At 43.7% G+C, this 71,523-nt stretch overlaps 5 protein-coding genes and 2 non-coding genes across 7 annotated transcripts in view; 5 read left to right on the top strand and 2 right to left on the bottom strand.

Annotated features, from left to right (window-relative positions):
• Positions 1-7,104, bottom strand: part of LOC101974133 (putative olfactory receptor 2W6) — an 8,984-nt gene extending 1,880 nt beyond the window's left edge. Inside the window, exon 1 of the mRNA XM_021734436.2 lies at positions 6,988-7,104. Within this exon, the coding sequence (XP_021590111.2) occupies positions 6,988-7,104 (117 nt within the window). The remainder of the gene's footprint in view (positions 1-6,987) is intronic.
• Positions 7,105-24,122: 17,018 nt separating this feature from the next.
• Positions 24,123-25,558, bottom strand: LOC101973860 (putative olfactory receptor 2W6). The gene has a single exon (XM_005337099.2). It carries the CDS (start codon positions 25,556-25,558, stop codon positions 24,617-24,619), a length of 942 nt encoding a protein of 313 aa, XP_005337156.1. The 3' UTR covers positions 24,123-24,616.
• A 24,521-nt stretch (positions 25,559-50,079) lies between these two features.
• Positions 50,080-51,107, top strand: LOC101973572 (olfactory receptor 2B2). Its single transcript, XM_005337098.4, has one exon. The coding sequence runs from the start codon at positions 50,080-50,082 to the stop codon at positions 51,019-51,021; it is 942 nt and encodes a 313-aa protein (XP_005337155.1). The 3' UTR covers positions 51,022-51,107.
• Positions 51,108-58,223: 7,116 nt separating this feature from the next.
• Trnag-gcc (transfer RNA glycine (anticodon GCC)) lies at positions 58,224-58,294 on the top strand. The gene has a single exon. It is a non-coding gene; the product is annotated as a tRNA-Gly (tRNA).
• A 267-nt stretch (positions 58,295-58,561) lies between these two features.
• On the top strand, positions 58,562-58,633 carry Trnam-cau (transfer RNA methionine (anticodon CAU)). The gene has a single exon. It is a non-coding gene; the product is annotated as a tRNA-Met (tRNA).
• Positions 58,634-65,440: 6,807 nt separating this feature from the next.
• LOC101973285 (histone H2A type 1) lies at positions 65,441-66,002 on the top strand. Its single transcript, XM_013363675.4, has one exon. The coding sequence runs from the start codon at positions 65,464-65,466 to the stop codon at positions 65,854-65,856; it is 393 nt and encodes a 130-aa protein (XP_013219129.1). The 5' UTR covers positions 65,441-65,463; the 3' UTR covers positions 65,857-66,002.
• Positions 66,003-66,809: 807 nt separating this feature from the next.
• On the top strand, positions 66,810-67,306 carry LOC101954283 (histone H3.1). Its single transcript, XM_021734417.3, has one exon. The coding sequence runs from the start codon at positions 66,845-66,847 to the stop codon at positions 67,253-67,255; it is 411 nt and encodes a 136-aa protein (XP_021590092.1). The 5' UTR covers positions 66,810-66,844; the 3' UTR covers positions 67,256-67,306.
• The last annotated feature ends 4,217 nt before the right edge of the window (positions 67,307-71,523 follow it).

The raw sequence follows: 71,523 nt of genomic DNA, 5'->3' as shown, positions 1-71,523 counted from the left end.
CCTGAGAGAGGTTCATGGCAAGAAAGGAAAAGAGAATATGGGTAATAATGGTAATTTTCAAACAGTAATTTAAAAGACTGAAGTTAGCCAATCCCAAAAACACAAATGCTGAATGTTTTCTCTGATATAAGGAGGCTGACTCCTAGTGGGGTAGGGAGGGGGAGCATGGGAGGATTAGATGAATTCTAGATAAGGAAAAGGGGTGGGAGGGAAAGGGAGGGGACAGGGGACTAGCAAGGACGGTGGAATGTGATGGACATCATTATCCAAAGTACTTGTGTGAAGACACGAATTGGTGTCAACATACTTCATATACAACCAAAGATATAAAAAATTGTGCTGTATATGTGTAATAAGAATTGTAGTGCATTCTACTGTCAATTTATTTTTTAAAAAATTCAATTTAAAAAAGACTGAAAAAATGACCCTAATAAATATGGTTAAGAAGAATGGAGAGAGCTAGATTCATAAAACACACACTGTGAGAGATTGAAACCAGGGTACATAACCACTGAGTCATATCCCTAGCCTGTTTTTGTTGTTGTTGTTGTTGTTTGTTTTTGAGGGTTGCTGAGGCTGCCTTTGAACTTCCAATCCTCTTGCTTCAGCCTCCCAAACCACTGGGATTACAGGCATGCTCCTCAGAGCCCAGCAGTACTAAATTATTTAGCAGTACTAAATTACAAAACACCTAGACTACTGAATGATTAGGGACTTAAAGGATGCTTCCCAAAGCAGGATATTCTATCAGTAAACTGGGGGAAATGGGCAGAATACAACTTAACTTTTGTCTCAGATCTTTTGATTTTAAAGTTTTTTTAAAAAGCTTTATCTTTGGGGAAAACTTCTGAACATTGAAGTTCTTACAGTAAATTTATTTTCCACAATCAAAGGTAAAAGAATAAATTCCCCACTCTCTGGTCACTTAGTCTTGCTGATTTCAACTTTCCTGAGGGTTATAGGAGGAATGTGTGCTAATGTTTTTGCCTGAAGTCTGGTTTGCTGAGTGAGATTTGGTGTAAGCTCATGCAGTGATATAGGTAGAAAGTAAGGAGGTCAGGAGACTACTCCATTAGAAATTACGAAGAACACAAGTGACGACAAAAATCCCAACTTGCCAATAACCAGCCTGAAGGCCCTGAACTCTCTTCTATGCATTAGGTCCTGTTTTCTTTCTGGAAAAAGTAGAAGCCACTTGTTTCATTTCTCTTAGAATTTGATTAAAGTGACAAGAGCAATGGTATAACACTACTTCAGAAAAAAGATGCAACAGAGTGACTGCGCGGGTGGTGGGGGGGGGGCAGTTAAATTGCAGAAAAGAGGCAATTGAGAGAAAATAATAATAAACAGCATTAGCACCCTCCTCTGTCTACCTGCCATTTGGGCCAACTGCCCAACCTTCAGTAGGCCTCCAGGAGCTCCCAGCCAAAGCCCAAATGAGGGCTTGCTGCTGACCTGAGAAAACAACCAGCACTGGGCGGAGGCTCTTATAGGCCCATAGGAGAAGATGGGGGGCCAGGTTCTTGCAGCACAGATGCTGCCTGGAGGCTGGCTGGTGGCTTCTTCTTAGTACCATGGGAACTGAGTACTCCTATGGGTAATCAGCGGGAGCTGTAGAAGAGAAGGGAAGAGCTAACCTTAGGGAAAAACTGGAGTAACATCAGGTGGGTAGGAGTCAAAGGTACCCTTAGGGGAATACTAGCCTAACATCAGGCGGGTGGGGATCAAAACTCTTAGTTTTTTTGTTTGTTTGTTTTGTTTTGTTTTTAATCTAGGGTGTTAGGTGTTCATATCCTCAAGATTTGAATGTTTGATGGGACCAATAGGCCGTTTGGCAACAGCATGCGCATATGAATAGCTTTGGAAATTTTGAGATTTGACAGTTTGCTGAAGCATTTTAAATTCTAATTTTTAATATTTTAATATGATTTTCAAAAGGATACTCCCAAAGAGTCTGGTATTTTTGTTGTCACTTGACCTATAAATTTTATTTTCAGTCTGGAGTAATGAAATCTGGAAGGTAGTATATAAAATATATGTATGGAATTTGATGGACTAATATTCTTTAAGTTATGTTCAAACAAAAAACTGGAACCATTTCATGACCCTTTGGAGAAAGTAAAATTGCCCCTTAGATCCTCTACAATGACAGCCGTGTTTCAACCAGTAAAATTAAGGATGAGACACATTCTTTTATGGTTGTTATATTAAAGCTTACATGTTTTCTTCCAGCTGATGCCACCTGAGACTCATGTTGGACCCCAAAAGTTCATTTCAGAAGTAGAACTTGTATATATGTATGTATGTGTGTTTACACACGCCCATACACATAAAACCAGAATTTTAAATTGTATAATTTTATAGTTGTTATGAAATTAAGGATTAAGTTTAAAAAAAAGAATATGCAAATCAAGTATGACAGCCAGTGAAAAATAGCAATGACTCAACAAGTTCTGGATAAATCCTGCTAATAGTTTTTTAAAATATTGAAATCATGCAACAGGAATGTAGAAGAGACAGAAAATAATTTTAATAATCAAAGATTTTTTCCAAGAAATAAACCTTTTAAAATCAATATGATAGACCCAACCTGATCTTTTCTTAAAATTGGGAGCCATCTCACTACAAAGCCATGAAAAGATAATTTCGGCTTTACTATAAATTACTGCAAATTCTGAACCTGCTTGGAATGCCTGCCCGTGCCTTGAACTCACCCCTGCCTGGCTCTCTGACCAGATAGCAGCCCTCTCTGAAACTTAGTGACACCTCATAAATATTGGCCTTCCCTGGCCAGACAACAACCCTCTCTGAGGCTCTAATGGTCCTCATAAATTCTGATGTTGGGGCCAGCAAAAAATGTAAACTACCATCAGTGTGATGCTTGTCAGAGTTCTGTTATCTGTAACCCCCTTTGTGTAACTTTCTGGGCTATAAAGCTGTGCTGCAGGAAAGCTGGGGCTGCTGTCTTGTTCCCGCTGTTTTGGGAGGGAGAGGCAGCCCGGCCGGTCGAAATAATAAGCTTGCTTTAATTTGATTTTAATTGGAGTCAGTGGTCTTTTCTTGCATCCTGGTCTAACAAATAGGTCACAGTCGTTTGGACAAAACAAAAGGTCTGACATACAGTTCACTCAAACAATAGCACATCTAACCCCAAACACAGCATTTTTTCATTCTCATGTATCATTAAATAAATACAAATTAATGCAATGAGTTATTATTTTTGCCTACCACATTGCAACTACTTTTCAGTTTGGTAATATTCTGGATATAAGAAAATGAATACTATGCACTGTGTATGAGAATGTGTATCAGTTTTAAATTGTTGGAGGATTTTGTATAAAATTCTTGAAAATTTTGTAAATTCACACATCATGTTAGTCCCACTTCTCAGGAATTTTTTTTATTAAGAATATTTGAATAAAAAGAGAAAGATACATACAAAGCTCTGTGGCTAAAAAAGGAAACAGACTGAATAATGGTTGACTTTATAACTAAATGTTTGCACAGTTATAAATTCACAAAGAATATGACGTGCACTTACAGGAAAGCAAAATCAAAATATATTAAATATACTTTAAATTTGTTATATAGTATTTCAAATGTATTAAATATGTTTAAATCATATTAAATATAGATTAAATAGGAATTACAATATATGCTATATAAAATTAAAATTAATAAAATTATTAATCTATTAGATATGTAAATATATCAAAATATTTTTGAAAAATGTTTCAGAATGTTATTTTTCAATCATATTATTAAAATACTATGGTTTATGTAAATATGCAAATATAATTAGGGTTTGAAAGAAATGGACTTTCAATTTCCTCTTTGTTGACACTTAACCTTATCAACATGCAATGTATAACCATGATAGTATGTTACTGTAATATTTAAAAGTTAAAATAAAAGTTTGGAAGAAAATAAAAGTAATTTAGTTTGAGTTTAGTGTTCAGGTTTGCACCACAACAATCTCAAACTCTCAAAGAACACATGTGTCTCCGATTGATCCCTGAAGCAAAAGCGTCCGGGCTGAAGCGCATGGGTAAAAAGCTCCTCGATCCACTTTTCCTGTAGCCACGCGAATAAATTTGTCATTTTCTCATTATTTCCTCAGAACACCAGGAATTTGGTAGGAAATGAATAGTGCTGCTTCTTTCACAGACTAACAGGTGGGGAAAAAATGTTTTTTGGTCAAAACAGAAAAGCTACCTGTAAAGCGGAGACCTGGTCACAGCTCTCTTGATAAAATTGGGCAGCGTGTCCACTAAGTATTTGCATGTTTCCTCTAAATTAAACTTCACTTTGACTCTCTGGGTTCAGATACGACCTGTAAACTCTGAAATCCTGGAAGCACCTTTACACAAACTACCGATTCATTAACAAAGTGCTTTAGTTTTCTTCTTGCCGTTTTTTCAAGATAATGGATGGAGTATGTTTGGAAGAAGACCAGGTGTAACAGTACATTATTTCCACCATTAGGTATTTTGCAGTGCTTTATGTGAGCCTAACATGTGCGAATCTCAGTAACTGTGTCCTTTTTCCCCTTCCTGTACCCTGTCTTGTAGGTGAAAAGGAAACATAGTCAGCCTGCTATCTCACCGAAGGGTGGACTCATGGGACCTGAAAGTCATCTTCCAAGGAGATGGGAAGGGAAAGGCAGAATTAGATGAGAAGGGAAAGGCGCTGAAGAATGAGAAATGTTTGGATTTATTGATAAAAGCAGTTTTTCTTGGGCCATTTCTGTTTTCTGGCCAAAGTGAAATGTGGCTGCATTTGCTCATGTGACTGCCTCTGAAGAACCGGGAAATCCTTGTGGGGCAGGAGAGGACTTTCACCTGCCACAGTTCTCCACAGAAGCTGGGACAGCAGAACCCCAGGGAGCTCATTACAGTGATTGTTAGGCAGAGCTACTATGATGATGATCTTGTTTTCTCTGGGCCCTCAGAGATTCAGCTCCACGAGGAATAGAACTTTCTAACATGTTCTCTCGTATTGCATGCAGCTATTAAAAAGTTTCAAGTGATCTAAATAATGACTGCAAGATGGAGCAGTCTCCAGGGACACCTGTCTTCAAGGAGAAGGGGCCGTGGAAGGACGGATTACCATGGAGGGCTACAGTGAGCCTTCTGCTGTCCCATGGCTTCATTCTGCTTCGCAGTCACTCTCAGGGCTCTGTGGCAGCCCTGGGGACTTGCCCAACATAATTATTTACACTGTGATTCCGCAAACTTTCCCAACACAACTCAAATAATCACCCCTCACTTTTGTTGAGCAGGGATTTATACTGAGTACCCAAGAGAGCTGTTCCCATCACTGACTTCTTCTGTACAGACCTTGCAGCAGTCATTTTCATTAAAAATCTCTAACGCAACATTACTCTGAGAATGAAATGAATTCTTACTAATCAAACACATTTTCAGGCAATGTAAAAAAAAAACATCTGATTTATAAAAAGAATAGGGAAGGACAAATATATGCTAAAAGAAAAAAAAAGTAGGCCTTGCCTTTCGTTAACTCTCCATTTTTTCCAGGTCACTGACCTCTAATCCAAACACACCATCAACTGTCTCCTTTTCCTGCTGTAGAACTCCCCCATCCCTGTCCTGTCCTATGCACTGTCAAATGCAGGTGATGGTGGTTGACTCCATTGCCATCACCAGTTATGAGTAAAATACATCCACCTGTCTTCATTTGGTTGGTACATTAGTCTGCTTTTTGTTGCTATAACAAAATAACGAAGGCTAGTACTTGATAAAGAGGTTTATTTAACTTAGAGCTTTGGAAACGGAAAGTTCTTGATCAGCAGCCCCATCTGTTTGGCCTCTGGCCAGGGCTCCCTGGGCTGCATCACAACACGGTGCCACCCACTTGGTGTCACCAGGGCAGGAGCACATGCAAGAGAAAGATCACATGGTGAAACAGGAGGCCAGGGGGACTTGGGGGTCAGGCTTGATATTTTTATAGCAACCTGTTCTTGTGAGAATTGGGTCCCATGAACACCACATTAATTGTCTCTGAGGGTGGTGCCCCCCCTGACATGGTCCCCTTCCACTAGACCCACTTCTTAGAGGTTCTGCCACCTTAGCACCACCACACTAGGACTCACGTTTCCACCACCTGGACCTTTAGGGGCCCACTCAGGCAGTGTACAGCGCATGAGCTTTATCTGTTTCCAAGGTGCACACTGTGCCTGAAGAGGGAGCCCTTCCAAGCTGCCCCTGGGCTTGTGTCTCCCCAGCCTTCAGCAGTCCAGCTGGGCACTCCACATGGCCAGCCGTTTCCCGTGAAGCAGCACCGACTCTGGCCAGGGGACCTGCGTCTTGAGCCTGTTCTCTTGCCTGCCTGGCTGTGACATGAGCAAGGTCTGAGGCAAAGCCATGAGGGGCCCCATGCAGGCAGGTGGAGCACTGCACAAGACCCCCTGCCAGCTGAGGCTTCTCAGGCAGGAGAGGCAAATCCACCTCTGGAGACCTCTGCCCCTGTGAGAATGCACTGGAGCCCTTTGGGGATAGAAAGGATCAAATGCTGTTGATTGATTACCAAATTGTGTGTTGCTGTCCTCGAGGAAGAGCATTGTACTGAGAGAGCTCAGATGGCACTCGGTGACCGTGGGAGCCAGTCAGTGCAGCCTTCAAGTCATGGCACTGGGCCTCCTGGGGCCAGTTCTGGTGTGGCCAGAACTGGAGACTGACCACGGCCACCCAGCGGGGTCATTCTGTTCTCTTGGCAATCTGAAATCTGGTTGTGTGGGTGGCCTGGGTGTGAGTGAGCTGACTTCAGGTGTCATCATGCTGGGATTCGGAAGACCATGTCTGTGAACATCCAAGTGAATCATCTTCAGTTCTGAGTGATGTTAGTCCATGGGCATTCCTGATATGTGTTTCTGCCTCTCTCCCTATTTAAAAACACTTTTTGTTCTGAACTAATTGTCATTCATGAGAAAAGGCAGTGTGTCTGTCCCCCGCTGTTCCACAATGCTACTCTGTCACCAGGAAACTGCCCTGGAGCAATCCAGGAGCTTCCCAGGCTTGACACCTGCTGCTGCAGCTGGTGTGTCCCTGAGGCTTCATCACAGCTGTGGCTTCCACTCCAGGCCATGCCGACCATGTTGGCTCCACAAGACTCCCACCTACTGCCCTTTGTGGCCATCTTCCTCCTCCTCAAACCTTTATTTCTATAACTTTATAGTATGTCTTGAAATTGGGTGATATGAATCTCCAACTTTCCTCTCCTTCAATATTGTGCTTGATATTCAAGATCATTTATCTTTCTATTTAATATTTACAATTATACAGTTGATATCTGTGAAATGTCTTACTGGGGTTTAATTAGAATGGCAGTGAATCTATACATCAAATTAGGAAGACTTGTTTATATTAGTAATATTGGATCTTCCGATATATGAGCATGGAATATCCCCACACCACAACCGACCATCAGAGACAAGTGACATTCATGGAAGTCTCCACCAGCAACACAACAACACACACCCTTTTCAAGTACCCAAGGAAGACTACCAAGTGTCTTGTTCAGACTAGCCAGCTACAGCAAAAAACCATAAAGCAAGTGGTCTATGAACAATAGAAACTTATTTCTTACACGTCTGGATGTTTGGAAGTCCAAGACTAAGGTACTGGTAGACTTGGTGTCCAACGAAGGCCTATATCCTGATTCACAGCTGGTGCCTTTTTTAGTAGCTTGCCAACGGCTTAAAGTGGGTATCAGGAGTGGAATAAGAAATGACTGAATATTCATGTGTATATACTTTCTCTTGGGGGTGATGAATTTTTCTAAAATTAGATTATGGTGATGTTTACTCAATTCCTTGAATATACTAAAAACTAGTGAAGTGTATATTTTTACAACATGAATTTCATTGTGTGTAAAGGCATTAAAAAATGAAACAAAAAGTCACATATTGGAAGAACTTGTATCTATGATATATAAAGAACTCTTAACTTGGCAATAAGAATATCAATTGAATAGTCAACTGAAGAATGGGAAAATATTTAATAAGTATTTCACCCAAGATATTTATTAATAGCTAATAAGTACATAAAATGAACTCAATACCATTGACAATTTGGAAAATTAATTTTAAAATCACAATGAACTATTACTACACATGTTCTAGAATACTTTTTAATGGAAAAGACTAAAAACATCATGTGTCACTGAGGATGTGCAGAAGTTAGACCTGTGTATGTCACTGAAGGAAATGCAGAATGGTACAACCAATCTGGAAGACAGGTAGCTTGTTGAAAAGTTACAGAGCCCACACTGGCTCACAGCATGGGAGGACTGGGCACAGTCAGTGCAGGATAGCAGTGGTCACCTTCCACTAGCTCCCAAAATTCCCCTTGTAAAATTACTCACGTATGACCACTTCTTTACTTACCATAAAATCTGGCATTTCTATTTTTTAGTATTTGCTTATGAAATGAAATGAAATGAAAATATGTAACTACAGAAAGACTTGTATATGAATTTTCTGATAACCATTAGTGAGAATAAACAAAACTGGGGGAAAAATCATATGGTACAACAACTAGTAAACAGCTGTAAAAATTGACTTAAAATCACTAAGCAGTTTAGAATAAACTAATGTTACACACCTTAATCAGAGAATAATATATTGCCTTGAATATCTATAGATGGCTGGTTCACTCTGACATTAAGTTAAAAATTTCAGTACATCAGAATTTTTATTTCAAGCAATTATTTTTTGTTCCTGATTAAAATTCCTTCTACATTTGTACTCATTAAACCACAGAGACTCTTTTGTAATGAATGATACTACAAATCAGGCAATTCCACCACTCTTCAAGTATTTGAATAATGTGCAATGCCTCCACAAAGTGATCATCTGCAAGTAAAAAATTTTATAAGAAAATTTTGGAGTGACACCATTTCATTCCTGTCCTGCACCGACTACTCAGTCCTTCATGTTGTGAGCCAGTGTGAGCCCTGCAACTTTACTCTCCTCCTCCTCCTCCTCCTCCTCCTCCTCCTCCTCCTCCTCCTCCTCCTCCTTCTTCTCTCTCTCTCTCTCTCTCTCTCTCTCTCTCTCTCTCTCTCTCTCTCTCTCTCTCTCTCTCTCTTTCTCCCCCTTTGTGGCACTAGGATCAAATCAGGGCCTTTGCACATGCTGGGGCAAGTGTTCTACCACTCCATGGCACACTAGCACTCCTTCCCCAGAAACCATACAAATTACCTAACTTTTCTTTTACATTATATTTTCCCAAATGTTTGCATACAGTTGTCATTTCTGTTCCCTATTTTGTTCCTTTGTTCCTTCCTAGGAATGGTTAGCAATTTCATCACCAAATTTTCTGGACATAAGTGTAGGATATAGCTGCACTGAGAAGAGCTTCTTATTATGAGAACTGAACTGACTGCAACCATCCCTGTGTGGTGGGATGAACATAGGTCCCCAGTTCTGAGAATTGCTGCATCCTGTGACTTCCATGTCCTCGGGGATAATCATGCAGTGAAGACTTTAAACTGAGGCTGAACTTCATCCTACTGTTTTAATTCAGTGTTCTGACTGTTTTTCGGTTTGATTTGTTTCTCTCTCCTCCAGTATTACCAATTCCCTGTGAGTCTCTGTGTCTGCCTTAATCTTGGTTATTGATTATAGCCTGTTAAGGGGGGCGTGGTAGATGCTTATATTGTAGTGCAATAAATTTTATTAACTTTGTTCCATTAATCAACTACTAGGACAAATAGAACAACTATTTTCTGGTTGCTATATCTCCATTATAAAAATATATCATGAAAAGCCTCCTTAAATTTTAGACTGAAAATAATGAATATGCACAATATGTCTCTACTGCATCTATCTAATACCTTGATTCAAATGAGATATATGGAGAAATTGCAATCTTTATGAGCCACTGATAAGAATATAAAATGGTGCCACCACCATGGAAAATAGAGTGGCAGTTCTAAGGAAATTAAAAATAGAATTACCATAAGTTCCAGCAATCTCATTTCTGGATATATCTCCAAAAACCAAAGCAGAAAGTTACAGAGATATTTGCACACCATATTCATAGCAGTTTTTTTTCAAAATAGCCAAAAGGTGTAAGGGATCCAAGTGTCCAACTTCAGGGCAAACAAACAAAATGCAGCCCCAGGAAGTCCCAACACTTATCATGATATGGATTAATTCCAAGGCACCAGTTTTGGGAGCAAATGCTGCGTGACCTGACTTAGGCAGCTTGACAGAGTGGTCAGAGCCAGGGGTAGGGGGCAGAAGGCACACCGCCTGAGTGGGGAGAAATGAAAGGAGCACTTGCAGAAGCTGAGAAACCTTGAAATGGACACGCAGATTGTGGCACAGCTAAGGGTGCACTTGATGGCCTTAAGTGTAAGGTTAGTGATTAAACTGGCAAACTTCATGCTGTGTGTATTATGTCACGATTAAAAAATTAAATAAAATACACTCTTCTTGAAAATGATTGGGATTAGAAAAAAATTTGCAGAATTTCATAAAATTATTTTGATGTCTTACACTGAATCTTTTATATATTTTTAATGATCTCAAGGTAACTGCTAATAGTTTAGTTATAGAAGTTTCTGATATACAATTATGTGCCAGCATAAATACCAACATAAAACTGAATCTATCACAAAAAAAATTAAAATTAATTGAATCAACTGGTCCCTCATTTAAAAATTAACTACTATTTATTTCTATTCTGAAACTGTTTCCTCTTCAGTGTCCTCAGATCCCACAGAAGTGCCTGAACATTGGCTTTGAGATGTGTTTCATGGATCTGAATGATCTTTTACTTGAACCATCAGCAATGAGCTAGTTTTCAGTGAGGAGGGCATCTTAAAAGTTCAACTACTCTATAAATATTTTGCATCTATTTGCAGTTTAGACAACAATAGAGAAGAGACCTAAAGTCAGAACTTGGCAAATCAATTCCTCTCCCGTATGTATTGGCACCATGGCAGAAGCTCATGGCATGACAGTATGTTTCAAGGAGAAATAAGACAAAGGTGTTTTAGCTGCTGTGTTTCCCGATAATAACATATTAGCAGAAGAAGACAATGAAGAGGGTGACCACACAGTTATGTAATCATTAAAAACTGAAACAATTATGACCAGAGTTGGCTGAAGATAATGTGAGGATGGCCTTAGGCCTGAGCCTAAGCAACTCCACATTAAAACTCCAGTTTGAAACCTGCAGTCTCACCAGGCACACCTACAGAGCCCTCCAGTATGGCTCTCGGGCACAAACAAGTCACTTCTCCCCACCCTGACAAACTCAGAAGGAAGTCTTTGGCATGCTGTCCTCGCCCTGTAAGAGGAAAGGTGAAAGATCAGGGTGGGGATCTCCAGCCAGAGGCTTTAACCTCAGGGTAAATGATGTCACTGAGAAATCGGGTGGCAGCTGATAGGGATTGAAAGGGGGGGGTCAAAATTCCCAAAATTTGATATAAATATTGGAGCAAATGAACAGACATTCAGCCAGCCAACAATGATGCCTTCACACAGCCTGATGAGGACCTGGGATGACATCCCAACACCTTTTGTCATTGGCCTGGTCCTCCACATTTTCCTCACTGCTCTCAAACTCTACAGCCACATCTTGACCCTGGTGAGAGCCACAACTTCCCCCTTCAACCCCTTCCTCAATTGGCTGTCAGCTCCAACCAGGAGAAGCCTGCCTCGGTTCCTGACTTGATTGCTGAGGTCTGAGTGAGTGTGCATCTGCTGGACTCAGGGCCTAGGGCTGAGACTTCTGATCTGGCACTTGAACTTAGCATGCAGAAGGAATGCCTGTCATTAGCCTGTCATGATTAAGTGTGTTTGCAGTGCTTAGAATTAATCTAGAATATTTTGCTGTGAATTATTTAATCTAGGATTGTTTGTTGTGAATTGATTATGTCTATTGCAGTGCCTAGCATTAAGGATGCTCATTTTCTTGATTAAGAACCTATAGAGTGAAACTGAATTGAGTGATTTGAGTGAATAAAGCATTGACTATGGCAGAAGCACGTGGACATTCTTTATTTCTCCCCCTGGACTGCATAAGTTGCACCTTTTGCCATCACGACAGATGGCTCCCAATCTTAAAATGGAATTAGGCTGGGTTCATCACACACTCATGCAGCTGTGGTGATCAGATCAGGAACCAAGGCAGGCTTCTCCTGGGGTGGAACTGATGGATGGCTGAAAAGGTGGTCATAGGGAGAAGTCCTTTTCTCATCAGAGTCAAGAGGCTGCTATAGAGTTTGAGAGCAGTGAGAACAACGCAGAGGATTAGGCAGAGGAGAAGAGTTGGGATGTCAGTCTAGATCCTCAACAGGCTCTCAGGCTTGTGTGCATCAGTGTAGACTGGCTGAATGTCTGTTTACTTCCTCTATCATTTATATTAAATTTTGGGACTTCTGACCACTCTTTCAATCCCTATCATCTGGTACTGGATTTCTCAGTGATGTCATTCATCCTGAGGTTAAAGCATCTGGTCTGGTGGTTCCCACCCTGATTTTCCTGCTTCTTGCTCTTAGCAGGGCAATGACAACATGCCAGAAACTTCATTCTGAGTTTTTCAGGGTGGGTAGAAGTGACTTGTTTGTGCCTGAGAGCCATACTGGAGGGCTCTGTAGGTGTGCCTGGTGAGACTGCAGGTTTCAAACTGGAGTTTTAACCTGGGGTTGCTTAGGCAAAAGCCTAAGGCTATCCTTACACCCATGCCTGGCTCTCCTTGACCAGATAACAATACTCCCTAAAACCTCAGGGTTCCTCATAAATTCTGGTGTTGAAATCTAAATTTACTCCCTATCTTGAAATGTTAAGCCATGTAGATCATTAACCTGCTATTTGCCCTTGTATTACACTTGCCAGAACCTCTTAGCTGCAAGACATGGCCTTTGTAACTTTTTGTTATAAAAAGCCTCTGCCCTTAGACCAGACACTGTCCTATGGCCCTGCATTTTGGTGAAGCAGTTGCTGATCAACTCTCTTGTGTACACAATATAAGCTTGCTTTAATTTGGTTAAAAAAAATTTATTTTATTCAGCCCACCAAGAGTCATGTGTAACATTTTAAGACTCCCAGACTAATAACAGTGCTTACTTAAGGAAATTGAGAGTAGTTATGATAGTGAGGTTAGTCATAGGAAAAAGATGCTCAAAATGTTGCCTTTCCTTTCCTACAAATGCTTACAATAGTTTAAATTTTAAAAATTAATGTGTTAAACATAAAACTTAAAGAAAACTTTGATGAAACTTTCAGAAAATAATGCCTAGCTAGTAAAGACCTGGAAAAGAGAAAGAATCTGCAGAGTTTGATAATAATAATTATTATTATTATAGCAACAATTACAATAATGATGATGATGATGTCATGTCAGTGCTGTCTTCACAAAAGCTGTATAAAGTAGCAGCACTTTTATTTTCACTCTGTTGTTATGTCTAGTTGTGGTGCTGTAAGAGAAATTCTAAAACAGCCAATAGACTGGAAATGATGGCTCATGTTCAGAGTAAATAAGGGTGGTGTGGGAAGGCACGGAATGCTACTAAACCTGCAAAGAATTCTCCATAGAGTGTTGATTTTAGAGCAGTAAATAGTAAGATTACTTGGTATGAGTAGTACCTTAAAGAATCAAAGGTAACAATGAAATTTTCTTGTAAAAAAATCAAAATTAAGAGTGATTTACTTAATATCCTGATGCTGCAATTAACAAAAAGAAGTTATTTTGTTACAAAGATGAAAGTGTTCTCTTAAGGATGCCTTTTGAAAAAACCTCCAATGGAAAAAATATGCCATTTTTATTGTCACAAAGTCTTTGTAAAATTATCTTCATGATTCATTTTGCTATGTGTCTGTTGGTGGTATACATGCAACTGATTCTTTAAGGTTCAGGAATATCTTTTTTCCATTGGCTTTTATAAACTCCTTCAATAATCAGTTTATCTGCACAATCTTTATCATTTCCAACCTATGGAATCATGTCATTAACAAAAAATGACAACTATACTTCTTTCCATCTCTTATGTATTTTATTTTTCTTGTCTTATTACATGAGTGAGTAATCACAAGCCACTGAAGTAGGAACAAACTTTATTTCTGAACTCCACCAGCACACTCCACACACGCTCCCGGGAAAATGCTGAACACCACGCCATGCGGCTCCTCCCGGGACACACTACTCAACAGGAAATCCCTCCTCCGGAATTCCCTCCTATTATTGGGACACAGTTCTTCTATCTAAAAGGACTTATGATAAATCCTGGGGTAATTGATCCCAATTATGAAGGTGAAATAAAAATTATAGCTAGTTCTCTAAGAGGTATATCACTAATTTCACCAGGAGATAGAATAGCACAGTTATTAATAATACCCAGCCTGCATGATAAATTTTCCAGTAGTACTATGGAAAGAGGTTCCAGGGGTTTAGGGTCCACAGGTGTAGATTGGGCTATGCTGTCTTTAAATTTAGATTCTCGCCCAATGCTAAAACTAAATATTCAAGGATATGAATTTAATGGGCTACTGGATACAGGTGCAGACCTTAGCATCTTATCAAGTCAAGAATGGCCAAAACATTAACCATTACAACAGGCTACTCAAATACTTTGAGGCCTAGGAGTGGCAACTAATCCCCATAGAAGTGCAATGGTATTAGATTGGAAGGATCCTGAAGGATGTGAAGGAACTATACATCCATATGTATTGGATCATCTTCCTATAAATTTATGGGGATGAGATGTCCTAGGTCAATTAGGTTTGACATTAACAAATAACATCAATCCAAATGTGCCCACTATTAGGGCTAGACAAAGTTTTAGGAAAGAAAAAAGATTAGGAGAACAAGAACAAGGTATAGCAGCATAAATTCAAATAGATCAAGGAATAAATAGACATGGATTGGGTTTTCAGAAGGGGTCACTGAGACAATAAAAATTACTTGGAAATCAGAAAGACCAGTATGGGTTCCTTAGTGGTCCCTGACTAAAGAAAAGATACAAGTAGCCCATGACCTGGTCAAACAACAATTAGTGGAGGGACATATACAACCTTCTGTATCTCCCCATAATACTCCCATTTTTGTCATTAAAATGAAATCTGGTAAATGGAGACTATTGCAAGATTTAAGAGCCATTAATAATGAGATGGTTATTATGGGACTTGCTCAATCGGGGATTCCCCAATTGTCTGCTTTGCCAAAAACCTGGTATGTTTTAGCTATAGATATTAAAGATTGTTTTTTTCAATTCCAATTCATCCTGAGAATAGTCCACGTTTTGCATTTACTATCCCTGCACTGAATCATGAAGGTCCTGATCAGAGAAATGAATGGAAAGTACTCCCTCAAAGGATGGCTAACAGCCCAACTATGTGTCAAATTTATGTTAACAAAGCAATCCAGCCACTTAGAAATCAAAATCCTGAACTACAAATATTTCACTATATGGATGATATTATTAGCACACAAAGATAAAAACACATTGCTAGAATGTTATGCCACACTTACAAACTTATTAAAAAACTATAATCTAGAGATAGCAATAGATAAAGTACAATTAAATTTTTCAATTAATTATTTAGGAGTTTTATTATCCTCAACCTGATCCATCCACCAAAACTTCAAATATGAGTAGATCAACTCAAATCACTGAATGACTTTCAAAGGTTATTAGGGGACATAAATTGGATAAGGCCTTATCTAGGCATACCAACAGGAGAGTTGGGACCTTTATTTGATATCCTAAATGGTCCATCAGATCCAAATTCACCCTGCATGTTAACGCCTGAAGCAAGAAAGGCATTAAAAATTATTGAAACATATATGGAAAATATGCATTTGGATAGAATTGATATAAGTTTGCCTTTATTATTTATTGTACTACCAACAAAAAATATTCCTACAGGAATATTTTGGCAGGAAGGTTCATTATTGTGGATACATTTATCTTATTCTCCTAACACTATTCTTACTAGGTATCCTGAGGCTGTAGGACAATTAATACTCAAAGGAATAAAAGCAGCAAAGGGAGTGTTTGGAATTTCACCCAATAAAATTATTACTCCATATACTATGGATCAAATTGATGAGTTACCTAATGAGTTATTTACTTGGGCAATAATCATGTGTAAATCTAATGTTTCATTTGATAATCACTTACCATCTAATCCTTTATTGTCTTTTTGGTCTTTGCATCCTGTAGTTTTTCCAAAAATGACAAGAAAAACCCCTATCATGGATGCTTCAAATATATTCACTGATGGGTCAAATAATGGTACAGCAGCAGTACTTACCCCTGATCAAACTTTTACATTTTTAGTTCCCAAACAATCAGCTCAAAAGGTAGAGCTTAATGCAGTTTTACAAGCTTTTGTGAAGTTTAAAGATTCTGTATTAATTTATTTTCTAATAGTCAGTATATACTTAATGCAATAGTATCCCTTGAAAATGCTGGTAGGATTTCTCCTTCCTCTACTGTTTTCTCTTTTTTTTTCCACTATACAAAGTCTAATCTGGGACAGAAAAGATCCATTCTTTATAGGACATATCAGAGCACATACAGGATTGCCTGAAGCCCTTAGTTTGTGTCGCAACCCCTCGCCAGCAAGGGAAACACGACACAGGATCCTTCTTTCAGCAGTTTATTCAGGACCCTTGAAGCATGATAAGAAAACAGGAAAAAGGGGCGAGTGGTCGGTCTGCCCTGGCTTAAGTACCCAGCCCCGCCAATGAACTAGCACCACGTGGAAAAGTCCAATAGGTACAGCACAGCAGAAGCAGGCCAGAGCCCAGCCCCACAGCCTTACAAGGAGTTGTTTACCTCTAACAACTCTAACTGCTAAAGAAGCAGAAGCAGGAAACCAGCGCCATTTTCAGGGTGCGGTCGCCAGCTCCCAACAAGTTTGAGCAATGATTTAGCAGATAAAACTACACATGACATACATATTTTCTCTACACTAGAAGAAGCTACAAATTTTCATAAACGGTTCCATGTCAATGCTAATACTTTACAAAAGCATTTTAAAATAACTAAGGAAAAAGCTAGACAAATAATAAAACAATGTCAAAATTGTGTGACCTTTTTACCACAAGTTAATCTTGGAGTCAATCCTAGAGGACTGATACCTAACCATATTTGGCAGATAGACGTCACACACTTGCCAGAATTTGGAAAATTAAAATATTTGCATGTTACAGTTGACACTTCTTTCAGATTTTTGATGGGCTCCCTTCATGCCAGAGAAAAAACTAAAGATATTATAGCTCATTGCTTACAAAATTTTGCCACTGTGGGCGTTCCAAAACAGTTAAAAACAGATAATGCCCCTGGCTATACTTCTACCTCTTTTAAACAATTTTGCTCATCATTTGGCATTACTCATATAACAAGAATCCCATACAATCCACAGGGACAAGGCATAGTTGAAAGAGCTCATCAAAATATTAAAATTTACTTATTAAAGCAAAAAGAGGGAATTGGGAAGGGGTGTATATATTCCCCAAAGATAAACTTAAAATAACCCTCTTTACTCTAAACTTTTTAAATTTGGATTCATCAAGGCTTAGTGCTGCAGAAAGGCATATGTGTCCAAAAAATGTACATAAGCCCAAGGTCATATGTACCTGGATATTCTAACAGGACAATGGAAAGGTCCTGACCCAGTGATTGTCTGGAGTCTGGGTTCTGTTTGTGTGTTTCCACAGGGAGAACAGCAGCCGATTTGGATTCCAGAGAGACTAACCAAAGCAATTTCTACAAATCAAAAGAAGATGATTTGACTCAAATCCATAACAGCTGATATCCAGAACTCCAGTTTGGCTCTTCTAACATCTTCGACAGTGATTCTCCCACACCTGGAGGCTAATGAATAATGAACACCATTAAAGCCTATTTCAAATGTAAAAAACCTTGGGGCTTGCTTGTGGAATTACCTTCAGACCCATATGCAAATTACAGGAAGAAGGATGGGATATCAAAAAAAAAAAAAAGAAAGAAATGTCAAACCCAGGTGGTAACCAGGATGCTTTTTTTTTCAATATCTATTTTATTATTACCTTTTCCCACATCATAAAGTTTTATTTTGTTTTTCGAGCTCATAGAGACCTAGGTTAATGTTTTTCTGATCAGTTCTATTTTTTGACTGTGGATTTTTTAAACATTGCAATGGAGATTTCACCTGTAAAAAGCTACAAGGCCTTTATTGTGTTATGTGTGGTATGTATTGTATCAGATGCGCACACTAGTGTTTTGTGTTGTATGTCTGTTTGTGCATATGTCCATATATCATATATGAGGAGCGCTCATGAAAAAATGGATCCAAACATTTTTTTTTATTCACATGATTTAAATGGTTTAATTTAAATTAGATAAACAGCTGTTAATGATTGTTTGTAAAGGTGGTTAACAGATCTGTTTGTTTACATTCACCTTTCCTTTTCATTATATTTAATAATTCTGTTCAAGATAATGTAAATTGTTCTGAAAATTGTTTTTTTTTAGTGTCTGCTGGAATGTTACATAATTTCTTTTTAGCCATCATTGCCAGAATTTCTATCTTCATCCCAGTGCTGGTGAAGACAAAGATAAAACCAAACTACAGCTTCTTCAATAGCTATCACAGTAAACTAAATAAACTGATGCATCAATGAATAATAACTCAACAAGTGATGCTCAATCAAGGAGTCAATTTACTTTGGGAGGAAATGGACACATTGATGGATTCCTCTGATTTGAACTGCTTGCAGAACTTGCCTGGACTATGTATCACTTGTATGCATTGTGAACTATCTGTTGGTGCAGCAAATTGTGGTAGTGCTGGGGCATCTTTGCTGATGGTGTCATTGGTGGTACAATTTTTCCAAAAAGAGCCATCATTTGGCTTGGTGTCATAGCATTTTGTATCCTCCTCCCTTCTGCTTGTGATAGTCTAAAATTTGGGAGCCAATAGAGGTGAGGCAAAGAACCTCACCCCCCACTGGCACCAAGGTCAAATTTGGGGGCCAACAGAGGTGAGGCAAAGAACCTCACCCCCCTCTGGTGCAAAGGTCTATCCACAAGTATGGCTGGTGCAAAGGCCAAATTTGGGGGCCAACAGAGGTGAGGCTAAGAACCTCACCCCCCCCATTGGTGCAAAGGCCTATCCACAAGTATGGCTGTATGCTGGACTGGTAGTCAATGACAGGTAAGATCCAATTGCAATGGTACCAACCTAAGACAGGAGGCTGACACCTTGAGGTCAGCTCATCCGATGACAGGTAAGGACCATATGTAGATTTGGACAACCTAATACAGGCACGGTCCCTAAGCCACATGCTGGTTGTTTAATTAAACAGAAGGGGGAAGATGTTGAGAGCCACAGCCAAGTCAGAATTACAGCCTGGCATATTGCCAGAAGGAATGGTTGAAAGGTGACTCCAGCGAACCTTTGAGATGATAATTTGAGTTAAGCTATATATAATTGCTGTGATGCTGGATTAACTGAGTTGTATATTGACCCTGCTCCAGGAATAGGGTGGCTCTGGGAATCTGCCTCTCTGGGAATTTGCCTCAGGTGCCGGCTACTTTGGAGTTCCCATGCAGTTCTCGTGGGGGTTCGGTGAGATTGGGTGCACGGAGCCTGGTGGAAGGAGTGTGTTCCTGAGTAGTGTGTGTGCAGTGCTGGTGAGAGTTGGGGAATAAAGAATTGCTGTTTGAACCTACAAGGCTTTGTGGTGGCTTGGTTATTTGTGCCCAGCCAGACTGCGGCACAAGAGTGCTGCTTTGGAACTGTTGGTGAGGCATTTCAGCATGTGGGAACTGTCTATGATGAGAACAAGGTTGATGAGTTGCAAAGGCCTCAGTGCAGCCCCTGGGGGATTCTCTGGTGGATTTTAATGTGTAGTAAGAGTGTGTCCATAGAGCTAGTAAGGCATGAAAGTCCCATTTGACTCCATTTGGGGCACCATGCTTTTAGGGAGACCCATGCATCTGCTAATGGTTTCCTATCTGACAGAAAGTGCCTTCAAACCAGAATCACAGAGAAAGGATGCCTGGAGCACATTCCTGGATCCTTTGACCTCCCGGTCATTACAAATCAACCTTTAACTGGCTGTGTGTTCATATTTGAATGCTGCTGTTGAAAAACCAGCCTCTATCTCAGAGCAAAGCCTGTCCAAGGAAGGGGCTTGACCTTTGTCCTTGGAAAGACCCACAGAGAACTCCTAGGCACATACCAACCCTGCTGAGTTGTTTATCTACAAATAACAGGAGAGGTGTTCAGCGCCAGGTGTCCCTGACTCAGTCAGTCTAGGTGGGGACCCATAGCAACCCCCTAGCAGCCACCAATCAGCATGAGACAGGGAAATACCTGGGATGCCAGATGACCCCCCAGTAGTTTATGGTGGTAGATAATGTGTTGGAAAACCATGTAGTTCAGAGTGAACCCCCCCCCCCTTGGCTTAAACCAATAAGTTCAAAGGAATCCTCCTCTCCCCTGCTCAACTTGTTGCCACCAGTGAATGTGCTAATCATGTTTTAGAGTTGTTGGTGTGTGATGATTTGCGAAGAGATGCTATGGTGTATGTGAAGTCCCTGCCTTCCCCAAAGAGTGTATAAAACTGCTGCAAACCCTGGGCTCGGGGCCTCTCATTGTCATCAGTTGCTGTGTGCGTGCAGAGGTCCCAGCTAGCTCACAATAAACACCTCTTTGCTGCTTACATCGATCTTGGTCTCTGGTGGTCTTTTGGGGGTCCCAAATTCGAGCATAACACCATTATTTTGTACTCTTATCAGAAATAAAGTTTAGAGCTTGAAGCATTGTAATTTTGCATCTGATGAATCTTCTTTAACAACAGTAAACTGTCAGTGTACATAATGTTGGTTTTAAAATGGAAAGTAGAGGAACTTTTAGAATGAGCTTATAAGGGAACACTTCTTAGAGAAGTGAATTTTCCACTGAATATTAAAAGCTGACATTTATTTTAGAAAAAATTTAGGGAATATTGCTATCTACTTGATAGTCTGCAATGTACTTTCACATATTGTATATTTAATAAGGAGAAAAATAAAAGTAAGAGAGAGAAAGAAAGAGCAAGAACAAAGGGAACATTTTAGCTGAAAAAATAAATACTAAGGGAAGAGAAAGAGGTGTTGCATACTTTTAAGTCAAAGAGAAAAAGATTGACTTGTACAACAGGAACCATTTAAATCTGCCTTACTACACTCCCTTCAAGAATTCAGGTAACAGTTTGTCTATTCCATTGCTCTCACATGTTAAAGAGTGAGTGATAAAACAGCAATTCCTTCTTACCAATGCACACTGAAAAGAGCTTACATAGATTCCCTCCAGACAACTCTTTCCCACCAGCATCTGCAGAGCACCCTTGGCTTCCCTCTTCCTGCCAGAACTCTAGAACCAGCTTCAAGCCTCACAAGTCCCTTGAGCCTAGACCTTCCTCCTTTTGCCAGTTCCAATCATCATTCCTGAGTTTGCTTGTTCTGGCATTTTCAGCCCATGACTGGGCTGTTCTCTCCCCTTCAACTTACAAACATGTTATCATCTTTCTCCTCTAAAAAGCAATTCTCTGCACTTACATTCATCTCCTAGGACCCTTCCTTTCCTCTTGCCTATGCAGTTCCTTACAATCCTGTTGATAGATCTGAAAGGGTAAAGTTTCTAAGCTGCAAAGCCTGAGTTAAAATGTAATGGACCAGGTATTGTTAAGTTCCTGTGCTACACTCAAAACCTGAAATTCCTGTAGCTGTTAGGACAATTCCCAGGACTTCCCAGTAGATATTCCCCCTGACCATTTAGTTGTTTAATAACCTAGGACCCTGTGCAGCTTGGCATGTAGGCATCTCAGGGCCCAAACCAATCTGTTTGAATGTACCCCCCTTCTTAGGAGTGACCTATCACCCCCGCCCGACCTGTTCCCGCCAATGAATGGACTAATCATGTTTGAGAGTTGTTGTTCAATTTTCCCGTGCCTCATGATGATTTTCTCTGATGTATGCAAAGCCCCTGCCCTCCCCAAAAAGTGTACTTAAGCACTGCTCAACCCCTGCTCGGGGCTCTTGGTCACTCTCCCTTCTTGAGTGAGCCTGGAGCACCAGCGTGCTGGATTGGATCCTCAATAAATCCCCTTTTGCTGTTGCATGAGCTGGTCTCTTGGTGGTCTCTTCCTCCGACGTTCACCGGACCCTTACAGATCCAGCCTGATTTTCTCTCAAAATTGGGAGCCATCTCACTACAAAGCCATGAAAAGATAATTTTGGCTTTACTATAAATTACTGCAGATTCTGAACCTGCTTGGAATGCCTGCCCATGCCTTGAACTCACCCATGCCTGGCTCTCTCTGACCAGATAGCAGCCCTCTCTGAAACTTTAGTGATGCCTCATAAATCTTGGCCTTCCCTAGCCAGACAACAACCCTCTCTGAGGCTCTAATGATCCTCATAAATTCTGATGTTGGGGCCATCAAAAATGTAAACTACCATTAGTGTTATGCTCCTCAGAGTTCTGTTATCTGTAACCCCCCTTTGTGTAACTTTCTGGGCTATAAAGCTGGGCTGCAGGAAAGCTGGGGTGCTGTCTTATTCCCACGGTTTTGGGAGGGAGAGGCAGCCTGGCCAGTTGAAATAATAAGCTTGCTTTAATTTGATTTTAATTGGAGTCAGTGGTCTTTTCTTGTGTCCTGGTCTAACACTGTCCCCACTGCAGAAGATCTTCTCAGGCTCACTTCAGGCAGAACTCACCCATTGCCTTTCCCCACAGGGTGAGTGCAGTCCCACACTGCTGACTCTATGGCTACTTGGCCTGTTAGCCATACTTTGTACAGGTGATCACTCTTCCCTTCCCGGAAACTTACCGCTGTTTACCGTTGATGAATCCTTGCTTCCCCAATGCTGAAGTATAACACCAGAGAAGCATGCAGAGGCTAGTTTATAGTGGAAAGTAGAAGCTTTATTAAGGACAGTAGAAAAGACTTCTCCCCGGAGGAAGAAGGGCACCCAAGAGGTGGAATCCATTGAGAGGGAAGGTCTTCCCTTTTTTATAGCTAAGGTTTACTTTCAGATTTCCCGCATTCCCATGGCAGGCATTTCTGCCCTTTGTTCTGTTTTCTTGCAGTGATGAAATGTAAGTGGGAAGGCCCAAAAGGAGGGGCAAATGGGCCAGAGGAGTAATCTGGGCAGGAAGGGCCTGGGGCCGCTTTTGATTAGCACCTCTCTGTTTGCTGAGAGCTGCTTCATTAACTGTTAGAGTCTGTAAACAAGTCAGGATGGCGCCTGGCATTTTGCCAAAGGGAATGGTTTGTGAAGTAACACGTAGGACCCCTTAATAAGCCTCATGGCCTATCATCCTATTCTAATTAGATAATAAAGTGGGGAGAGTCAAACATGTTCTAATGTTCCCACTCCTTGAAAATAGTAGAATATCCTCCATAATCAAGACAAATCAAAGCCCATTCTCACAAATCTGAACAGAGCCACAAAAAAATCTAACCCATCTAGAAAAAATACAAGAGTTCATGTTCAAAAACAAGAAAATATGCACATTATGTCTGGCAATGGTGCTCTGAAGAATATTTATTAGGCCTGTTGTATATTTTCTGGGACCTCTAAGCTGACTTTCTTTAAATTTTGAGGAAGTGTGAATGAGAAATTGTTAATTGTTAATTTCTCTAACTCCTAAGGGTGCCACTGTCAACACGTCCAACCCTGTCATCCTTATTCACTTGCAGAAATTTTAGCATGTTTTTCCACATTGTGGGATGGGATTCCTCCAAATGATAGGTCAGGTCTGAATGTCCCTTGGGTAGACATTTATTCATTTAACATAAATCATTTAAGTCGTTTTCCATCGTCACTGGAATTCTGCTGTTAGCTTTGTTGGGGTGAAGGGATTCCTATGGTTTCCCAAACTCTTCTCATTCCTCCTGCCTTGATTAAGGTTATTCTGATAGTATATGGGGAAGGTAGAGGCTAAATAATCTTCAAGCATTTTAAGCAAGAGACCCATCATTTTCCCTTATTGCTAACAAGTAGTAATGAGAAATTATGCCCTCTGCATGCAGCAAAAACTCACAATCTTGTTTTGTCTCTTCTTCTTCATGAGCTATTGCTTCACAAAGTTGAACATACATGTCATTGAGCTCAGTTACATAAAAGAGTTAAAATACACAGAACCTATGAGTCCCTGGTATTGGAGGTGCTAAGGTTAAATGGTTGACCAACTTATTTGGGCTCTTGTTTAGGCGTTTGGCACTACAAAGGCACTATAGGTCACATTTAATTTTCTAGTTGAAGCACAGGTGCTTCTTTTGGACTATTTGAAGCAGTCTCATCTTTGTTGAGGACCTCCTGGGTATAAGTCACTGTGCCAACCTGGCTGGCCACCACATTCACAGCTGGTGTTTCCCACACCTGTCTCACCCTGAGTCAAGCCCGAGGAAAGAACGCTTGGCTTAGAGGGACATGAGGGGCACTGAGGTTGGTCCACTGGAGGGGCTGCCTTCCCTCAACCTCCCCATGCCATTTCCAGTCACATCAAGGGCCTCCTGGGTCTACAGTGCCAGACACCCATTCGCTGTCGAGGTCCAGCAACATCCACGGAGGAGTCCAAGGCGACCCCCACCTCCCACCATTGCTACTGCCCTTGTGCTCGCCCCTTCCCCAGCACCTTCTTCACTGCCTCTTTCACGTCTTTGTTTCTCAGGGTGTAGATCAGGGGGTTCACACTGGGTGTGACGATTGTATAGAAAAGAGTGAGGAACTTGCCCTGGTCCTGGGAATAGGCGTTTGCTGGCTGGAGGTACATGTAAATGATGGTGCCATAGAAGAGCGAGACGACAGCCAGGTGTGAGCTGCAGGTGTTGAGAGCCTTCCTGCGCCCCACCGCTGAGCTGATGCGAAGCACGGCTCTGGCGATGTAGCCATAGGAGGTGAGGATGAGCAGCAGGGGTGTCAGGATGATGAAGATGGCCAAGGCGAAGGCCAGCGCCTCGAGGGTCGTGGTGTCTACACAGGCCATGCCAATGAGAGCCGGCATCTCACAGAGAAAGTGGTCCACCCTCCTGTGCCCACAGCGGGGCAGCAGCAACGTCTGGGGGGCCATGATGAGAGAGTTGCTGAAGCCGCTCAGCCAGGCTGCAGAGGCCAGCTGCCCGCAGAGGCGATGGTGCATGATGACGGTGTAGTGCAGAGGCTTGCAGACTGCGACGTAGCGGTCATAGGCCATGACGGCCAGGAGCACGCACTCCACGCCTCCCAGGGCCAGGACGAAGTAGAGCTGGACGGCACAGCCCACGTAGCTGATGGTCTTGTCTGGGCCCCACAGGTTGTAGAGCATCTGGGGGATGGAGCCCGTGGTGAAGCACACGTCCAAGAAGGAGAGGTTGGCCAAGAAGAAGTACATGGGCGTGTGCAGCCGGGCGTCCAGGGCCGACAGCAGGATGATGGCCACGTTGCCCAGAAGTGTGAGCAGATAGAAGGTGAGTACCACCACAAAGAGGCCCAGCTCCAGGCGGGGGCGGTCAGAGAAGCCCACCAGGATGAAGCCCTCAGAAGAACTTGCGTTCTGCCTGCCCATCACCTGCCCCCACACGTTACCTGTTGGGAGAAAGCCTCTGTGAGCTGCAGGCACAGGTCTTCAGGACGGAAGGCGCTGGAGGACTGGGGCCGCCCTCCGATATGCAGGAGGCTTGGCCCAGGAGTTCCACAGTAGGACCACTCACAGTCTGGTTAGAAGAGCACAGTATATGGAGTTTGGGGGCCTCTTGTCTATGATTACATACCAACATGTTGCATCATTCTGTTCAATATGGCAGGATGCAAAGAGTCAGTTTCAAAAGGTGATGATTTTACAAGAATCAAGCACCCAATTTTTTTTTCTACTTGTTTTCTTTTTAAAGGGAAAGTATCAAATTCTCCTAGTTATCTGTAACCCTGGGTAGGAGAACTGGCTGTGTCACTGGATCAGAAAACCAGATTTGCCATCAGGTGGAATCTCATTCTAAATAGTGTGTCATCCTGAGAAGATTGGCATCAGATCCAAATCCAATTTCAGGAAGAAGAGTCTTACCTCATTGTTATTTTATCTGTAACTGGATTCCCATCCTGCTTGCTGCTGCAGGACCCCGATGCCCACATCAGAGAAGCTGGTAACAGACAGCTCACCTCAGGCCCCACAGCCCTCTCCCCAGCCTACCCCAGAGCTCTGTGGTCCATTGTGCTTCATACCATGGAAGTGTTTGCTAATGCTGGGACTGCTTCCCTGAGGAGAGGAAAAAAGCAATTCCCAGGGCCAACCCAGTGGGACTGATGCCTCACATCTTCTGCTAGCCCCACCTTTAACATGCTTTATTCTCTACTCCCAGGAGTCCCGCCTTGATCATTCATTTATCTTTCCTGATACCTTCAGAGAACTAAAGGTTTTCTATCTTCTGTGACACTTTATATTCTCAGTTACCTGGCAGTGGTTTCATGTCTTAGGGTGAGTGTGCAGTATAATGTAGGTCAACCATAGGCAGAGCCCCAATTACTAATATTTTAAAAAATTTTCCAAAACAGTTAGTAAAAAGTAATTGGGTCTGACTTTTGTAAAGAAGAAATATTTTTTATCTCTTGGGTACACTGGGGCACAGAGTGGGGTTCAGATCCACTGCTCCAGGAATGCTTTGCCAGGATTACATCCCATTGGCATGTGTCCCCCAATGGTTATAAGATATTGGGCCTTAGAACTGACATTTGCCAGAATTGAAGGATTGCCAAGGTCATCCTTGCAGAGGCTGAAACAAGCTTCTACAGGGGTGGTGAGTGGATTGACAGCATTAACAATATCTAATTGGGTAGAGAATGCTTTGATTTGCTGAGGGCCCATCCATGTTGTCTGTCCAGCGTGTCAGTACGGGCTTTCCCTTCATCTGTAAATTGAAAATCCACAAGAATGGCATTACGTGATAGTTTAGAGGGAACATACAGGTATGTGCAAAGGAGCCAGGAGGGCAGGTGCCAAAGGGGAAGAAGCCAGTGCCTCTGCAGAGGAAACCCATCAAAGCCTGGGACTTACTCTCTTTTGTTTCTTTAAAATTCACTGTTAGGAAGCATGACCACGGAGGAATAGCTGTTCATTCTGAGTGGCAGGGTATATGCATTGTTTCTATTAGTCTTAGTAAGTTTCAATATGTTTTGAAATTTCAAAATATGAAAGAAAAATAAAACTATGAATTTCAAGCCACTTAAATATTAGCAGGGCTAATATTGTGTCCCTCTTATGAGCTATGTATAGGTACAGTCATCCACCCCACTTTTTCCTCAGCTGGCCCAGGAGGCGGGCACTTTCACCCTTCAGCTGTGCTGGTCATGCTGCTAAGCCAGGAGGATGATGGATTAAGCTTCAGTCCCGCAGTTTCACCCCACAACAAGGTGGGCAGCAGAGCAATTATACCAGACCTGCATGTAAGAAAACTAGCAAGTCGAAGACTGCAACTCAGGTCTTTTGTTTTGCTGCCCAAGATATAATAAGAGTTTTCCTGCTTATAAGTTGGACGAGGCAGGTAGGTAGCTGGCATGGCAAAGAGGCAGACAGAAACCACATTTTTACTCAGAAAATGAGGAATGTGATCAAAACTTGCTTGCCAAGTGGTGTGAATGTGAGTGCATTGGGTGCTGTCTGTCAGATCATCACTCACAGGAGGAGGTGCAGGAGGACTAATTGATAGTGACCATCTTGTTCTGGAATGTTCCTATGACATGTATAGGAATCACCATCAGGCACACTACAGAATGAAAGTAAGTTCTTTTTTTCTTGATTCTCAAATCAACCAAGATTATCCAAGGAGGATTGTCCTTATGAGTTTTTCATTCTGACTCAGTTTTCTGGTGGTCAGACCCACCAGTCTGTCGGCTTTGCTCCTCGGGTCCATCACTGTGGACCTTTACCAAGAGTCCTTCTGTGAGACCTGCATCCTGCCTTCCTGGGCTTTAAGAAACCCATGGCCAATTCCTTCGTGGGCCAATAATATTATTATTTTAAATGGTATGTGAGTGTGTTTATTCTTGTTTGAGCCTAAAGGGGGGGCTTCTATATACAGAGGCTCGGCAGTTCTTCACAAGGGCCACCACAGGACCTATTTAATGATAGTGAGGCAGTTCACCACTTCTGGAATCTCAGCGATCTCCATTGTTATGAAAACAACATGAACTGGTTCGTGCTCTGTGACTTCTGGATCCTTGAGCACATAATTTAAGTCTCTCAAGAATTTTTTTTTAAGTGAATCAAATAACACTCCAATATTGACCATTATCTATTTAGCTTGCCAGGAGCCGTACAGGAAGTTTGCTGCATCAAGTCCCAAGATTAAGGCAAGTATGAGTGCCAAAGATCTGCTCATTCTGTGCCCAGGGGACATGAGGCCAAAGTCCCAGGTGCCCCAGATTCTCCGTAGTGAAGTTTAGCATCCCAGAGATGCTCAGTATGCACAATTACTAAGAGTTCATTATTCAATAGGCTCAGAAAGGATAATCATTAGTATTTTTTATTGTTAAGATTTCCAAGTTCAGTAGATTCTATGACTTTCTAAATTCATTTTTGGGGGCTGGGGGAAGAACTCCATTAATGAGCTCAAAAATCTCCAACTTCCTCACAGAACTTACACCAGGATCTCTAAGATGCCATCAAACCTATGAAAATAAAGTGCTCAGACATGTCGAGTGTAAAGTATTGGCATAATAAACTTCATTGTCCTTGCCTGGACTGTAGGCCAAGGTTCTACAGGTTAGAGCAGCTGGAAGTGCAGAGACCTGGGTCACTCTGCTTCCCACACAGGATGGTTAACTCACCACATTTGACTGAGCCTTTAGAAATGCCATATCCACAGCTCTTTCTCTTTCTCAGGAAGTCACTTGAGAGTCCAAGTGGAAAGACCAGAGAGCAGGAAAGACAGGAGAAAGATGGCACTTAACAGATCCAGGAGGAGGGGAAAGACTAGGCCGTGCAGGAAGGAGCACAGGGCACTTAAGCCGCCTGATCCGCCATGGGGCCCCTGCAGGTGCACCAGCTCCTGCCCCAGCGGTGCAGCCAGAGGAGGAGCCTGAGGGAAGCAGTGTCTGTGCAGCACAGGGGCACTGCAGACCCAAGGACTCAGACTGACAGACAGAACCAGCTCTGGCACCAGAGCTGATTAGGCTGGCTGCTTCCTTTCCTGCCTCACTCTCGGGAGTGGAACTTTTTTTTTTCTTTTTCTTTTTTCATTTAAAAAATACCCTTAGCTAATTATCCATAACAAGGACTGGGAGGGGGTGTGGTCTCTGAGGAGATGTCTATTCCTAGCAAGCCTCCACAGGTCCACCCCAGAGAGGAGAGCGCCAGGTTTCCTCACCAGTGACTTCACCAGCCGCTGGGAACAGCAAGCCCCAAGGCACAGAGTGGCTTTCACACTCCCTTCAGAATGCACCCTGCAGTCACAGAAAAGAGCCACACTTGGCCTTGTTGAGTGGCTTTGTTGATCTTTTCACCTCCTGTGGCAAAGCACGGTGGACGTCCATTGGCTTTTATCACCGTGTGTACTTGAGGTTATGTCCTGTGCAGATCTACAACAATAAAGCTTAGTTGGAATACTTTAAATTTAAAACAGATATGGAGAGAAGGAGGATGGATTTAAAAAGAAAAAAAATTGATTTTGATATTTTAAATCAATACAAACACTTGGTCAAAATATTAAAATAATTTTATCTCAATTTGCCTAATTTGGTATAAAATTATTAACATCTCAAATATGTCTATGTGATTGACAATGACCTTATCTAAGCATTAGAAAATATTAACTAGTTTTGGTTTAAAAATACCAGTATTCAGTTCACGTTACTACCTTTTAGTTACAAGGCAAACAGTATCTAAACATTTGCGTATCAAAAGTAAATATTCTATATTTACCTGAGACTTCTAAGGGAGAAAAATTGCACATTTCATCTCTGTAGCTAAAAATCTTGATTGGACACATGAGATACAACATAAATGTGTTTTGTACATTTTAAATATTAGTTAAATTATAATAATAGTAATTACTGTTAATGATGTCCTGTGATCCACTGAAGGCAGTGACAATTTCTGGGTACTTTCATCAAGTAAAAACAAATTATTTGGCCATTAGCAGTCAAACCTGCTTTAACATTAAAAATCTTTAAATTCTTATCACACAACCTGAACACCATGAATCACACTGCTTGGATGGGATGTATCAGCTAGAAACAGTGATGATACCACGATGAAATGCTAAGATGAGCAGTTGAGACCAGTCAGTCCCGACTTTGTTTCTGAGTTCACTTTTGGTCACAGGTGGATGAAGTTTCCTGGAGAGCTGACTATAGCACTTAGCCTCAGGCATTAGCCTGCCCTGTCATTTTTTCGGCCATCATTTTCACACGGAGACTTGTAGAAACAGCTAGAGAATGACGTGCTCTCGTGAACTACTTTGTGAGTCCTCGTGAGGAGGTTGATTCTGTGAAGGATGTGATTCAGAAGCAGACCTCGGTTTCTTTCCATCTCACTTCTGCCGCTTGTGCTCACACTTGCCCACCCACCCACAACCCATCAGAAATGCTTAAACTTGTAGCTCATGAGGATTTCATAGCTGCAGAAAGTGCTTTTGTATGAGATAAAATAACACTGCCCAAGGGTTACAAATGACTGCAGGATGGCTTCTCTGCACCCTATCCAGACTTTGTACGCTACAGGACAAAATCATAGGCTGACTACAAAGGAGAGTCCACCTCAGGCATCTTTCACACCCCGTGCAATCACATCTAAGTAAGTGCTCTTTCATTGCAATTAAAGCTAATTACTATTACAGCAGCTTTTGTGGAAATGAAGGAATTATTTATGTATTCACAAAATTTTATGTCAAAGATCCACCACTTCTTTGAACTTTATTTCCTAAACCTACTTTTCATAATTTTCATCTGTGTGATCTGTGCTGCCACCAAATTTTAACACGTCAGTTTTCTCGAGTCATCTTTTTCCCTGAATACTCATGCTCATTAAGTCTGCTCATCCACCAAGATGTCTGTCTCCCGGCAGCCCCAGGTGGCCCTGGGGAGAGTCTGGGGAGTGTTCCGGACTCAAACTGCCACCAGGCACAGGGAGCAAGAGCCCGGGAGACCGTGCCTCCGGGTCAGGTCTGGATTTGGGCTCGCGGCAGTGGAAGAGCTGGCTGCCACCGCTTGGAAAGTCCTTGCTGCACCATGACCGGCTCGCCGAGCTGATTCATGCACCCTCTGGTAACGAAAAGTATTTAGTAATAGCCTTTTGCTGCAACTTTTTTCCTGATAATCCTTCCTCCTCTGAACTTTCTTCTTTTTGACTAGAGTTCCTGGGCTTCCATCAACACATGCCCTAACTATTCTTGGTTCCATTGGGGTGCCTCCTTCCTTTATCAATTTACTTCTCACCCCTTCCATATTTTCATCATAAAGACAATACAATACACTGAGACAAAACAAGACACAAACATACTGGATCAATCCTCTCCATTTTCTTGAAATGGCCATTTTTCCTCTCGCCCTATCTGCCTAGGGACGAGCAGATTTGCTCCTGTCATATCTAGGGACAGGCAGCTTTTTTTCGTCCCTTACCCCTGAGTGTCCTGGGGCTCCCCATACGGGCCACCATCTACCACAGTCCGGCTGCAGCAAAATAACCAGGGTGTGACGAACAACTTGTGTACATTGATACAACAGGAGTGGGAGCCCTTTATTGTAGGACAGGAGGGGTATATATACATTCCACACAGCTTATCTAATTAACATAAACTACATACAGCAGTCAACTAATAAGAAATCTCCACACTAATGGCTCCCTGGCGTTACTTCACAAACCACTCCCTCTGTCAGAATCCCAGGCGCCATCTTGACTTGTTTACAGACCCTAACAGTCTCCCATCTCCAGCTCCAACTTCCATTTCCCTTTCTCTCCTCCTGATCTACTTCCTCATTAACTCTTGTCCACTTGCCTTATGGGCCAATTTGATTTGTTAACGCTTTGTGTCTCACAACTTCAAATCACCTCCACTTTGCTACCAAAGGGTCCTTTCTAAACTGCAGGTGTTCTCATGCCCAATTGTAAATTCCCAAGAGCAAAGCCCCTGAGGTCCAGAGAAGCACACACTTTTATACTGATTGTTGTTCTGAACCAGCCCAATCCCCAGCTCTGTCTAACAAGCTCTTGTTTATTTTATGCTCCCACTGCTCTAAACCACTGACTGCTTCTATAAACAATAAAACATTGAATCATTTCTGGAAAATATCTAGAATGGCTGAAACAGCAGCCCAGAAACAATCACTTCAGGCAGAAGAATTAGAAAGGTCTCTTACTTGGGAGGCTGAAGCAGGAGGATGACAAGTTCCAGGCCAGCCTCGGCAACATGGTGAAACCCTGCCTTAAAGCAAAAATGAATTAAGACACACAAAAACAAAACAAACAAAGGTTAGAAATCCTCATTACTATCACTGGGGAAAAGAATCACTTTGAAGAATTGTTGAGCTGTGAAAAGCTAAATGACACTAAAAGCATGATCCCTAAAAGGAAACAAAATCAATAAATTGACCTTATTTAAAATCAAAGCCTAGCATGGTGTGCAGCCTGTAATCCCAGCAACTTGGGAGAGCGAGTTGGGATGACTGCAAGTTCTAGGTCAGCCTCAGCAATTTAGCAAATCCTATCTCAAAATAAAAAATGGCTGGGATGTAGCAGTGCCCTTAGGTTCAATCCCTAGTACCAATAAAGAATAGTTGCTCTGTTAAAAGCATAAAAACCAGTTGTAGACTGCTAAGAGCCACAGCCAAGTAATATGATGCATGGCATTTTTGGTTGAAAGGTGACGCCAGCTAGCCTTTGAGATGATATGATTATGTTAAGATTTGCATTCATATGGATATTGGACTCCTGCTGTTCACCTGGGCCTGCTACGGGACTCCTGGAGAGTTCCCATTGGTTGGGGAAGTACAGTAGGAGGGAATTCCGGGGGAGGAACTTCCTCTGGGATTCTGGGACAACACCTCACGGGTGGATCGGCAAGCTTCCTGGAGGCGTATGGGGCATTGGCGGCAGTTTCAAAAAATAAAGTTTGTTCCTGCTTGAGTGGCTCATGATTTTGTGCCCAGCCAGACTGCGGCAGTAGACTGGAAGAAAATATTTGCGATCCTTATATCTGGTGAAAGATTTATAACTAGGATCTACAAAGAACTCTCAAATTTCAACAGAAAAAAAAAAACACAAATAATTCAGTTGGAAAATGGGCAAAAACAGGAACTGATAATTATTATGGAGAATATATTATTGACAGCAATAAGTTCATGAAAATATATTCACCATCATTACCCATTAGGGAAGTGCAAATTAAAATCATAGTGAGAAGGCCCAGGTGCAGTGAGAGGGTAGAGCACGTGCCCAGCATGTGGGAGGCTATGGGTTTCATCTCAACACCACACACACACACACACACACACACACACACACACACACACACCAAAAAATCACAATGAAATACCACTATGCAATTAATAGGAGGCTAAAATTAAGAATACTGATAATACCAATTACTAAAAAGAATGAGAAGTGATCTCTCACATCTGTTGTTGGAAACATAAGCATACACCTGCCAAATGACCACATCCCTGAGCCTTTACCCAGAAAAGTGAGAACGCATGTTCACATACCAGTTTAGATAGCATGGTTTTCCACACTGAGACACAGCCACTGCCCAAAGCCCTTCGGTGAGGAAGCTGCACCCGTGTCTCAAAACATGACTGTATTACACAGAGGAACAAACTGTCGACATGTGCAACAGCTTGGGTGAGTGGGAGGAAGGATCAACCTCAAGAGCTTACACGGCATAGTGTCCTGTGACTATCCCCACAATGACAGACCAGAGTGAGTGAGCACATCCGCAGCTGCCAGGTTGGGGATGGGCACTGAGAGGGAAGCAGATACTCTGCAGAGGGAAACCCCAGGGAGCCTGTGGGGATGGAGCAATCAAGCACCTGGATGGTGGCAACAGCTAACAAATCTACACTGCACAAAACTGCATAGAACTACACACACCCATGCACTCACACGTACACACACAGGCACCTTATGGGAGGAAGGAAGAGAAAGAACAGGAAGGAGGTGAGAGCCAACTCTCTGACACTGGATATGGATTTGGAAGCCTAGGTATGAACTGTGGATATGCACTTATATGCACCTACACAAAAATGTAAAAATAAAATGTGTGTGTGTATGTGCAGAGTGTATTCATCATTGTTGCTATAACAAAATGCCTTAAGATGGGGATAAAGAAAAAGCATTTAGCTCAAGTTTGGACATCTGAAAATCCCAAGGGCATAGTACTGGGACTAGTGAGGCCCTGGGTGACATCTCATGAGATCATGTTGGAAGCACATGTGACAGGGAAAGATGCAGATGTGAGACAGGAAGCCAGAAAGACCCTGGAAAAGCCCTCCCACAGATCCCTTCTGCAGAACCAACTGGGGCCAACAGGAACCGCATTCCAAGGCAGAGCTCCAGGATGCACTGTGCTTTGGAGGGCTTGGATCTGCACACTGGGGACCAGCCTCCAACCACGGACCTCTGAAGGACAACAGAGTGAACTCCAGTGTTAGTTATACACACAAACATCTCCAAGCTCCATTAGCCCGCAGAGCCTAGAGGCAACCAGAAGTCAGGCAATGAACACCACTGGTGTCTGGATCTCAGTCTATTCTCCAGTTCAAAGAACCAGAAACCCTCAGAAAAATGGCTGCTTCCAGGACCCGGGTGGCAAAAGTACAAGATGGCCCTGAGAGTTGGGAGTAGCACAGAGTATAGAGGAACTCAACATTAATGGGGGCATGTTAAAAGGACACAGGTGCCAATTTGAAGATGCTCCCAAAGGCCAAAGTTGGAACAACGTAAGTAGCAACATAAATAATGACACAAATTAATTATAACCCATAGGACAAAGCACCACACAGACACAGGGCACCTGCTCATCCTATGCAAGTGATCATAAAGTACAACAAGGAATCATAAAGGACGTGGTGAAGACAGAAGGGCCAACTCAAAGGGACTGCCAAGGGACAAATCAAGGACAATTCTAGCAGCAAGCTAAGTAACAGTAGTACTGGACTATAACCAATATGATAAGACAAACATCCATGAGTCCATACTGACTTAAATAAATGATTAAACAAAGTGTGAATGAGGGAGAAGGATCAGCTGTTTCTTCAGTAGCAGATTGAACCCAGGGACTCTGAAGTGCCAAGCCACTTCCTAGCCCTTTTTGTTTGTTTGTTTTACAGAGTCTTGCTGAATTACTTAGGGACTTACTAAGTTACTGAGGTTGGCTTTGAACTTTTGGTCCTCCTGCCTCAGCCTCCCGAGCTGCTATAATTATAGGTGTGCACCACCACGCCCAGCACAGCTGTTCTTTACAGACAATTTCCAATAATAAATGTAGAATAAATAATGGAACTAGAAATAGAAGTCAGAAACATTGTTGCAGGCAAGAGTCATTGTTGAATCCCAAGTGGCGAATTTAAGAAATTAAGAGTTCACTTCCATAATCTTAAAGCACTCCTCCACAGTAATCGCCACTTACCAAAGGGAAGCTGTGAAGAGCATCTTGCCCAGGTGAGCATCTTGCCCAGGTGAGCTAGCATCACACTGCTCAAGGAACACTGCGCATTCTCCGCAGACACAGGAAGAGGGCGCTCATCATCAGTGCAACATTCCTGACAGATGTGCATCCTGGATCTGCCCTGGAAGGAATCATGAGACAAACTGAAGGAGAGAGTATCTCTACAAAACATCAGGCTTTAAAACATCAAGGTCCTGAAAGACGAAGGCATCTGGGAACTGTTCCAGTTGCAGGAGATGAGAAGACCAGGGGATTAAACGCAATGTGAAGCCCGGAAGGACACCAGGACAAGGTGTTCTCCTGACGTCTATTTCCTGTGCCTTGACAGTTTTGCGGACTATGTAAGGTGCCAGCTTTAGGGAAACAAGGTGAGGGGTCTATGGGACCTCCATGAACTACTTTTGCAACTTCCTTGTAAGTCTAAAATCATTTCAAAATGAAAGGCAAAGACATCAAAATTCTTTCAGAACAACTCCTTTAAAGAACATTTAATTTAAATGTAAAGCAAATATACATGTATATGCCCATATATATACATATACCCTATCTCTCAGGAAAATTAAGAATGTAAGGTGTCTTTTTAAAATTCTTCAATATTTATTTTTTAGTTTTCAGTGGACACAACATCTTTATTTTATTTTTATGTGGTGCTGAGGACTGAACCCAGCACCCTGCACATGCCAAGCGAGCGTGCTATCACTTGAGCCGCATCCCCAGCCCCTATAAGCTGTCTTTTTAAAGCATTACCAACATGCTTGACCTCACTGTTTTCCTCAGTTGATGGCTCCTTGCAAAAAAAGATAACCTCGCTGCTTATACTCCATTTATATACAAAACGTTAAAATGCATTCCACTCTCATGTACAACAAATTAGAACAAATTTTAAAAATAAAGAAATAAAAGGTAACCTCGCTACAAAGCTCTGACAGCCTTTGCTGAAATCCCTCAAGGGCGTATACGGCCACTGGGTGCCACCCCATTTGCCTCAGACAGATGGAGCATCTCTGGTTTTCTAGGCTGTGATGGCCAAGAGCCGGAGACACTTGCCTAGAGAAGGATGGGTCCCAGAGTCTTCTCTTGCTCAGGCCATATGAAGAGCCCACGTTTCCTGTGAGCTGATCTGTAATAGGCAAGAGCAATATGCTCAAATGGAGTTTGCTTCTCCTTCAAAATCGAAGTTAGCTCAGTTAGTCCATCAGTCCCGGTGGCCACTTTAACAGATTGCCATTAACTTGGTGACTTAAAACAATGTACAACGTTTACAGTTCTGAAGGTCAGAAATCCAAAATCCATTTCAGTGGGTTAGAATTAAGATGTCAGTGATGAGCTGCCAGGTGTCATGGTGGTCAATCTGGAAAACAAGCCAAGCTGAAAGGGACAACCTTTCTTCACTGTTTCCCAACATTCCATTGTTTCTGAGAAGCAGTGTGGGGCAAAGGTCCCGTGGGAAGGTTTGGAGGGAGGTAGTTCTGATTCCAAGAATCCTGCCCTTTCAAGGGCCCAGAGAGCCCCTAGGGGAGACGAAGGAAGGACCAGGACCATCGGTGACTCAGAGCACAATGCCTTCATGAAGGCTGCCCTCACCCCAAGGGCAGGCATCCAGATAGCAAGTGGCATCAGGCACTGGGCAAGGAGAGTTGGTCAGTGACACTGCACCTGAAGGTGGCCCTGTAGGATGGTAACAGGCTGGAAAGTTCCAGTTGTTCAGCGACATTGCAGCTGTCATAGCGTAACATAGCTCCCATGTTTGAGGTGATGCTGGGGTAGGCAAAACTATGGCTGTTGTGTAAAAGTGCAGCAGTCAGCTGTGCAGTGGGTGCACCCGATTCCTGCTGATGCTACTAGTGAACGTCCTTAGTGCAGTTCACTCAGACTGGTATCTTAGAGTGCAGTCCATCTGCTTCTCAAACAGAGTTTACCATAGCACAGCAGGCCATCTTTTGCAGGCAGCAACCTCCTGTATCTTGAGTTTACTGCATCTCTTGGTTGATCATAAAAGCTACAGGTTGGGCCTGCATCTTTGATGATCTTCACAATAGGACTCTTCACAATAAGTGTTGCATTTCTCAAAACATCGCCTGTCCTTAAGGGACCCAGGACTATGTATGAAAATGGCTGCCGGGGTCCCAGGGGACATGAAAGGCAGGGCTGAGTTCCTGACTCCAGTTTCTCCACTGCAGCTCTCTACTCCCCTCAGAAAAGCCATGTGATTACAATGGACCTCCTTACAACTACCACCCTAACTTCTCCATCTTGTGGCCTACTTAATCCTAACTACAAAATCCTTACAACAGCCACCATAACTTCTCCATCTTGTGGCCTACTTAATCCTAACTAAAAAGTCCTCTCATGGACAATGACATAGTCACAGGCTCTGGAAATTGGGATGTGGTTGTCTCTGGGACACCGTTCTGCCTCGCACATTCCTGAAAGGGAGAGGGAGGTGCAAGATGAAGCACCTTGACTTTGGCTTTAAAGTAAACAACTAAAATACTTTAAAGTAGACATCAGCAGGAAGTATCGGAGCACAACACTTCCAGAAGTGTCCTGATTTTTGTACATATAACCTTCCTCCATTGGTAAGGCCATATGTTCTAACCCGGTTATCTAAGTGGTTTGCATTTCCAGCTCAATTGGTCCGTTTAGCAGAGTGTCACTAGTATACCGACTCAGGCTGAGATCCTGTTACATGACAAGATGGTGCAGGGCACTGCAGTCTAAGTTAGGGCATGGAGCTTGGGAGCTGACACAGCCCTGAGGAATCAATGCATAATATTTAGCCCCTTTTGGTGTATTGCTTATTGAAATACATTTTCAAAGAAATCGCCACTTTAATATAGACATTCCAGGAACCAGAGGTTAGGTTAACCCTTAAGATGTAAGAGGTCTATAACTCTGAGGTCAGTTGCAACTCAAATGGCCTTCTGACAAGGTGCATAAGCATCCATTTCATCCAGCAGATTCACTTGTCTTGTGCACAGGCCAAAGAGACAATACAACTGGGGACTAACGCCTCTGTCGAGCCTTTCATGGGAGCATGACTCTCTGAAGTCTCCCCGAGTGAAGAACCGCTGAGTGCAGATTGCGGCAGCCTGACGACGCATGGAGTCTTCATTTGTGTTCATTCTCTGTGGCCCCAGGGTGACCATCATTCTAGTCTGTGGCACTTTCCCGACTCCTGACTCTCTCCCTTCCCTTTGGTGAGCATCTCCCTGAAAGTGAAGCCTAAGCTGATTGGACATTCAGGCCACCATATCAGAGAAGCTGTCCTCTCTCATAGCACTTGTGTGTCCTTGAGGTCTTTCCACTGAGACACTGGTGTATTTACTGGGGTCCATCCTCTGGGGTAGCCATGAACTGTTAACTTTCACTCCTCATGCCATAAGAATGTTGAAAATCCTGCTGTATTTTTCAGAGGCCTTGGGCATAGTGTTTAAATTTCTTTCCCTACTTTATTTAAAGACTTGTCAAATATCAAGTGGAAAAGGTGCCTTGTGTATTGCCCTCAAATCATTTTTGTCACTTTTGTTCTACAAAAAATAACATTTCTCTCTGTTGTTTTTCTTTATTCCCTAATCATGTTTTTTTCTCCAACTGCTGACAGAATGATCAACTTCCTTCTTGCATGCAGAATCAGCAAATTCCCATAAGGAAAAAGCAACTGCAGCTCAACATCCAAGTTGAAGAAAAGCACATGTCTGCAATAGGGACCAGGCAATGCCCATAGCACCCCTGATAAGAACCACCTACGCAGGAAGCAACCATAATACACATCAGTGAGAAACTGGAAAGCCGAAGTCAGAGCATTGACGCAGTATTGATAGAGTGTAACTCCACTTAGTAAAAAAGGGAAAAGATTCCAGGTCTCACAATAATGTGTAAGAATTTCAAAAGCATTAATCTCCGTAGAAAGTGCAGGTGAAAAGTTACATGCTATCTGATTTCACATGTAAGCAGTTTCAGGTCAATGGAAGAGTGTGCATGGCTTGCACCAAGTATCGGGAGTATGTGAGGATATCAGGGCTCAAGTGAGCTGGCCCTCATGGCAGGGAGATTGACTACAAGAAGATTGCAGAAATGAGTGTTGATGAACCAGGTTTCTTCCACATGGGAAGAAAAGTATAAATAAACAAAGGCAGAAGACTCGCATAAACCCTATTGATTGAGCTAGAACGAAAGGTATAATTCAAACTCCTGTATGTACTGTACAGATGTGTTCATTAGCTTTCTGTTGCTCAGGAAAACAACTTCAAGGGGGAAGCACTTATATGTATTGGCTCAGTCTCTAACCCTCTTGTCCTGGCCCTGTGGTAAGGCAAGGGTGGAGTTTGGTGGGCGGGCAGGGTGGAGCCAGCTGCTCACCTCATGAGGAGGCAGAAGCAAAGAGAGAGAGAAGGGAAAGGGCCAGGGACAAGATGCTCTGTGCAGGGCACCGCCCAGAGACCCACTTCCTCCAACTAGGCCCACGGTCTACAGATTCAGCCACCACCTCGTAGTCCCTTCAGGTACAACCCCGTCAAGGCGTTAAGCCACTGATGTGGCCAGATGATCAGAACCTCATGGTCCAGGCCCTTCCTAAAGCCCCACCTCTGTCTATGGCTGCGCAGGACATCAGACTGCAGCACCTGAGCTCTGGGAAGCTTCCTAGGTCCAACCGTGACTATAGGTGGATAGGCACAGTGAGGGAGTAGATCTGTGTGTACCTGTGGGTGTGGGGACAAGCACACAGTGTCCCTAGATGTGTGCATGTGGGTAGGGGATGGAGACCAGCACACATCATCCCTGGTTGCATGCATGTGGGAAGGGGGCAAGCACACACTATTCCTAGATTTCAGTTTCTAATTTCCGTTCTCTGTTGAAAGAAGCCAGGGCTCTTCAGAGTAATAGCTATTTCAGGCCTACCTAACTGTGCTGAGATTGAGGAGACATTTACAGAACCAAGCGGAGAAGACAAAAGTTTATAGGAACCAGCTTGAAGGGACTTCTGTTGGAAACCTAGGAAAACTGGAGTATGTAAACAAAGATAGTAATCAGTTACAAGCAACTGAAGGAATCCATGAGTGTTAGACCAGGACACAAAGAAAAGACCACCGACTCCAATTAAAATCAAATTTAAGCAAGCTTATTATTTCCACCAGCCGGGCTGCCTCTCCCAACAAAAACCACAGGAACAAGACAGCACCACAGCTTTCCTGCAGCCCAGCTTTATAGCCCAGAAAGTTACACAAAGGGGGGTGACAGACAGCAAAACTCTGACGAGCATCACACAAAGGCTAGTTTACATTTTTGCTGGCCCCAACATCAGAATTTATGAAGGTCATTAGAGCCACAGAGAGACTCGTTATCTGGCCAGGGAAGGCCAAGATTTATGAGGCGTCACTGAAGCTTCAGAGAGGGCTGCTATCTGGTCAGGGAAAGCCAGGCAGGGGTGAGTTCAAGGCACGGGCAGGCATTCCAAGCCGGTTCAGAATTTGCAGTAATTTATAGTAAAGCCGAAATTAACTTTTCATGGCTTTGTGTAGAGATGGCTCTAATTTTAAGAGGGAATCAGACTGGGTTTATCAATGAGTCCATACTGCTTTAAATTTGTGAATAAGTAAGTTGGCATTTGGCATTTGGTAGAATACCAATTAGTAAATTCAGAGGATGGTAACATTAGAAAAATCACCACTTCAAAGCCATCATCGTAGTAACTGACTCAGATAAGAGTCAATAAAGGCTGCAGCTAGGGGTGAAATTTGAACAAGATAAAGGATGTTTACATGATTTCAAAGTAACTCTACAGATACTTCTTAGTCAATAAATGAAAATACTTATAAGTTAATTTTAGAGTGAATAAACTTATCAGATTCTTTATAAAGCAGGTCATAAAAGACAAAATCTCCACAAATGAGACACATTGACAACAGTGACTTCTAAATATAACAAATGAGTCATAACAGCATTTCTGTGGCATTCCTGCTGTGTCAGGGTTCTCTAGAGGAACAGAACTAGCAAGAGGCATGGATATAAACAGGGGATCTATTAGGTGGCTTACATGACCAGAAGCTGGACAGACAGTGGCTGTCTGCATGGTGGAGAGCCGGGGGAGCCAGTAGCTGTGCAGTCCAAGACGCTGAAGCCTCAGAACATGAGGGGTCAGCTATGCTACCCCCGTCTGAGACCATGGGTTTCTGGAAACTCCCTGGCAGAGCCAGCTTTGGAAGAGTGAAGGTCTAAAATCCTCAGGTGATTCCAGCAGTAATCAAGAACCCATTCAAGAAGAATTGAGCTTGCATCTACTGCTGCTTCCTTGTTCTTCCAACTTTTATTCCACCCAAACCACGATCTTATTGGACAGTGCTGACCACACTTAAGGAGAGTCTTCATTTCAGTTGGCTTCTCTCTCTCTCCTCTCTCTCTCTCTCTCTCTCTCTCTCTCTCTCTCTCTCTCTCTCTCTCTCTCTCTCTCTTTCCAGTTGTAGCATCTATATTAAAATACTCATGTGCACCAGGGTTGCCAATTGACTGCCATCCATGAATGTGCATGTACACACACACAGGAACATGCATGCTCACACCACACATTTATACATACCCAGCAAAAGGTCACTACAACCAGTTGCATTTTTCTATTATAAGAGTGACACACGAAAAGAAAAGGTGACACATGTCCAGTAAGGAGATTTAGGAAAATCAAAACCAAAAATAAAAAAGAGGAAATTCAAATTATTACTTATCTCACCACTCAGAGATAAGGTTAGTGTCATTAATGCAGAAATCAAAGGATATAAACTATCTATAAATTACCATCTCAAGCAGTTTGAATCCTGCTTTTCTTAATTTCACAATTATAACATCAACGTTTCTCCACTTTGGCATTTCTTAATCCAATCAAGTTGACAATTTAAATGAGCCATTACACAGCCCAAGATGAATGATGATAAAAAAGAAAACAACTCCCAAAGTCCCAAGTAGAGAAACCACCTGTCAAGTGAGGGACCTGTGTCTTCGAAGAAGTCCACATCATGGAAGACAAGGAGCACCGAAGAGCTGCTCAGACACAGGGCGACAGGGACATCTGACAAGGGCGGGCAGCATGGCACTGGGCTGGACCTGATGGAAAGGGTATTCTCAGGGACGCTGACAGAACTGATAATGATCTGGATGTGAGGTGTCCCAAACAAAGCTCAAGGGTGAGACAATGCAAGAAGGTTCAGAGGAGAATGATGGGGCTGAGAGTCTTAACCCAATCAGTGAATCAATCCCCTGATATGGATTAGCTGAGTGGTAACTGAAGTCGGGTATGGCTAGAGGAGAGGGGGATTGGGGTATTTATTTGTATCTGGCAAATGGAGACCCCTGTCTCTGCTTTCTGATCATCATGTGAGTTGGTTCCCTCTGCCTCACTCATCTGCCATGACGTTCTGCTTCACCTTGAGTCCCAAGGAATGGATCTGGCCTTCTATGGACTGAGACCTCTGAAACCCTGAGCCTCTGATAAACTTTTCCTCCCCTACAATTGTTCTGGTTAGGTCCTTTTAGTCACAGCAAAAAAAAAAAAAAAAAAGCTGGCAAAAACATGATTCAAGTATGTGGTGTCGCTGCGATGCTAGTATTTGTATCAAGATTACTTTCCAACAGAAATGGTTAAACTGGAAACATTCTTGTCCTTGGGTTATACACTTTGAAGAATTTGGTGACAGTAGGCATCATGTCCACAACTTGCAAATGCTTCAAAAATGCACACATGAACATGTGTGTGTAGGTATGTGTGCACACACACATAGGATGTGCACCACACGGAGCATGGGGCTTTTGTACTGAAGGCTTTGTTGGGGTTTTTTTCAGCCACATGAGTGGTATCAGTGAGGAAATTGGTCTTGACTGCCCTTGTTTGGAGCAAGCCCCACACTCCGTTTGCTCACTTAAGACAATCCTTGTCCCCTGTACTGGGTGCTAGGAGTTCACTAGGAACAGGTAGCCAGAGTTGGGAATGTCCTAAGCCACCTCCACCCCTGGCCCAAGAAGCCATGTCTTCAACCTCTCAAGCTATGACAATGTTATCTTACAGAAAACCACCGTTGTCTGTTGACTTTGCTACCATAGAATTTGGTAGTAAAAGTCAATATATTTTTCTATTCTAAAAAAATAAAATGGTCAGAAAATAGCACTCAAAATAGTCTGTTCCAGAATTTTTGCCAAGTAAAATGAGAGCTGTGCTAATGGGTAGCTTTCTGAAAAATAAGTTCTAGCAGTAAGAAGGGAAGCACAGGGTTCTTTGGGTGACTGTGCAAAAGGAAAAATAATAATGAACAGAGTGGCATTTCCACATAATGCCCAGTTTCCTAACACGTTCTATTTTAAACTGCCTGGGCCTCATCCTACATCTGTGGGATGGAGACCACGAGTGAACTGCCATTCTTCAGGTCTCCTAGAAGGACTGAGTGACAATCCTCTCAAAGGACTCAGCACCGAGCACCTGGCCAAGTGGAGGAAGGGTCTTCTCTCTTTCCAGGACCTGGGAAAGTGGGCATCACTTGGTAATTTCTAAGTTTAAGAATCTGAATCAACGTCCACTTGTGCATACTTAGTCATTCTGCAGAACAAATATTCATCTTTATTCATATTTTCTTGCTTCACCATTGGTTTACTTTCTTTTTACAGTTTGGTTTTGTTCTTGAAATTGCAACCTGTTAAAAAATATTATTAAAAATTTTCACATGTGATACAATTCTTCTCCTCACCATTCCTGCTCTTACTCCTACTTTTCTCTCCATAAGAAACCACTGGTATGACACTTTTTAAAAGTTTACCTGTACCCAAAGCTATTGCTTTCTCTTCCAGTTTTGTTACATGTTCCATTTTCCTCCCTCCTCCTCCTCTTCCTTCTCTTCTTACTGAGAAGACGTTGTCTCTTCCTCTCTCCAGGTCATTCTCCTTAATTATCTAAGTAGTGGTTATTTTTTCTATTATTATGGAGAAAAGCACTTGTATTTTCTCATATATTCTCATACAGCTAATATAGAAAATCCTATTTAGTGTGCTTTAAATCATTATTTTACAAAATTGGGACTATATTATGTATATTTCTCTGCTTCTTCAGAAATAAGAAATGTTATTTTATATTAGAACCCATTTTGCTCATAAAGTAACACCTCAGGAAAATACCTGCAAGCCTATTAGAGCAATAATCCCTCATTTTCGACAGATGCATATTATTTCATTCAGTGAGAATATTAATTATTTAGTAAATTCCCTACCATCACACCATCTCTGGCCATTAAGATATTTCTATCAGAACATCACTTTCCCTTTGTCCTTACCCTTTGTACATCTCCATGGGATGGATTTCTAGGAATCATATACTAGACTGAAAGTGTACATAAATTTTTAGAAAATATTGCCATACGCCTCTCTAGGAAGCCTGTAATACTTTCAAGATCCTTCATTTGTGGAAGGAGGGGATTTTACCTTTAATTTTATCAGTAAAGACTTCAACTCTCATCTTGAAAATTATGAGTTGGGAGCTTTGTCATCATTACTTTAACATGTCTTATTTTTATTTAATAACTCAATCATATCTTCTCATCTCTAACAGTCATTTGGATTTTCCATTCTGCAGCTTGCTTAATTTATATAAGTTGCCATTTTTCTATTGAAATATTTCTGTTTTTTTATCTTTTTTCCAAATTTGTAAAAAACTTATTTTTCCTACTTCATGGATAAGAAATATTTTCCAGAATTATATTTCTTCCAAATCCATCTATCTAGGAAAGAAATTGAAATGAACCTCAATATTACAGAGTGTAAAATATATGTCGCATTCAGGTTGAATTAAATATTATATCATAAATAAATATTAAGGCAGATAATTTCAGTGTCTATGCACCATCTTGAGCTGAGGAAAAAACTAAACCTAGAGAGTCAGAATCCATGAATGAGGAGATGTACTAAATATGCTGAGCATGTCTTAATTACTTTTTAATTTTTCTTATGTGAAATATGTCCCAAACTAAGTTAATAAGCAGTTTTCATAAACAACTGGAGACTCCTTCTGATGTAGAAATCAAAGGCTTAGTCGTCTAACCTCAGCTGACACCTGAGAAAGTTAACCTGGGAAACAAAGAATTCCTTCCTGATGGAGGAAGTAAGCGGCTGCAGAGAACTCACTGAAGAGTTTACAAATCCCAATCCATAGCACAACCACAGACGGGGACTTTTGTTTGATAAGGTATTTTAGTCCGGTTGTCATTTCCTTTGAATCAGAAGCTCAGGGTAGAGTCCCTGGAGAAAGGCTTCCTTGGTGCAAATCCACGATGCCAGAGGCGTGCAGTGGTGGGGATGGTCCCTCCCCAGGGTGTGCCAAGCCACTATAAACGGTGGGGAAGGGACTCACCAGTGCAGTGCCAAGAGTTCTGCCAGAGACAAGAAGCCAACACTGAGAGGGAAAGTACTTGACCCGTAGCAACACGGACTGGGAAAGGTCGGTGAGGTCAGTACAGATGCGAGTTCTGAGCGAAAGACACCACCAGAGCACACTCCAGCACCTGCAGAGCTGCGCCGACACCTGCCAGCCCTGAATGCGAGACCCCACAGCTTGCTGTTCACTCAGGAAGTCGCCGTGTTTCACTGAGATGCTACACAACTGAGAAACACAGGAGGATGTCATTTATCTGTGCACTTTAAATTGAGCCTATTCAAAGCAAGACTTCTTGAACATAAAAATAAATTGATCTTCTCACAGGTAAGCAGAAAACACTTTTTAAGTTACTAAATAAAATTACATTGAAGTTTGAATGTCACTTTTTACATATAGGAGAGTCTTCAGTTCTAATCTTCAGTTTGCTATTTAATTTACTCTGGGAACTTGAGAAAGCAATTTAATTTCTCTGAGCATAAAAATTCATGTTTCTGCCTACAAAATTTCATCTTTTTTGAACTGGAAAATATTTATGACAAACATCCTTGTTCTGCTAAACCAACCTACAGAGTGTTAGCTGAGTGGGGAATAAAATGATTTATATCATTTATCCTTATATTCTAGCCAAAAGAAGGTTTCTGAAAGACTATCTCATGTGGATGTGAGGTAATTTGAGAAAACATAAAACAATTCTTTGATGAAAGGAAAACATCAATTATATCATGTTAAAAAGTAAAACTGATATCCAAACTATTGAGTTTATTACAGTTTACTACTATTAAATTAAGCAATGGCTTTCAGGCAGATTGGGGACTAAAACTCTTATTGCCTTTCTTGTCTTGATGTTCTTTCATGATGATGTTTAAAAAGAGAATCTCGAAACTCCGCTGAACCTCGTCTTTTTGAATACTAAAGTTCAGATATGGAATGAGAAAATTCAAGAGGGTGATGAACAAAAAGGCCAACCAATACACAGGTTAAAAAAGGCAGTGAACATCTGTATTTGTCTGGCATGTGCTCTAAACGCATCCTGTGGTGATCACAGACAAACACCGTGAAAGCCCTGTGAGCAGCCTCTGAAACTGGGTTCTACTAACCTCTGCTTTGCTCCACCTCCGCTGTGCTCTTTCTGGTCTGCTGGGCACTCATGAAATTCAATGAATTCTTTTGGAGCCCAGGTGCATACTTCCCACTTGAAAAGAGAATAATATCATCTTGGTATGCTGGCAAGGCAGCTTTACCCAAAACTGGAGAGATCTACCCGATGCCCCAAGATATGAGCACAAGTTGCAAATGACTGGGGCAGGTGTTCACAGCAAGTGGTCCGGAGCCTGCTGGACACGATGTCAGAGAGGCAGATCAGGCACCCTAGTTTTATTTTGTTTTCTTTTACTCTTTATTTATTAACACTTCACTCCTGAAAGCAGTGATTTGAATAGATTTCAAATTACTTAAAACTTGTAAAACAAATTTTTACCACAACGATTTATCTAAAGATATGCTGCTAAGAGTGAACGGCATTTGAGGTCCCTGGAAGATGGGTTAATGAGCAAACACTGGGTAATGCTGGGTGTGAGCAAGTGGTCCCTGAGACCCCCACCCCTTGCCTTCCAGCCTCCATCCTCCTTATTCTGACCCAGGGCTTCCTGCGAGTGGTCAATATTTTTCCTCTGCCTGGACACTCAGACAAGGCAGCTGCTACTTTGTAGTAAACGGAAGAGTGGGAGGTCAGTTGGCTAACAGAGAATTCACCATTTTCTCAGCAGAGGATCCCTGAAGAGGCAGCCTTGCTGAGTTCTAAGGAGAATCTCCAAATCCAGCACTGGGTCAGGAAGGGCTGAGACCCAGACTGGAGAGAGAACAGGCCTTGGCCCCTGGTGGCCAGAGGGCTCGGGCAGTAAGGGAAGATCGCTCCCCTCCTTGGTGCTGCAGGCCGGGACATCATAACCGTCCACACCACGCAGGAATCCCAGAGCAGAGGTGACTCATCTGCAGCTGTACCAGGATGGCAGGGGTGCACCCGAGGCACACGGCACCCTGACAATGTGGGTTTGAGGGAATCTGTGCAACTCAAGGACTCTGTGAAGTGGGGGACGTCTGTCACTGAGCTGCAACCTGCTGTGCAGGATTCCTAGCTTCCCTGGCAAAATGTTATGACTAAAGGAAGATGAAATGCTCCCACAGCCCACCCTTTAGATCCTAGGTTCTGCCTGAATTTTAAGGAAGTATCAAGAGTTTTTTGAAATTGGATTTCTTATGAAGATTAGTACCTGCATGGAAACCAAAGTGTTCCCTAAAGCAAGGCTAGTCTGAGAGAAGAAAGCAGAGAACGAACTGGTGAGTAGGCAATCTTTTAAAAATTTCTAAAGTGACACACACTTATTAAAGAGTGGGGGAAGAAAAGGCAGATTTGAAAGTCAAGTTGGCTTTGCACGCCCACCTCAGTTCCTAGGGTGAGACTGTCTTCACCTGCTCAAGGTAGCCTTCTGTTTACATCCAACATGCGGCTGATACTGTTTTCCTCCTTTATGTTTAGTAGCTCCTTCTCTCTTAGAGACACACTGGGACATCACTTCACTTCTGTATCTGTCTGTATGTCTCAGATTTCATATCAGCCGAGGTCAAGGGATATTTTTCAGGGGACTGACAATTCCATAATAAGTAGGAAAAATTAAAACACACACTGCTCACCTTTGGGTAAATGTGAACAAAGCTGAATAATATAAACTCTGATATTAATAAAATAGTTTAATTACCATTGAGACTTCCTTGGGAGAGTTGGCATACTAGACCTTCAGGGTTAGGCTCTGAGCAGTCTCTGCCAGGAGCATCACAGTTCTCATATGAGCATTGCTCCTCTGCAGACCATAGCACTTCTCTGTCCTGGGCACTATGCACGGAGGACATTTGTACTTCACAACAGATGGTCCCTGTGTCTCTGTTGCTGAGGCTGATAGCTGGGTCTGGTCTCTGTGTCCCTGTTCCTAATGCTGATGGCTGAGTCTGGTCCCCATGACCCTATTGCTGAGGCTAATGATTGGGGTTGGTTCCTGTGTGTCTGTTGCTGAGGCTGATGGCTGGGGCTGGTCCCTGTTGCTGGGGCTGAGGGGCTGGGGATGGTCCCTGTGTCCCTGTTCCTAGGGCTGATGGCTAGGTCTGGTCCCTGTGTCCCTGCCTTCTGAATATCACTGGATATTACATGAAGAATGGAAAGTGAGTTTCATCAGGCAGCACCCTTTCCACTGGCAACCCAGGAAATCTGAAGGTCTAAACATCATAACCCCTCGTTCCTTGGATCACTGCACTTTCTTTCATTCATACCCCTGTTCTAGAGGGCAGCATGTGGACTAAGAAGTGTGCAATCATGCTACATATCAGGAAAACAAATGAGGAGCCTGAAGAGCAGAGGACCAGAACATTCCCAGAGCACTATAACTAACCTGAAAGGGAACTGTCTGACCCAAGGCCTGACAATTTCAAATGCCATGTTATTAAATCATCCTGTACAAGTTCCACATTTTCTAAAAGTAGAAGAGTGTGTCTCCTTAAACTACATCTGATGACTATCTAGGAAGAGCCTATCTGCATTCATTTGGGAGGTAGGCAGGAATAGTGGAAAGGGGAGGTTAAACAATTTAATCCCCAAACCAAGGAATCTCATAGGCATTGAGGATAAATTAGAACCAGTGGAAAGGCAGGAATAGCATCTTAATCTGCCTGATAGAAAGCAGTGAGAACCGAGTAACAATGAAATACCAAGGGAAAGCCCTGTGAATATAGACATCGCTGATATGCTTTAACTTTCAAAGTCATCTTGCTAAGAAGCTGTTACAAAATTGTCAATTTTTGAAATACCTCAACAAGTATATATTTATATTTTTACCAATTTTTTTCACATTCTTAATATGATCAATCTATAAATTTGTGCAAGTCACCAGCCAAATAAGTAGCTAAACTGACATAATCAATAAGAATATGTTTATTAATATACTGATTTTTTTTTATTTCAGGAAACCAAAGGTCGGGTCATTTATCATGAGCAGGGCTAACGAGAGTGCCCCACAGGAGTTCATCCTGCTGGGTTTCTCAGATCGACCCTGGCTAGAGCTTCCGCTCTTTGTGGTGTTCCTGGTCTCCTACGTCTTGACCATCTTGGGCAATATGACAATAATTCTTGTGTCTCATCTGGATCCTAAACTCCACACCCCCATGTACTTCTTTCTCACCAATCTCTCACTTCTGGACCTCTGCTACACCACCAGCACTGTTCCACAGATGCTGGTGAACATCCGCAGCACCAGGAAGGTGATCAGCTATGGCGGCTGTGTGGCCCAGCTCTTCATCTTCCTGGCCCTGGGTTCCACTGAATGCCTTCTGCTGGCCGTCATGTCCTTTGATAGGTTTGTGGCTATCTGCCGGCCACTCCGGTACTCGGTTATCATGCACCATGGGCTCTGCCTTCAGTTGGCAACTGCCTCCTGGGTTAGCGGCTTCAGCAACTCGGTTCTGCAGTCCACCTGGACCCTCCACATGCCGCTGTGTGGCCACAGAGAAGTGGACCATTTTTTCTGTGAGGTGCCTGCGCTGCTCAAGCTGTCCTGTGCTGACACGACAGCCAACGAGGCTGAGCTGTTCTTCATCAGCGTGCTGTTTCTCTTAATACCCGTGACACTCATCCTCATATCCTACACATTCATCGTCCAAGCAGTGCTGAGAATACAGTCAACAGAAGGTCGCAGAAAGGCATTTGGGACATGTGGCTCACACCTAATTGTGGTGACACTTTTCTATGGCACTGCCATCTACATGTACCTGCAGCCGCCATCTCCCACCTCCAAGGACCGGGGGAAGATGGTGTCTCTTTTCTATGGAATCATCACACCCATGCTGAACCCCATCATCTACACCCTTAGGAACAAGGAGGTAAAGGGAGCTTTTAAAAGGTTGATTTCAAGGGCCTTCTTAATAAACAAGTAAGGGATACCTGATGGCAGGCCTTAATAGAGGCCAGAGGATTCACATGGCTTAATTCAGTCCTTTCTGCTGCTTTACTCTCAAGAAGATCATGGTGATCTGCAAATGAAAGGCTTCCATGGAGAACTGCATTTGTTTCTACTGCTTCAGTGTGTTTATTGGGTGGTCCTGAGAACTAGTCTTTTATGACTCCCCCAAATTCTGTAGTTTTAAATCTTTACATTCTCAAGTTTTATAAACCCTGGTTAGTATATTTGGAGAAGAGTCTTGGACTTCTTTGAGATTAAATTAAAAGCCCAGAAATTCTTCCCCCAGAAATAAAATGCTTTTATGCACACACACACACACACACACACACACACACACACACACACACACTGACCTTTAGACATTTGCAAATCTAACAGAAGGCTATAAAGCTACCCATAGCCCCTTCTTGATTATAAACACAAGGTTAGTAGCCCTAGCCTAAATTGCAACATTATTCGCAATACTAAAATCCATGATAATTTTTCCCAGAGTTTCACTCTGATCTCCCAGTCTTGCTTCTGTGCTTTCCACTTCTCCTGCATTGAAATTCCATCCCACCCCATCCACCAAATAAAACTGCAGCTGCAGCTCACATCCGAATCAAGTCACTGCCTCCTGACACTTTTCTTTCTGATTTCTCCTACTGTGTATATTCTCTCTTTCTGCGTGAAGTCTGGGTAGCTCATCACATAACCACATCCACTGCATGTTCAATGATCTTCTTCTAGGAGGCAAGCAGTTAGCTCAGTACTCAGCCCTCAGGAAGCACAGACTGTGACTTGTTTTTCTTGCACTAGGACTTTAGAACTCATCAAAGTGTGAAGGAACTATCTGCATGGTGGTAACTGCCTCCTGGGTTAGTAGCTGGGTTAGTTAACTACCTGGTTAATTGTGTGATATGTTGCATTGCAATTAACTGCTTATTCACTATCCTTCTTTTTCCAATGCTTTCTTCCACCAAATATATCAAAAACAGAAAATGCGATAACTAAGAAACACCATTAGGTCATTTTTTCCTCAACGTCTTATAGTAACAACTGATATTTTGCCTCACTATAATGCCATGATTTATCTTAACACTGTGACATACATCCAAGTCCCTTGGAGGACTTCTAAAATTCAGTTCACTCTTTTTATGTTTTCTGAAATGAACAATTGATTCAATATATTGTGTACTAGTAAATTTTAAAGAGATTCACAACAAAATTCCATAAATATTTTGCTATCAAGATATTTATAAATATATATAATAAAATAATTTGTAAATAAATATATGATCACTGAACTCCATTCTAGATTCATTTAGAACAACGACAACAAAAATATAAATTTCAGTGCTTTAGAAGCTACAGACTGATTACAGTAGGGAATATTGTGTGTGTGTGACATGGTTGATTTCTGAGTAGAGTTTGCAAAATTTCTCATCATGCTTTTGCATAATATGGAGCAATGATGATCAAGATGATACAACAATTGTTTGTTCCCATCTGCTTGTGAAACCCTACTCAAAGTGAAAATACAATACTAGGCCTTGGAAAGAAGCCCTACTGCCACAGACATACATCTCTGTCCTACTAGAATGGGCATTTAGTGATACATGGCATGAACTGAATGAGGACAGGCTAAAAATAACAAGCTAAAAATAACACTAAAGGGAGAGAAATGTTGTCATAAAATCTAAAAATAGAACTTAAAAACAAAAGCAATGAAGAAAGAGGTGGAATTTAGCATGACTCAATATGGACATTTTACTTCATTGTACCTTCTGCAGGGTGTGGAAATAGGACAGGCAGTGAATCCCCGAGGGTCTCACCTGGGAATGGGTGCTGATAATCAGAGGCTGATAAGCTGTTGGTTTGGAGATTTGCATTTAAGAGCTGTCTACCAAACTAAAACACCAGCACAGAACCGTGGCTGAAGCATGGAGTGAGACCACCATGCTTCCTCAAGAGCTCTGGAGCTTTGGGTGTGTCCATGTGGAGCAGGGAATGCTTAGGCCAAGCAGAGCAAGTGGCTCGCACCAAGCACCAAGCACCAAGGGTGGTCATGAGCACAGTGAAGTTTGTTTCATAAAGGTCACATTTCTAAATAATAGGTGAAAATTGACAGATTGTTTAGCATGATATAATAAAGACTCTCACTGTGATGAAACAGTTGAGCATTCTGGCATGTGGGAAAAAGGAATGCCGAGATTGAGTTAAGAAACCGACACAATGCATTTCTTCTTTAAATTCTGTTTTAGGAACTTCCTACAGTGAAATCAAATTTGTCAAAATCATTTAACCTGTTAATGATCAAAGGAACCAATACAGGTAAGGAAAACCATAGCTATAATCAAACCTGGGGGAAATGTCAGACTGAGGTGATCCCTTGCAGCATGTAAGAGAAGGGCTGGGAAAGCTATTCTGCCTTTGCACATACAAGTCAGCCCTGGAAAACACGGAATGACTTGGTGGGCAGACAGCTCTGTGGAGATATAATTTCAACACTGGAGGAAACTGGGCTACACAGCTTGTAAGATCCCTTCCAACCAAGAAGCCCATGGCTTTACCAATACAATATAAGAGGAATCCAGTTGGATATCAAAATAATTTCTATAAAATAAAATTTTGGATCAAGTGAAGTAACCAATGGTATTAGTTCCTTGCTAAAGCAAACTGCCACATGATGGTGGCTTAAGACACCAGAACTTAAGTTTTTTTAAGTTCCAGAGGCCACAGTCTGAAATCCAGGGTCAGCCAAGGCCATACTCAGGCTGGAGTATGGAGGAGAAAGTGCAGGGCCCTGAAGGGTGCTCTGTGCTCCCTGGGTGCTTCTTCCCTGGAGCCACCTGACTCTCACCTGTGGGGAAGGGAGCTACATTCTTCTCTTCCTTGGGCACTTCTGTCAAACCTCTGCCTGTATCCTAAGGATTCATGATGGGATCCAGAATCCACCCAGATAATTTAAATGAATGCCTCCCCTTGAACTTCCTTACAATGTTTTTTGCAGGTAACTTTCACAGATTACAGGCATTACCATGTAGACATGTCTTTTTGGGGGTAGAGGGCATCACTCAACACACTATACCATCTGTATTGTTGAGAACTGTGTAGCCCATGGTGGGGAGCCACATTGAGTTAGCACGCCTTCCAGTCCTGATGCACCATGGGATCTGAAAGATCACTGTAGTCTCTCACAGTAGAGCCAAGACTCGTGACTCAGCCTTTTCCCCTACTCTGATAGCAAGGCCAGTCTTCTGAGTAGGCCTACCCTGGGGTTGGGCTACACTCACCTATTCCTTTATAATCCTACCCCTTTGCCCTGTTTGGGATAGAATGTTCCATGGAAACTCCCTTTGTGTGTCCCCTTCTCTTGCTCTGCCTTTGGGTGTGGCCTTCCTAGATGTCAGTCAATCTGCTGACAGCAGACATCATGAAGCTAGACTCAATCCCCTGAAACCTGACCCCTTACCTCATTTGAATGGCTTCTCCCCAATAAAAGGGTTCAGCATGAGCGCAGAAACACGCTCTGCTCTCTCTTTTTGTGGACCATTAAGGTCAGAAAAGCCATCACAGGACCCAAAGAAAAAGGTATCTCTGTCTCTTGTGTGATTATTTCCTACAGTCCAGTTCACCTGGAGTGACCTCGAGTGTTTTAGTTATGAGAAACTCGACAGCCCATCATAAAATTAACATTTTGTGAGGAGGGGATGTTCCAGATTGTATAAAAACAAACCCAGTATACACTGTCTATAAAATATAGACTTCATTCTTTTATATTTATAAATTAAGTTTATTTAAACTGATTAGATAAAATATAAAATGTGCATGCTAATGGCCTATCATGTGGTGTTTTGATACATGCATATATTGAGTAGTGTTTAAATCAGGTTAAACATATCTCTTCAAGCATTTGTCACTTCTATATGGGGAAGACAATCAAAGAACTGTCTTCCCACTCTGTGAAATGTGCAGGGCATAATGGTTATCCATAGTCATCCTATTGTGCAGCATCACAACAGAGCCTCTGGCCTCATCTGACTTGGGCCCACTGGTCAGCTTCTCCATTCTCTCTATATTCTGACTCCCCCACTCTACTCTCGATTCCTGTGAGATGGACTTGTTCTTGTTCCACTAAGAGATGTGCAGTACTTGTCCTTCTGTGCCTGGCTTAGCATACTTGACACATGATCTCCAATAGACAGGATTTCATTCTTTCCTATAGCTGTACAGTCTGCCAATGTGGATGCTTAGGACACACTTCCCCAAAAGATGACTGCAGAAGTCTGGTGTGCCATCCCAAAATACACTCCTGTGGCATGTTTTAATAGACTGCAGATTCAGGAGGAGCTCTGAAAAGCTGCCCTTTTGCAGAGAAAACGTACTTTAGCAAACATACCTGTCAGGAAGCAGGTTGTTCTGTTGGAGTCTGTAATCAAGTCAGGATGGCGCCTGGTATTTTGCCAGGGGAATGTAGAGTTTGCAAACAAGTCTGGATGGTGCCTGGCAAAATGCCAGAGGGAGTGGTTTGAGAAGTAACAAAAGCGAGCCATTAAGTGTGGAGATTCCTTATTGGTTGACTGATGTATATAGTTTATGCTAATTAAGATAAGCTGTGCAAAATGTATAAATAGCTCTGTTGTCCTACAATAAATGGCTCCCATTCCTGCTGTATTAATCTACAGAAGTTATTCGTCACCCCCCCCCCCCGCAGATGGTGGCCCGTTACGGGGAGCCCCAGGACACTTGGGGGTAAGTGACGAAAAAAAGCTGCCCGTCCATAGATAGGACGGGAGCAATCTGCTCGTCCCTAGGCAGATAGGGTGAGAGGAAAAATGGCCATTTCAAGAAAATGGAGAAGATTGATGCAGTATGTTTGTGTCTTGTTTTGTCTCAGTGTATTGTATTGTCTTTATGATGAAAATATGGAAGGGGTGAGAAGTAAATTGATAAGGGAAAGAGGCACCCCAGTGGAACCAAGAATAGTTAGGGCATGTGTTGATAAGAGCCCAGGAACTCTAGTCAGAAAGAAAAAGAAAGTTCAGAAGAAGAAGGATTATCAGAAAAAAAGTTGCAGCAAAAGGCTATTACTAAATACTTTTCGTTACTGGAGGGTGCGTGAATCAGTGCAGCAGCCGCCATGTGCACGAGCCAGTCATGGCGCAGCAAGGGCTTTCCAAGTGGTGGCAGTCGTCTCTTCCACTGCCGGGAGCCCAAATCTAGACCTGACCCGGAGGCACAGCCTCGCAGGTTCTTGCTCCCTGTGCCTGGAAGCAGTTTGAGTCCGGGACTCTCCCCAGGGCCATCTGGGGCTGCCCAGGATGCTACAGCTGGCAGAAGACGCTACCAGCATCCCTGATGTTTGGTCATTTTCAATGCCAATAACTAAGCTACAATGGCTTTCCCACACCTGGAAGCTAATGAGTAATAAGCACTATTAAGGCTTATTTCAAATGTAAAAAAAATCTTGAGATAATGTACTAAATTGTTCAGAAGGTTGTTTTCTTAGTGGAATGCTACAGGATTTTCTTTAGCCAGCGTTGCAGAGTTCCTGCCTTCATCCCAGTGCCGGTGAAAAAGAAAGTGGAAGAATTTCCAGTGTTGCTGAAAACCTGAAAACCGGAGGAGACTTCGGCTGAGAACCGGACAGATCAAGCTAGCTGCCTGCAGAACTTACCTGGACTCTGATTTAAGCTAGCTGCCTGCAGACCTGGACTGTGAGTTAATCTATTGAGAAAATGCTTTACCTGGACTGAGACAACAAACTGTAATCTACAACAAATTGTAACTTGGTATCTTTGCTAACAGTGTCATTGCGCAGCCGCCCACGACCCTCAGGACCCGGACAGGCTCAGCCCCCAACAACCCTGAGGGCCCAAAGCGCAGCCCCCCACGACCCTCAAGACCCTCAGGGCCCACGGGCAGCCCCCCACGACCCTCAGGGCCCCGATGCTCGGCCCCCCACGACCCTCAGGGCCCCAACACGCGGCCCCCCACGACCCTCACGACCCTCAGGGCCCCGACTTGCAGCCCCCCCAAGACCCTCAGGGCCCCGAAGCGCGGCCTCCCACGGCCCTCAGGGCCCGACGCGCGGCCCCCCACGGCCCTCAGGGCCCCGACGCGCGGCCCCCCACGGCCCTCAGGACCGCGACGCGCGGCCCCCCACGACCCTCAGGGCCCCGACGCTCGGCCCCCCACGACCCTCAGGGCCCCGACGCGCGGCCCCCCACGACCCTCAGGGCCCCGACGCTCGGCCCCCCACGACCCTCAGGGCCCCGACGCGCGGCCCCCCACGACCCTCAGGGTCCCGACGCTCGGCCCCCCACGACCCTCAGGGCCCCGACGCGCGGCCCCCCACGACCCTCAGGGCCCCGACGCGCGGCCCCCCACGACCCTCAGGACCCCGACGCGCGGCCCCCCACGACCCTCAGGGCCCCGACACGCGGCCCCCCACGACCCTCAGGGCCCCGACGCTCGGCCCCCCACGACCCTCAGGGCCCGACGCGCGGCCCCCCACGACCCTCAGGGCCCCGATGCTCGGCCCCCCACGACCCTCAGGGCCCCGACGCGCGGCCCCCCACGACCCTCAGGGCCCCGACGCGCGGCCCCCCACGACCCTCAGGACCGCGACGCGCGGCCCCCCACGACCCTCAGGGCCCCGACACGCGGCCCCCCACGACCCTCAGGGCCCCGACGCTCGGCCCCCCACGACCCTCAGGGCCCGACGCGCGGCCCCCCACGACCCTCAGGGCCCCGACGCGCGGCCCCCCACGACCCTCAGGTCCCCGACGTGCACGGCCCCCAACAACCCTGAGGGCCCGAGGCGCACGGCACCGCCTTGACCCTAACGACCCCGCCCCCACGGCCCCGAGACCCCGCCCCCACGGCCCCGAGACCCCGCCCCCACGGCCCCGAGACCCCGCGCGAGCCTCAGGGCACCGCAAGTTCCCCCACGGATCCGCCTCGACCCGGTCCAGCTGCGAGAGTCCACCTTTGTCGCTGCCTGAGGCTTTCAATTCATAGTGAGTGGGATTTCCCTGAGAAAGCAGAAAGAAGGGCCGCTGAAGCTCTGTTAGTAAAAGTGAAATTACTGAAGCTTACTTTTTTGAAAGGAAAATATGTCAACAGTTTGATTTTAAAAAAAAAAAGGCAAAGCAAACATTCTTAGTACCATGAGGGAAGGTCACCAGCAAAGCATTGGTGGTTCAGTGGTAGAATTCTCGCCTGCCACGCGGGAGGCCCGGGTTCGATTCCCGGCCAATGCAGCTCAGTGTTTTGTGCTTTTTAACCTTCTCGCCATTGCCTCCCCACGGAGAACGAAGCCAGCAGGCTGCATGCAGAAGGGCTAATTTCCTGCGGGAACATCAAGCTGCTCTTCTCTGGGAACTTTCCAGTCAGTTTCCCTCTGGGTTCTTTTATTTAGGAATGAACCAGGACAAACAATTCGCTTGCAAGAAGCTGAAGGTGGGATGCGGCGGGGAGCCCTTCTGTGGAAATGATAAAGGTGCTATTATCTAGCGTCGGGGCCAAGCAGCAGAGTGGCGCAGCGGAAGCGTGCTGGGCCCATAACCCAGAGGTCGATGGATCGAAACCATCCTCTGCTAGCCTTTTCGTCCTTCCTTTTCAAGGATGTTTTCACCCAGAAATTCTTCTAAAATTTTAATACACGTTTCAGAAAGCAGACTTCGGATAAGAAATGCGACGCGATGAATTAATATTAACCCATCACTGGGAATATTTCTATCTCTGCTCCTATCATACTGTGAGCCAGAAGTAAATTCCTGCCACTTCACCTGAAAGGAAATAGCTTTATGTAAAATGGCTCTCCCAACAATGCCTGCCGTGTTCCTCCTCGGCATTTATTAATATACTGCATTTTGTTTACTCTCTTAGTATTTTCTCCCCATGGGAAGTCAGTTCACCAGGATCGACCTTGTGTCTTAACACTAGTTTTTCATTGTTCTAAGAACAAGGTCTGGTGCCACCTGGCACATCTTAGGTTCTGTTTTGTTTAATATTAGTTAAAAACCACAATGTCTAATTCATTGGACACCCGTATTCAACGTTATCCTTCACTGTCTTTTACTTTTTAAAAAACTATGGAAGAATACAAAAAGGACCACACAGAATTAATCTATTATTTAATATCATGATATTGACTACAAATCTATTTCGTACTTTAATGAAGAACAACCATTCATGATATGTAAGTACTGTTCAACTCCATCCCCAGTCTTGTATCCACTTTCTTAGGGCAACTGTATCGTTGATGTTTATCTGTCCCACTCCATTTTCAGTCTGGCCTAAATATGGACATATGGCAATACAATTGCCATCTGTCTTGAATTTTAAAACACTTCTCCGTGACAAGATTTTTAAATCTCATAGATCTCCAAAGACACATGTAATTTGCCTGCAATAATTGCCAAGCGAGATAAACCATCATTTCCTATTTATTCATGGGACTTATTCAAGTAATGGATTTTTAGTTTTTTCAAAGACATTGTGACTACATAAAGAATACTATCTTAATGTAGGGAACTCTGTTACCTCCTAATTCCTACAAGGACTAGTTCTTGGCTTTATGTAGTTTCCTATTGGTAAACATGGAAACGAAAAGGGTACAGTTGTATAAATGTACCATTTTGGAAAGAGCCAGCCCACAGGCCTCAAAACACATTCTCTTCATATAGCACTCTTCCAAAAACTGAAACAAATGTCATCTTATTGCATCTGTTGTGATAGTTTCACTGACCCGCAAGGAGGAGACTCGTGCTGGAAGACATTCTAGAGATCACTTTTAATTGAGGTGAAGGGGATCAGGAAGACCAGACCAGTAAATCACACAGAAAGTGGATTGACAAGCAGCAGGTTGGAAGACAGAACTCAAGCCTCTGCTTCCTCAAAGTGTAGTCTTCAGTGGCCCACTTTGTACTTCGAATGCCAATGATGAAGACTTCCCAATCTCAGAATTTCCTAGGGTGGCCTGATACGCTCCCAACTGAGAACTGCATGTTTCTGTGAGTTTTGGAGGAGAAAAGGGAACTGAGACTCCATGTCTGCCTTGTTTCCTTTCTACACTCTCCACCTGGAATAATTTTTGTATTTTATCAATTGTTTTTACAACTTAAATTCTCCCTCTATTGAGTTGTAAAATAGTCTAATAAATCAAGGACAATCAAAGATGCAAACCCCCATGGATTAGCTCATTTCTGGAGGCTCTGCCCGCCATGGCAGTGTACCTACCTAGAGTCTCCTCTGTCCACTTGTAACTCAGTGATGACTCAGACCCTCTTATTAGTAGTCCTCTTCTTCCCTATTACTTCTCCATCCCAGTGTTCAGCTGAAGTCTGTTTTTATCTAAGCACTAAGTTGACTCTTGAACATCTCACCTTGAAAACACAGGCCTCCTAGTGCTGAGAGACTTCCTCCCAGCTGCAGAGGGACAGAAGATAGACCCCGCTGCGAATATTTCAGGTGAAGGATTTTCAAAGGCCACAGACTTCTGAAGACTTTCATGACCCATGAAAGTCCTGCCTGTGGTCCCAGCTACGCAAGAGGCTGAGGCAGGAGGATGATTTGAGCCTAGGAGTTTGAGGAATGCCTGGGCGACATAGTGAGACCCTATCTCAAAATAGCAAAAAACAAACATAACAAGCTAAAAGTCTGTCATTGACTTTTAGTCTATTAGTCTTGCTTCTAAAAAAAAAAAAAAAAAAAAAAAAAGTGTTGCCCTATAAGATGCAAGTTGACATCTTTTCCCACTCAAAATGTTTCTTTAAACCAGACAAAAACAACTGGTTCTTCCTACCTCTCAGAAAAAAATAAAAAGACTAGATCAGTGACCCGTTAGATTTCATTAGATAGCTGATTTAAGCCTAATCTGAGAGATCCTGTACTTTATTTCAATAGACTGTAGGAAGCAGTAAGACAAAAAAGAAGGCATCAATCACAAAGAAATGGCAGGGAGTTCTAGAGATAGAACCAAAGGAATTCAGGCAGAGGGGACTACATCACAGTGAGACAGAGGTGAGAGGTGACAGATTTGCTAATCACACACATTGTGCACATATATCAGAACATCCATTGCACCCCATTAACATACACAACAGATTTGTCAATTAAAAATAAAAGCCAAATGCAGCAATGCCCACACCCTCCACTATTTCCACTTCTTGCTGTCAGCGGCGGAGAATTTTAATTTTTACTTCAGTTCACTTCTGTATACACTCAAAGAAAATGGCTCCTGACTGCCTGTGGTGTGAGACCCTGCATTAAAGAGGTAGTTCGTGGGCTAAGGGTGTAGTTCAAGAGTAAAGCATTTGCCCAGCATGCTTGAGGTCTGGGGTTCTATCCCCAGCACAAAAACCCTCTTTCATTACAGAGGTAATCAGGGTTAAATGAGGTCATAAGGGGGGAGGCCTAACCTGATAGGACCCAGGAGACACAGATGAAAATGTGCAGAGAAAAGTCCAAGAGAGCACAACCAGAGGGAGCCTTCTGCAAGCCAGGGGCAGGCCTCAGAGGAAACTGAATCTACCCACACCCAGATCTTGAAATTCCATCCTCCAGAACTGCAAGAAAATAACTGCTGTTCAAGCCACCCAGCTTGTGGCAGAACTGAGGGAGGAAACCCTGTTTTAGAAAAGTAAACCATAAATCCGTGCGGTTTTTCAAGATCCGCTGGCCTATTAGTATGACTTTGGGGCTCTTTGTGGCCTGGAACTGACAAGACAGAGAACGCAACCCATAGCTGTTGTCAACCTTGCTGAATTAACACAGGAGTTTTAACAGGATGTTTGGACACAGTGAGGCAGTAGAGCTGTTAAAGGAGGACTCACAAACATTTGAAAAAGAAAGTCTACCTGCAAAGAAGGCAAGAGAGCAGACAGAACATAAGAACAACCATGTTTAACGAGAAAAAGGAAAAGAAAATGTGCCAGTCATTGAGGTTTCCAAGTTTACATTGGCCAGGTCACCGTGGAAAAACTTCAGCTTGGTCACACAATCATCCTGCCCCTAGGTGTTTTAGCCTAGGTGGTTTTTTGTTTGTTTGTTTTGTTTTTGCCTCTGTGACCAAAAAGAATAATTTTATAGAAGAAAAAGTTTATTTGGGACTCATGGTTTCAGAGGTCTTAGTTCATAGACAGCCAACTCCATCTCACTGAGCCTAGAGGTGAGGCAGATCATCAAGGCAGAGGAGTGTAGAGAAGGAAAGAAGTTCAGGACATGGCACCAGGAAGCAGAAATATAGCTCAGCTTACCAAGGACAAAATATAACACCCCCCCCCCCTGAAAAACCAGCCTCTACCTCAGAGCTGTCTGTCCAAGGAAGGGACATGACCTTTGTCCTTGGAAAGACCCACAGAGCACTCCTAGGCACATTCCCACCCTGCCAAGTTGTTTATCTACAAGTAACTGGAGAGATCTGCTGGGCCAGGTGTCTCTGACTCAGTCAGGCTAGGTGGGGACCCATAGCAGCCCCCTAGCAGCCACCAATCAGCATGAGACAGGGAAGTACCTGGGATGCCAGATGACCCCCCAGTAGTTTATGGTGGTTGATTATGTGTTGGGAAACCATGTAGTTCAGCATGTTCACCCCTCTCAGCTTAAACCAATCAGTTCAAACAAATCTCCCTCTTGTAGTAACCAATCACCCCTACCCAACTTGTTCCCGCCAGTGAGTGTGCTAATCATGTTTTAGAGTTGTTTTATGATTTTTCCTGCGGTGTGTGATGATTTGCTAAGAGATGCTATGATGTATGTGAAGTCCCTGCCTTCCCCAAAGAGTGCATAAAACTGCTGCAAACCCTGGCCTCTCAGCGTCACCAGTTGCTGTGTGTGTGCGGGCGCGGAGGACCCAGCTAGCTCGCAATACATGCCTCTATGCTGCTTACACCAATCTTGGTCTCTGGTGGTCTTTTGGGGGTCCCGAATTGGAGCATAACACCCCCAAAATAAAAAATTTAAAAAAAAAACAAAATGCCCCTGTTGACTTATCCCCTCCAGCCACACCCCACCTGCCTACAATTACCACCCAGTTGATGCATATCAGAGAATTAATCCTCTGATTCAGTTAAGACACTCAGGTGCCATTCATTTCACCTCTAAACTTCCTTGCATTCTCCCACACGAGCTTTTGGGTGACACTTCACATCTAAACTTCAAGTCATGACAAACCTTCCAACAGCAGCCTCGCAAAACTCGGGAAGATCATTGTTTTTTGTCAGTGTTTAGGTTTATAGGAAATAGTTAGGTATTTGTTATTTTGAGGGCCAGAACTAGAAAGCATGATCCTATTATTTTCATTTATTTTAGGATACAGACAATTTTGTTTGTTTTTGTTTTGGACAGTTTGATCATACCACAGTATGGCCCCTCTCTCCCTCCACTCCCCTGCCCTCCCCATTCGCCTACCCTCCTCCACGCTTAAACTTCAATCCTTCAGTTAAAACCTTCAGTGGAAACCTTCCTCTAACATGCAGACTGCAGCACAGAGATGGTCTCAGTTCCCTTAGAACAGCGCCTTGGGCGTGTGCTTGTCTTCTACCACACGATGGCAGAAGAGGACAATAAGTCTTCTCCCGCCGGCTCCCGGAGGTTCATCCCTCAAAGGCACGGAGCAGTCTTCCCAGAAAGCAAGGAATGAAGGGAGGTGACAATTGTGAGGCCTACAAATTCAGGAACACCAGGAAGGCAGCTCTTCCGAGGACTGTCCCCAGTCCCAGTGCGTCCAGCCTGAATGACGGCGCAGAACTGAGGGAGGAAACCCTGTTTTAGAAAAGTAAACCATAAATCCGTGCGTTTTTCAAGATCCGCTGGCCTATTAGTATGACTTTGGGGCTCTTTGTGGCCTGGAACTGACAAGACAGAGAAAGCAACCCATAGCTTCAAGGAAAGCGAAGACAGAGCAAGAAAGAAGCCTTAAATGGTGGTTTTGGAGTCTCTGGTGAGATCCTGGGAGGGTAGAACATGGATTTACAATACAAGTGTTCTATGGCAGAGAGGATAACACGGTGGCAGAGGGTATTAATACTATGAAATGCCAGAAAGGAGAATTTAAGCACCATTGGGATACTGGGGAGGGAGAGATTGAGGAATTTTACATCAAGCATTGAAAGTCTCCAGAATACTCCTAGCAAGCCATGGCGTCTGGCTCTCTGCCTACCTCTGTGGCCTTGCTGGATCCCTGTTCTTTATGCACTAGGTTCTCCAACCTCTTTTGCTGATAATCAAATCATGGACTCTCAAATCCCAGCCTGATAGCTACCTCTCTGAACCAGCAAATGCATATCTCCTGATTAAAGATTCTAAGAAAGTGGCTTCTCCACGTTGCTGGGTTCCTTGCTCAACATTTTAACCTGAAGGAGCTTCCCTGGCCTGTTGTGCTTGGATGCGAATCATTTCAGCTCACCTATGTGCAGCACTGCAGAGCTTATGCGAAACGGGCGCAAATAACAATTCTTAATTTTACCTTCCAAATAACTCCTTTTTTAAAAAAAATTTATTAAGTTTTAGGTGGACACAAAATCTTTATTCTACATTTACGTGGTCCTGAGGATCAAACCCAGTGCCTCCTGCTTGCTAGGCGAGCACTCTACATCTGAGCCACAATCCCAGCCCCTAAAAACAACTTTTTCTTTGAAAAGCACGACCCCGTGACAACTTGCAACCCCTGGCGGGGTTTTTCAAGTACTGCTACTTCCGGGAGTTCAGTGAATTAATTACGTTGCCAAAAGCGAGTTTTGGCTATTGTAGCAGAAAAGAAAACTTCAATACTTTTTCCGAACGCGATAGGGAACACAAACTAACCTGACACTGCCTCTAAGCCTAACCTTTGCAGCGCTTTTTACGTTCTGCCGCGCCTGCGGATTCTTCCCAGCTTCACTGAAGGAAACAAAACAATAAATATGTATCTGCTACTTTCGATGGAAGCGTGGTTGGCTCTGAAGAGCACCTTTGTTGTACAGGCAGCCATTGGCGAGCCCACGTGGCGGTGGTGTACTTGGGCAGCGGCAGGCGCACCGTGGCCAGGGTCTCCCAGAACTCGTACGCGATTCTCTCCATCCTACTTCGGCGCCCTGCTCCGCACCTCCTTGGAGCCCTCGTGGGGACCGAGGCAGACTCCACTGGCTCGGGTACAGGAACCCTTAAGTACCCAAAAGAGAACCACTACGAGTCGGGTCCGGTCCTCCTTAGTTAGAACGCAACTCGCAGCAGAGTCTAACTTGTGATTGGAGGATATATGGAGCTCACGGCTCGGTATTGTCCAATCAAAATGCGTGTTTTAGAAATTGATTTTACAATATTTAAAATGAACTTACAACTTCAGCCAATGGCTCAGCTTCTTTTTCGCGCCCAAAGTGGCTATAAAGTGTGTGGGGTTTTTTGTTCTCTTCACACACGTTTTTGGTGTAGTTTGAGCGCACACGTCATGTCTGGACGCGGCAAGCAGGGTGGCAAGGCTCGCGCCAAGGCCAAGACGCGCTCTTCCCGGGCGGGCCTGCAGTTCCCCGTGGGCAGAGTCCACCGCCTTCTGCGCAAGGGCAACTATGCCGAGCGGGTCGGGGCCGGCGCGCCCGTCTACCTGGCGGCGGTGCTCGAGTACCTGACGGCCGAGATCCTGGAGCTGGCTGGCAACGCGGCCCGCGACAACAAGAAGACGCGCATCATCCCGCGCCACCTGCAGCTGGCCATCCGCAACGACGAGGAGCTCAACAAGCTGCTGGGCAAAGTCACCATCGCGCAGGGCGGTGTCCTGCCCAACATCCAGGCCGTGCTGCTGCCCAAGAAGACCGAGAGCCACCACAAGGCCAAGGGAAAGTGAAGTCCCTATAACCTAATCTTCCTAAAACCAAAGGCTCTTTTCAGAGCCACCTACCGTTTCTGAGGAAGAACTCAGCACTTTATTCTCTGAGTGTGTCGAGGTGCTTGTGTTTTAAGCATATTGAAGTAGTAAGATCAAGAATAGAACCCCCCTCCCATTCTATATCGTCCCCTTCCTCTAAATATTTCCGGCTCGTTACATAAACATTTTTGTGAGTGTGATGTTAAGATGACTTATTTTTCAGGTTTTTTTTTTTTTATAGGAGAGCTTGATGGTCTCATAGTCAACTAGAATTCCTTCCTAACAAAGGGCCTTTCAGGTCTGCTTATATTTACTGTAAAAGACCTTAGTATACATCAATGCAAACATCACTCCGCGGATAGTAAGGGAACCTTGAACCAAGCAACCATTTGCCTGCATCACCCTCAGTTATGTCGGATAGCATTGGTATCATAGTCGAGCACACTTCTAACCCTTCGCCCCACGTGCCCCAACCACTACTTCCCCACACCAGGCAAGACAAACAAGTTTTCATGTTCCAGGAGCCACTGTGCCAATCTATTTTCAAACTTTTTTTTTTTCTGGCTTTGGTACAATCGTTAAAAGTAGTTATGAAACACTTTTATATACTGACGATTGCATCATTCTACTCGTAACTTTTTCAATTTATCTGAAATAGGAAGCAAAGCTTCAAAAAATGCTTTGGTTTAAGAACAGTTTAGACGGACTCCCACGAATTCCAATTCCAATTCTATTTTCATTAGATCTTATTTGTTTGAAACCGTAAACAAAATACGTCTCTCAGAAGAGAAAAATGGCCCAGAGGAAAACGGCTCGGAGGAGGGGGGTAAGAAACAAAGATTGAATTAGAAGCCAATCAAGTTACAGCTGCAACAGCTCTGACCAATCAGGATGAGATCGTCAGTATAAATTCAGGTCCTTGCAGCACCATTTCAGTTCCTTTTCCTGAGGGCTTTGGTGGTTACCCATGGCTCGTACCAAGCAGACGGCGCGCAAGTCCACCGGCGGCAAGGCCCCGCGGAAGCAGCTGGCCACCAAGGCCGCCCGCAAGAGCGCCCCGGCCACCGGCGGCGTCAAGAAGCCTCACCGCTACCGGCCCGGCACCGTGGCGCTGCGCGAGATCCGCCGCTACCAGAAGTCCACCGAGCTGCTGATCCGCAAGCTGCCGTTCCAGCGCCTGGTGCGCGAGATCGCGCAGGACTTCAAGACCGACCTGCGCTTCCAGAGCTCGGCCGTCATGGCGCTGCAGGAGGCCTGCGAGGCCTACCTGGTGGGGCTGTTCGAGGACACCAACCTGTGCGCCATCCACGCCAAGCGCGTCACCATCATGCCCAAGGACATCCAGCTGGCGCGCCGCATCCGCGGGGAGAGGGCGTAAACTCTAGACTCCCTTGCCACCTTCCCAAAGGCTCTTTTCAGAGCCACCAAAGTTCTCAGTGATAGTGCTGCTCCACACTGACTTAGGCTTGGTCTTCTTTCCTCGTAGCTCACGTGAGAAAATGCTCGGCACCACAAGGTATTTTTTGTTACTAAATCAGTGAACCTTGTTCCAAAGGGCGTAAGGTTACTGGAACTTAAGAGGAGTTAATTTCACATTCGCTCTGGAGCTAGGTCGTGTAGCACGTAGGCAACTGGAAAGTGGGTTTCTTTTGTTTGGGGAGCTATTAGAGATGGAGCTGAGTCACATCCCCAGCTATCGCCAAGTTGCTTAGGGTCTCGCTGAAATGCTGAGGCTAGCCCTGAACTAGGCTAGTCCTTGGCCGCAGCTTCGGGAGTCACTACCGCACTCCGCTGAGGAGTCCTATCAAAGGATGATTGCTTCCTCCACCAAGGTAGGGTTTGCCAATAGGTCATCTTGCGGGTTGTGAATGCTACATAGTCGGGGGGCGGACAACTGTCCCTAGTATGTTAAGGGATGGCACCTTTCAGGAAACAGGCACCCCCAAATGTCCTACCCATCCCACCCGGATTCATGAGGTGAAATGAGGAAGTTTTACGTACCTCAATAACAGACACCAGACCTTATAGAGAGGAGAGGGAGGGACAGGGTGCCCTCCAGTTTTACTGGGAATTCCCAGAGGTTTCCAGAGCCCCCACCCAAGTCCCCATCTTTACTTGGGACTGACAGCCTGGGAGCTGCATCGACCTTCTCCAAGGTAGGATGGTGTGATGCTCAGAATTGGAATTATTAAGAAAACTGAGAACCCCTGTTAGTTTCCTGCCCCTTCAGTCAGTTTATTGCCTGCCCTTTGGACAGCTACCATCAAGCTTTCTGTGTGAGGGTCCTGATGTTCTGGTTGCCAGGGTGATGGGGGTTTGTGACAGGTTTCCGCCATAAGGGAGGGTACAGGCTACTTGGGAGGCTGTGACTTTGTTGTAGGGACAAATGCACCCAAGATGAAGATAGCAGGAAACAGTTTTATTTGGCTGGACCAGGTTCAGAGGGCACAGCCTTTGCTGTAATCAATCAATCCCCTGAACCCCAAGTTCAGGGAGTTTTAGGATTTTTATACCCAGCGTGTAAGGGGAGGGGCTCAGAAGTTCACATAAAGCAGCTTTTCCTTTCACTGTTGTGGGCAAGTTAACCCTTCAAGGACAACACCTGAGAAAGGGAGAGCTTCTCCCCTCTTTCCTCCCCCTGCCAGCTGTTACCACGGAGCCCAATTGTAACTTATCTTAAAAATGTAGACATCTCTGTGAAGCCCAGCTCAAGGCCAGAGGCCTTGTTTGCACCTTTCTTCAAAGTAATACTGATAACGTTTGTGAAAAACTAGTAAGGGGGTGTCCAGCACCTGGAGTGCTGGTATCTTCTCGGCCAGTGGCCTAGTAAACAGGATGACATGAAAATAGGAAGTTTGTCTACATTGGAATCTTGCAGAGACTCTTGTTGACAGTCCCCAAATCAGCCATGGTGAAGAGGGCTTTTCTGTGGAGAAATGGGGTGCCACTTCAACTTGATCTTGAAACTAGCTTTTTTTGTTTGTTCATTTGGTACTGGGGATTGAACCCAGGGGCACTTTAGCACTGAGCTACAGCCCTTTTTTAGTTTACAGTTTGAGACAGGGGGTCACTAAGTTGCTTAGGGCTCTGATAATTTGCTGAGGCTGGTCTTGGACTAGAAATCCTCCTGCCTCAGATGTGACTGTGGGTGAGGGAGGTTTGACATTTCAGGCAGGTGCTTATCTGTCAGACAAGTCTCCCTGTGGTTTTCACTCCTTTCCTGCTCTTCCATTCAGGGCTGAACGAGCTACCTAACAGGTGGGTCTCATGTTCTCTTACCCAGTACTATGATTGTTAAAGCGTCACTCCTGACCTGAAAGAACCACACCTGAATTCAGCTGAGCCAGAAAGAAGGACATGGTCGTGTTCAAATGAGCATTCTGGTTCCCATGAGAACTGACCTGATAACCTCATAGGATAAAGCTCTGGAATGTGCATTCCCATGCTAAGACTGTGATGTTGTAAAGTTAGCGCCTTAGCCTTTGGTCTTATTTGCAGGAGCCTAGTAGTGCAGCCATGTGCCTGAGGGGCAATTCAGGGCCATTAGGCCATCTTAACTGTAGGCCAATCACCTGATGCTACACTAGTGATTTACCAGGCAGAAGCCAGAGTGGAAACCACCTGGTCCAGACCTGTCTCACCTGGGGCAACTGAAAGCCTCTGAAGACTTGGACCCTTGCATGACTGACATGCATGAAGTCCTAACCCAGGAGACCAGGTGCTGCCTCACATCTGTGAAGCTAAGTGGTAACAGTTACATTTTGCTATTTTTTTTCCCCCTGTAGAAGATGCAAGTCATAGACCAAAGATTTGTTGTGTTTGCTCGCTGCTTTATTTCTAGGATGCATTGCTAATTTGCTATCACTCAGGCACAGATTGCTCCAGCTCAGCCCTCCAAAGGCTTTAAGAAAACAGAAGATTCCATTCTGGAAAAGACATCAATAGTCAGGGCAGAAGGCCTGATTTCCTTCAGTGGAAAAGACAGACACACAGGCCCACGCAAAGGTCTTCCTGCTCTATTTCAAGGACCCTGGCTGGGATTTTAGAGTCTTCTGAGGTCTGCTGTTTCAAATGGAATGCACACTTAAGTGTGAACTTAGAAATTATGGTTTCATTTGATGCTCCTTCCTTCAAAAACTGGAGCCTAATTCCAGTCCCCTGCATGTACCCTGAATTTAGAGATGAGCTTCTAAGGAAAAAAGAAGTCCCGCCGCGGCTTAAAGACTAGGTCATGACTAGCACTGCACTTGGCTAAGTCTAGATGCTCTGGACCCCAGGGGCCGTGTGGAAGAACCCTCCAGCAACCCCTTGGAGAGGCCTGCCTGGTAAGAAAGTGAGGCCTTCAACAGTCGGCAAAGAATGAAGCCAGGAAGTGAGCCAGTTCTGCCCCTGTCAAGCCTCAGATGACTATAGCCCCTGCAACAAGAGGATGTGCACTTCCTGAAATACCCCAAGCTAGACCCCACACAGCTAAACCACTGTGTACCTCATCTTTAGAAGGTGGGAGACGGTAAACTTGCTGTATTAAGCTGCTACATTGTTTAGTAATTTGTTTCACAGTGAGTAACTGATGAGATAGGAGAGTCAGGAGTCATCCTAAAGAACCAAGTAGCCCAGGTGGGATGAGGGCCCACAGCTTGGTCCCTGGCTACAGGGAAGTCTGGTCCACCGGACCTCTCCTTTCCTTCCCAGGAATCTGCAGGATTTATTTGTGTTGCCATCCAGAGGCTGAAAAGCAGTCTAGTACACTAAGAATTCAGGAGGAGGAGGAAAGCTGTGGCCTCTCAGGCAGAGCAGCTGTGCAGGTAAGCCCCTCTGGCTAGCAGCTTTGAAGGAGAAAGAAACCTTTATGTTTTCCAGTTCACTTAGAAATGAGTAAGACTCCAAGAAATCAGTGTCCCTGTGAACACACATTGACTTATCAACCAGTATTCTATTTTGTTTTAATTTGCTATTTCCAAGGAAACTGGCTAAGAATTAACTCAGTTAAGAGACTGCATGTGCAGGAAGCCTCTCTGACTTGCCCTGTTAGTGCTAACAATTGTTTCATGCCGGTCTCTTTTAAGCTTTCCCACATTTACTATTACATCTGACTATTAAGGGAACATTGTGAGGTAGGCACACAGTTAGGGTGTAGCTCATTCATGTAGGCTAGGGGTAGGGGGGGCTTGGCACAGAAAATGTTCTTGGTGCAGGTGGGCCCAGGCATTATGGCTGCACCCTCCAGTTTTTGAAAAATTTCTGTGTGTCAGAGGTACCATCTCTAGTGGTCCTACTACTTGTTAAATAAGCCATTACAAATCATTGTTCTCCTTTTTCTACATCCCACACAAATTTATACCAATGCAGGAGAGGAGAAACATCTTCCTTCTACTTAAATTCATAGGCCAGAGCTTCTGTAACAAAAGATTAATGAGAGAAAAGCATGCAAATGTATTAAATGTAAATTTTGTATGAACAGCCTTGTTAAGGCAATGAGTACTACCCAAAAAATATAAGTCCTCATGCCAATCCAATAATGAGGACACAATTGTAAGGAAAAGAAAAAAAAGAAGTCTTATTGCTTTGCTAGCAAAGGAGAAATACAGGGGACTTCTACCCCAGAGGCTGTGATTCTGCCTGTCACGGGAAACAGGACTTTTAAGA

Source organism: Ictidomys tridecemlineatus, chromosome 8 (assembly GCF_052094955.1).
Source record: "Ictidomys tridecemlineatus isolate mIctTri1 chromosome 8, mIctTri1.hap1, whole genome shotgun sequence".
Classification (NCBI taxonomy): domain Eukaryota; kingdom Metazoa; phylum Chordata; class Mammalia; order Rodentia; family Sciuridae; genus Ictidomys; species Ictidomys tridecemlineatus.
This window is presented reverse-complemented; position numbering and strand designations above follow the sequence as displayed.

Bases quoted from the DNA above. Each gene is read 5' to 3' on its own strand.
- LOC101973860 (XM_005337099.2), bottom strand. From the start codon at position 25,558: ATGGGCAGGCAGAACGCAAGTTCTTCTGAGGGCTTCATCCTGGTGGGC.
- LOC101973572 (XM_005337098.4), top strand. From the start codon at position 50,080: ATGAGCAGGGCTAACGAGAGTGCCCCACAGGAGTTCATCCTGCTGGGT.
- LOC101954283 (XM_021734417.3), top strand. From the start codon at position 66,845: ATGGCTCGTACCAAGCAGACGGCGCGCAAGTCCACCGGCGGCAAGGCC.
- LOC101973285 (XM_013363675.4), top strand. From the start codon at position 65,464: ATGTCTGGACGCGGCAAGCAGGGTGGCAAGGCTCGCGCCAAGGCCAAG.